Raw genomic sequence first — 72,089 nt, 5'->3', positions numbered from 1 at the left:
ATAAACTCAATGGAAGTAGAATCTGCTTTCACATGACACTCCTAATTATCCTGAGTCTTCATCATCTGTAAGTGAACCCAAAGCTGGTGATTCTAAAGTTCTAAAAGACTAAAAGACACTTAAAGACTAAATATGTTCATCAGTTGGTTCATCTGTCCCTTCTCTCTGGCAGAATCCAGGGTGAGGAGGGGGTGCAGTGATCACTTTTTTATCAGACGTAAAATAAGAATAATGGAAACTTCTTTCTAAAGTTCTAGAAATATTTCACTACTTCCTAAGCTCACCAAGGCAGAAAACTCCCTCCTTAAAAAAGCCAGGCTTCTGCAACTACCTCTGCCCATCTTTGACATCTTTGACATCTGCCCATCTTTGACATGCCACTGACCACTGCCCCTTTTGGCCTCTGCCAACCAAATCTGTAAAGTGGTAGAAGCCCTTTTCACTTCAGCTCCCACAGAGATGAAATTCAGCACGTTTTAAGAGGAAAGTGACTTCTCTGGGTGTCCTCGTGAATCTGAGATAATTTTAGCTGGCAAATCAGCCCACATGTCAGACAACAACTTGTGAGCCATTCCAGATTGCTCCCAGCATTGTCTCCTGGAGGTTCCCACAGGGCTGATTGCCAGGACAGGCACAACACACAAATTGTGAATAGGGCAGGATACCAGGGGCTCCCATGGCCACTTCTTGGCACAGAGGTGCTCTCTGACTGGGGAAGGATATGCACCCCTGAAATAAAATGCTTTATAAAGTAAACAATTTCACAGGCCAGAAAATGAAATGTTCTTCATGTTGTAATTTCTGCTAAGTAGGGAACTGAAGAAAAGTAAGGTGTATGACCTCCAGCTTGCTGAATCTTGCTTTAAACAGAGGAGCAAAAGATGAGGCTTAGATTTCTATTATTTGATTACTAACAGGCAGATGAGGTCTTTCCATTATCTCCTTTTTTGTTGGATTGTACACAAATCACAGAAGTGAGGCGGAATTCACAGAATTGTACACACTTATGAAATATAAATCACAAAAGTGATGGATACTCTAAAACTGCACATCCCAGTTCTGAACCATGGCCTGTGCTTCCAAGTTTGGAATGATCTCTGTTGCATTTAATTATTATCAACAGGAAAAAGAACATTCACATTTGATAAGAACCTGTTGAATGCCTACTTTTGGTGCTGCAGTAGGAAAAGTGAACATTCAAAGTTATATGTCAGTATGTTAAAAACTAAAGGAAAAAGCCTTCTGCTATGAAGGTAGACATTCTTTTTTCATCCTCTTCCCACCCAATTTCACCTTTGACTGCACCTGCAGAATTCTGTATCAAGCACAGATGAAAAGACTGAATGGAATTCCATCGAAATTTATTAATGAAGATTGTTCCCAGGTGAATGGTAATATTATCCATCTTTTACAGGCAGGCAGATACAACAGTTTAAATTACTCAGAAAGAGTAGTTTAAAGACTCTTCTGGATTAAAGGTTTATTAGATTATGATATAGACCTGGATATAAGTGCCAACCATTTCACACACCTGAAAAAGCACATGTTTAAGTACTTCCATAAATTTGGTAAGCAACTTTCTTTCCTTTGTGTCCAAACAAAACAAAAAGGATTCACCACTGAGTTCTGAGGACCCAAGACATTTGCACCAACACTTTCACACTTTAAAGAGCTCATAAACACACCCTCCATTACACTCTTTGAACATAAAGATTTCCTTGACAGGAACGGAAGCAGACTGAAACAGAGAATTCCTTCCAAATGTCCAGAAATTTATTTGAAACTTAAATAACCCAGAGACAAAAGTGTTTCTAGCAGAAGGTGAAACATCAATGACATTTCCTGAATCATCACACCTGTTCTCCTGCTGTAAGACTGAAACTCCAAATGTCTGAACCTCACAAATCCTCTGCTCATTTTAACCCAGAGACCTAATCCAGAATATTAATGGAAGGGAATAGCTTCTTTTCAGTTGAAAACAAAGTGAAAAATGGCTACATGATCAGCTTTGAAGATTCAACCCTTTAAAATCTACAATGTTGAGAAAGCACATGCTCCACAGCAGAGGAGTGTGGTGGTTAGTGGGCATCCCTTCAAGCATGTGAAAAGGGCTGAAGTCCTGCAAAGGCAGACTTTAAATTAAGAACAATCTGCCTCTTCAGTACCCAAGATAATGAAACATCTAAGGAATTCAAACAATTATTACAGAAGGAAAAAAACAGTCAGTCATTTGCTTTCTCATTACTGCTTCAGCATGGAGCAGAAAAGTGTGGAAAGCACAAAGTCACATCACCATTTTTCTCCTCACATGTTGTGAATAAATCTATGTCATTTGGCCCAAATGTTAACACTACCCAAACCCTATTATCAGCCAGATGGTAACTATTCATTTAATACCACTAACAAGTGAAAAAATACAGGTTGAAAACACTAAAAACTTCATTTGTTTTCAGTTAAACTTCTGACAAACGTTACCAATATTTGCTGCTTCAGACTATTTTCCCACACCAGGCACTATGAGGATAAATTGATACTCTTGTTATGAGCTTAACAGACCAGTTTGGGACAGTCTGCCACCCAGCTCCTTTGTGACAAGAAAGAGATGGAAACATGTCCTGGAAGTTTTACAGTGCCTGTCTTGTGTCACTGAGCAATGCACAGACCTTCCAGCACTCAGAAGCTGTGTGACTGCCTGTAATGTGTGCAAGCAACAGAAACTATATAAACCAATGCAAATTGTCTGCTGGCATAAATAAAAACTTCCTATTTTCCAGCAGCATTTTACCACAGGCTCTGTTATCAATATACTATCCTTAAAATAATCGATCATCAGATAAACTTTAGAATTAACAGAACTTGATAAATAATATATTCTCAGACCATCATACATTAATTGCTGTGGGCAAGCAGTCCCCAGTTAAACGGAACTGAGCTGCTGTGGGCAGTAAAGCACGAGACCTAATGAAGAAGAAAAATATTTACTATGTTATATTGCAAAGGACATACCTGCAAACTCAAATGTTAGGTAAAACACACATATATACACCGAGTGTTCTACAAGGAGTCACTTTTTGAGGTATTTTTGCAGATACATTGGTATCCCAAGTGCCAGAGTGATCCTGTTCAGCCCTAGGACTGTCCTGCTCAGCAACCCATCAGCTGAGGCTTTGTTCCTCAGTGGGGAGCACTGTCTAGCCAGGGACGAGAAATACATGGTGCTGATGGATCTCAACACCCTCCACACAGACACCTGCTATGGCAACATTTAAGGACCAAAGCCTCTGCAAGACCCAGTCATCTCTGCCTATTTCTGCACATGCAGCTCTGAGGGGGGCACTGCTACAGCCAGCTCTGTTTGGGTTCTCCCAGGCTTCCAACAGGCTCCTCAGATCATGTCAGAGCTAGCACAATCCAACCCCTGAGCCTCTCTGGCTCCTGAAGGAGTCCAAAGCCCACCCTCCCAAGGGCTGGACACAGCTGAACTGGGAGATCCCATTCAGGATTAGAGGTTTCTGCTTCTATTGTAACCTGCAGAGCAATTTCACACTTGGGTGAACATTTAAGGCTACACCAGATATTTCAGCAAGGATCCCAGATACAAGAACCAGAGGTTCCCAGGGCAGTTTGAAGATGCAGCAGCAGTGCACTGCACCTCTGGAACAGCTGGAAAAGGGAACTCTGCTGCGAGGGTGCTTCAGGGCAGCTGCTGCATGTGGAAGAGGCAATATTGGTACAACATGAGTGGAATTTGTAAAGGTGCTTCTGGCACTCACAACACCACAGAGCAGCAAGAGGCTGCAGAAAGAACCTTCCAGAATGCTCACAACTTCACTCACCTTCATCCAGTGCAGGAATTTTTCTGTAGCTGAAGAAACACAAATCCACCTGTCTGACATGCCAGACAATGCCACTGTCCAATACCTTTCCCAAGAGTTTTATTTATATCAGATGTACCTGTAAAAAGATTCCCCAAGAAGATGCCAGTCTGGGTTAACTTTATATTGCAGAGGAAATTCCAGATACTTCTAGGTGCCAGCTTTTTTCTTTTTTGACTTTTTTTTTTTTTTTTGCTTTTCCCCCCTTTTTCACATGTTTGAAGAAAACGAATTGTAATATCTCAGTTTATTAATCAAATGCAGTTTGCCAAGATCTTTTGCTATGTCTTTTGAGGCCCTTAGTTTAAATTGAACAACAGGAATGTCAGTACTTTCAAATTTCATGAACCATGCAGCAACTTTTGGGAAAACTACGTCAGTGAAAGTAATGCCAGTAATTTAAACCTGCAATGTCCAAGTGGTGGGCTGGAAGTCACTGTATTAGAACCTACCACATCTAACTCTGCTTGCCAAAACACGTCTGGTTCTGACAACCACAAAACTCTGGCTTCTTGGAAATCAGCTGACATTATCATCATCATTTCACTTACCTTCAGCAGGGAAATGTCTTTACTTGAACTGTTGTGATTTCTTCTGTATTCACTAGCAACAAGAAAGTAAATATTAAATTGTTGCTTAGACTGACATAATTTCCTGCTATGTATATTTTTATTCACTAAAATTTCTCACACAATCTACTGTACATCAAAAACTCACCAGGAATTTTTGTGTGAAAACACAAAGTAAATTAAATAAATCTAATTGGTTTCAAGAACACGCCATTCACATTCCAATAAAATACTTTGTTGACTCTAAGTGGGCTCAAAACATCAGCACAGGTTTTAGCAAAGATTCCAACGTTTTTGTGTGTTTGCATTCAACCAAACCAGGAATTTTCTGAGATCTTGAGAAATAAAATAATTCTAGGGATTGGTAGCTTGCTAGCTCTGAGCAAAAGCAAAACAAAATGTGTCCTATTAGCTTGAAAGGCTTTTTTTTATTAGAGACTGCCTCTCATTACAGAACTGTAAAGCTGATCAAAATGGGATTTTGTCCCAGTTTTCTGCACGAAAAACAATTTTGCATATGCGTTAAATAGAACTAAGGTGTGGCAGCAGAGGTTGACACTGCTGCATAATCCAACCCTAAACCACAGGCTAAGCAAAAAATAAACAAAAACCTTGACAGCTGGCAAGAAAACTTTAAAATCCAGCACAATACAGATCTACACATTCACAGCTAGATAAATTGGGCTATATTGTGCCAGATATTTTTGCAAGAAACAACATGTCTTTTGTGTGTATGTTATGTAAAACACGCACAGGTACTATAGAAGAATATAAACCAGTACATACATAAAAGTCACTCACCTAGCTCTAAACTAGGACATTTCAGTTGAGGCAAAAAATCATCAGATTGCAAAGGAGGGGAAAGCCAATGTGAGAAAGAATAAATCACATTTTACTTTCCTGAGTAGGTACAACGTTCATACAAAACACACACAGTTCCCTTTGACACTACGGATTGCCACAAGCAAACTGCCTGGCAAACAACAAGCTGTTAACTCCTGTGAAATAACAGCACAATCCTCTTGACTGCAAAATTTGCATCAAAAATAATTATAAAAAGGCAGCATACATGTAATCCACTTAAAAGTGTTAAGGTATAGCAGAGTGTTAGTTGTATTTCCAAACCCTGTTTTTAAATGTAACCAGAACATAACAGTAAAAATTAACCTAAAGCTTAACGGCTTATGTAAGAATGCTTTAATAAAAAAATGCTACTGAGGTTATTGAACTGTACAATTAAACCCCTCCCACTAAATACTTTTCAGTGCAATTTCCATCTAAAGCTTATTCAGCAAACCAAAATGCCAATGCATTTCTTCAATTTCCACTTCTTTGAACCTGTTAATGTATGAATAAAAAAAGATTTATTCGTGTTATTTGCCACATATAACCCTCTTGTCTAAAAAGTAGCTTTAAATACAAAATTTCTGAGATACACATGAAACTAAAAAAATATCTAAAGGATCATTTTGATTTTTTTCTGCAAGCTATGTTTGATTTACATCAATTAGATCTTTCACATAAGGTATCATATAACAGGAAGGCTAATAACCCAGAAATAACCTCATTAAAAAAGACAGCATATCGGTCTAAGCAGAATGAACTCTAAGCAGAAAAATTAGTGACCTGGAAAGTAGCAGGAAGAGGTAATAGCAATACAGAGAAAAAATACATTCCCATTAGCTAGTCAAAAGTAGAAATCACCAGCAATAAAGTAAAAATACAATAGGAGCATAAGGAGAACACTTAAAAATATTTTTATCTTTTGAAAATCTGCAACAGAAAACATATTTTCCCAAACTAAGATGCTGTCTAAAATTATTTTATTACTATGAATTAGTCTGTGCTTTCTTTTTTTTTTTTCCACATGCTTAAAACAGTCCTTGGCAGAATATTATTAGCAAGTCTAATACATTTATATTAAATTATCAGTGTATGATTCCAGTGTCTGTGGATTCATCTATTTTAAGATAAATGGTTAATAATGGAAACTCAAGTTGGATTTACATAGCCCTTGTCTAATGTTAGCTGCTTAGATTCAAAGTCTAACCAAACCTTTTACAATAATTCTTATTAGTGTATTGACAATATTTTCAGAAAGCAATTTTTTAGTTTTGATAAAATGACATTTTCTTTAATTTTTGTGAAATGTTTGATTAAATATGCAGGTCCTCCTACCGAATCCAGATCAAATTAGCCAGTATAAATGAGAACAAAAACTATTTAAATCACCATTAAATTGCAAAGTTTCTCTTGAATTCATTTGAAAAACTACCTATGGTTTACTTTCATTTCCAAAACAAATTAATTCAAATAAAACTATTGGGTACTGCACATATACAGATTTCCATAGATTTCTTTGTTTTTCAGTTTAATAGGTTTAAAGTCTGATGAGAGGAGGAAAAAAATCTCAACATACATGAAGAAATTTTAATTATAGACAAACCTCCATTGTTTATTTTCCTTTACTTTACTTCACAATTTTTAATCCAGGAAAATAAACCCTTTTTTAGACACTCATCTCTGGATCAACAATTCAGCTGCACAAAGACTTAATTAAACCATTTGGAATATTTTACTCCCTAAGTCTGTAGATTGTTTTAGGCCATGATTGCTCATTTTTAGCTCATTGCCTACAGAACTACAGCAATTTTATTTCTACCGTGGCCACGTTTCCAGCAGTGTAAAGGATTCAGCTGATGTTGGGGGAGTCATGAAAAACCTGAAACCTCTGAGATTGCAGAGCTGGGTTTGGTCAGACCTGGTCAAGAGCATGGGGGACTCTGGCCTGGTGATTTTCCATCCTTCCTCTGCAACAGAATGACACAAAATACACCAGGAGACAGTGATGTAAACAGACATGGGACTGTGGGGCAGAAAATTCAGCAGTGGAGGAGAGGAACAAAACATTCATGATTTTTATAGGTTTTTTTGCTTTATTTCCTAAAGTAGCCAGATAACTCCCCTGAGCATTTCTAGCTGGGATGGCCTTTCCAGTTTTAGACACCTGGGAGAAACCAGGTGATTAATTACTGACTTAGGTTGACATCACTCTTTGCCATTACACAGGGTCCCATCTTCTACTGTAGACTTGCCCAAAACTCTTCCCCCTCTCTTTTTGACAACACTGCTGGCTCCACTACAAACCAGGTAAGAAACTGGGAATTCATGGCATGCAAGAAACACTCCAAGCACCACCCTACCCAGACTCTTCCTTTTCCCAAGGCTGATTTCTCCACCTCACTCTGGCAGGAGAGGCTGGCCCATGGAATATGTAGCTAAATGTGAAAACACACTAGGAAGCAATAATAGCTGTATCATGATCTAAAGCAAGCATATTTACAGTCAAAGCAAATCAAATCACTAATTTGGGGGCAATGGATATTTCTTCAAAGGCACACCAGACAAGCAGAAAGGTTCCTCTCTCTGCAGCCACCTCCAGGGCAAAGCCAGCACTGGGAAAGGGAAAGTGCCCACAGGTTTTGAATGTCAGCATGAAAAAACACCACAGTGTCAGGCATGGGCACATGACCAAATAAAGATCCTCTCTGAGACAAAAAGCAGAGTGTAACAGAGAAAAATTCTTGCTCCTAAAATCAAAACACACTCTCAACTACCAGTTTTGTGAGAAATCTTCTGGCAGACTTTCTCAGGCATCATCAAAAGTTAATAGGAGCTGGGCACTTAATTCCCCTTTATGACTTTCAAAAAAGATGTGGCCAGCTACTTTTAATTTATTAGGGAGCAGATTTGTAAAGACTTTTATTACAGAGGCAGTAAGGGGAGCTATTTTTTCCATAAAATATATGTAAATATGATTTATGAAAGACACAAATATTACTGAAATGAGGGATAAATTGTTTCAAAACTTCATGTTCATAAAAACTAGGTAAAAGCATATATTTCTTCAACATTTTTTCCCTCATACACATTTGGTATCTCTCCCAGGTAACTCAGAGGTGTGTTCTCAGTATTCTGCTCACCTTACACTTGTAAGTACATCTTTATTGAAGGCACCTGCTATGAAATTACAAAAGGAAACGAGGCTGAAGCACATACTATTGCACAGTTACTGATCAGGCTGCTGCTTGAAGATTAAAAGAAAAAAAATTACCAGTGGAAATAAGACTTGCAAACCTTAAAGAAGAACTTACTCCAGAAACCACCAAATTGGCATACAACTATCATATGTAAGTGACTTCTGAAAGATTTATTAATTTGCTAAATAAAATGCTTCCTAGGAATAGCATTGCAGAAATAAATGTAATTTGGGATCTGTTAAGTGTAAAACAATTTACTTGAAATAGTCCTTTTCCAGTTCCTTCCTTTTTTTCCTCTAGACTGACATGACAGGAAACAGATGAAATTTTACTATTAAGATCAAAGAGTCTGCACAAAGAGAAGTTTGAAAAAGTGAAGAATGTCTTTCTGTCCCTGCACATTATGGTCAAAATGCCCTCTGGCAAAATGCTCTCTGGCAGCTCCTGGTATCACCAAAATCCAGCAAGAGACAAGACTGAGCATCTCAGCTCAGATATTCCAAGGGATTTCAGGCAAGTACTGAATCCCTTTGAACATCTCCATTTAATAGCTTGGTCAAAGATTATCATGAAATCCCCTTGAACGCCTCCCAGGTTCCTTCAGTTGAATCCAACATTTACACTTTTAATTACACTGATTAGGAGGAAGGCAGATACATCTCTGAGATGGTTCATGCCTACTGGGCTTTATTCTATGGTTCCTATAGCACAAGATCCAAGAAACAACCAAGCCAGTTCATATGAATTCAAACTCAACACCCATTTTATCTCAAAAAAGCTCTGCTAAACAGCACTGGTCGTGGGAGTCAGATTTTGACTTGAGAGTTTAATACATACTGTCCACCCTTGGGCCCTTACATTCACTCTGTACAAGCTCTGAAATAATTAAATTGTGATGAACCCTTTTGAAAAGCCACTTGAAAATTCACAGTAGAAAGTTTTCAATTGTCCAGTAAAGCAAACAAGAACATGGCCATTACTTTTGCAGCCAGCACTTTGCTTTCAGGAGGATTTATTTTGCAGAAGACCGTGTGAGACTGTTCTCTGCACTTGCCATGCAGACGAGCTGCTGGATGTTTACACAGAAGGAATGGGGTCTCTCTAATAAAAAGCACTATGTGCTGCAGTAGCTCCATTAATCTCCCATCACAGTCTCCATAAAGCTGTAAAATCTGAGCCCTAACAGTGCTCAGTGGAGGCAGAGCCTTTCGGAGGGACCAAGCTGAGCCTGCCTGGGCACTGGGATGGGGCAGAGGCTGCTGGACTGGGGGCACTGGGATGGGGCAGAGGCTGCTGGACCGGGGGCACAGGGATGCACAATTCCCCTGGCTGAGAGGCTGTGCACACAGAGCTGAGGGCAGCAGCTGAGCTGCTGTGCCCAGAGTTCTTTCCACATCTCTTCTCTTGTGTAAAACAAGGCTTGAGCACCAGCCTGAGGTGTTCACGTCTGCAGTTTTTGCAGCAAAGCAGTTGCCTCAAACACAAGCAGAGTTGTATCAATAAAAAGGCAAAAGAAAATAAAAGGCTTTGGTGACTGATGACAGCAGAAGATGGAGCACTTTCTAGCTATGACCTGGTACGTCTAAAGAAGATTTAAGAATATTTTTTCTCACAATTGCTCAATGAGATATTTGGAACAGAGAGGAGGGGAAGGAGAAGGGGTGAAATGGCAACTGTCTAGTATGTCAGACATGACAGTCAAATGTTACCAGAACTCAATCCTGGAGAAATATGGACTTCACAGTAAAGGTTGCTTAAAACAAAAGCCCATTTATCTGAATACTGAAGACATTTAATCAATTTACATGACGGATTTCAAAATTAGTCAGACTGTAATGAACTATGAAATACTGATTAATGAATTTTTGCAATGTTTGATTAGAAACTTAACATGTATGCTAGCACATTTTGCCATCACTGCATTTATAAGATAATATTTGTTTCTTGAAATTACCAGAGTATAAACAGTCCCTGATTTGTGGGCCTGAGCATGTTTACTATTTACCAGGCGTTTTATTTCCGAAGTTATTTCTGAGAATTTTTAACTTCCTAAAATCTCTTCCTAAATTCAATAAATAACAAAATTGTACTTTTATATTTGCCTCTCCTTTCTCTTTCTTGTGCTACACTGTTTACTACAACCTTTCAGATCTTCCTGATAGCACTTTAAGCAATCTCTCATCAGCCATTTAGGATCCCTGTTCTCATCTCCTACTCAGAGTGAGCAAAAGGTCAAATTATATCTAATAAATAACACTAAATATAATTTTTACAGAGTATATCTAATAGTTGTATGAAGCATATAGTGTCTAAAGTTTTGCAGAAGTTCAGGCCATTGGCCAGAAATCTTACTGCCTATAAAGCAACCAAGGAAAAATGGGCCAGTGGCTTGTGCCACAGTCAGTGGGAATTGTACTACTGATTTCATAGGGAATCAAGAACCAGCAAGAAGTAACAAAATTAATGCACCTCAGGACCATTCAATTCTATGGCCAAAACAGAGCTTCAAGAGGGTATTATTAAAACACCCTGCTTTCATATCTGCAGTGACAAGGCTCACAAAGGTAGGAATCATGTTTAGACGCTTATAAGTGCATATGAAGAAATTAGTTATATGCAAAACAGCCCCTTCTATGAAAATTAAAAAGTTGCTTCTGCATATTTGTCTTTACCATTGTCATTATCTCTTGTCTGATACCAATTAATGAGTTAGGCTGACATCACTTTTTGCCATCACACAGCAAGTCCCCATTAAGGAGGAGACCCAGAGTCCCTGCCTCACTGTCATTTTTTGGCTAATTAGCCAAAGTGGTCAGCTCTGGGACTCCTAAATGCTAACAAGTGAGACATTGAGTAAGTTCTACATATTGTCTCAGCCCCTATTTTTTTAAACCACAGATACTTCTGAAGACATCAATCACTCATTCCCCAGTCGTTATTTTTTGAAGGACATTTTTATATCACATTAAATTTTACTCTCAAAATACATTTCTTTTACTTGAATCACACGTACCAGCCACCAGGTAAATTATGTTCTGAGTCCTTCTTAATTTTATTTTTTCTTATACTTTCTTAGAATAGCCATAATCTCATTAATTAGAGTCTCATAATCTGAGCAAGATAACAAAAAAGAAAAAAGCCTTCCTTTCCTGACAATATTATTCTAACTAAAAATTATAATTGGTAACAAAGTTAACAAACCTAGAATTAGATCACATACATCAGGAGGTCATCAAGTGTAACAGAATGCCAGTGAATGATTTTTAAAAAGTATTAGTATAACAATCTGGTTTCATAATTGGTGAGCTGTAGCTTCTTTTTATTACATGTAAAATGAAGAGATTCCTTCATCCACAGTGAAAAATGGAAAATCATTCAGTTTGGGGTTTTTGGTTGCTAGTAGCAACAAATACTGGAATATTGCCATCTGGCCTCTTGTTTTAAATGAGATTTGAATAATCAATTTAATAATGGATAGAGTACATACTTAAAGAAATAATCACTTGTCATATCTTAAGAAAACTTTGGTATAAAAAAATCCATTGTATGAATTAATGCAGAGCACATAACAATCAAAAGAGATGAGGTAATTTTTATTTTCCTTACTGTTGCCTCAAAACCTCAAGCTTACAAGGTTCTAAGTCATCCCATCAAACATCTAATAATGAGGGGAAACAACCAACAGCCATTGGTTTGTTACAGGCACTCAAACCAGTAACCACCAGAGGGATTAAACCATATAGAATGGCATTTTGAACTCACTTGGAAGTCCTCTGGTGTCCACAATAAAAGGAACAAAATTAAACACAGCAGAGAAAAAAAGACTAAATAAGTAGAATATTCATCTTACTATTGCTGCTTCAGACATGATGAAATAAGAGTTCAGAACATGAGAGCACTGAAGTTACAAGTGTTTTCTTCATTTATAGGATGTTTATATAGCCTGCAAAGTGTTCCCACACACTCTGCTGAGACCAGGAACAGGCTCTGGGTGTTGATCCTGTGCTGGAAATCCTGGACCCACAAAGATACTTCTTTCTGAATTTGCATATCAAACTGCCATCACAAGAGAAATAAATAGGATTCAGATGCTTGACCATGGCAAATTAGGAAAAGATACCACTCTGGAATAAATAAGATAAACCTTAATCACAGATTTAACCAATGTTGATTTTGACTGGAAATCAAAGTACCTGTTTTCAACTCACTTTGTATGAGTTAAGCTCATCCCCTTAATGAGAAATTATTCTCTTGGAAAGCCTCACCCTTGAACTGTGCCTTTATTATAATAAATGCAATTTGTGCCTAGAATCACTTCTTAAACAGAGACTGGCTCCATTTACACCTCTTTAGGAGAGAAAGTGCCTCAAGCCAGACTGGCATCACTTTCCCTTCCCAAGTACCACAGACTTCCAGGTACAAACACAAAAAACGCCTGGTATGATGTTCATTCAGTCTGGGATTTGGTCAATTTTATAGAGTTTGGGAACTTATAATAAAACAGGCTTTGCATGACACAATGGTGGCACCAAGATGACCACTGCAGCTCTGCCCTCCCTGGTGCCCTGCCAGCACTGCCACTCCAGGGACAGGGACAGCCAGCAGGGCTCCACTGACCAGAGGGGGCATTTACCACTTCCATGACCTGGGCACTGATTCTGACTTTCTCCCACAAATGGAGAGCACATGTTGATAATGAGTGATGCCAACATTATAATGTATAAATGCATTGGTATCATCTGAGCCACTGTACACTGATAGATATTTTTAATTAGTGAAAATATGGAAGTGTCAGCTGGTCAGAAAATAATACAAACTCTACAGATCAGCTCTTTAGCCTGGTCAGGTAGGTCCACAAGTTGCAGTTTCACAGGGAGTGAATCTGGGAAAGGGGAAAACTGGGAGAAATTTTTAAGCCTTTATTTCAACACTTATTACTGTTTACAGCAGTTCCTTATGACCATTTATCTCTGACATTTATGAAACACTAATCACCATGGAAATGCCTAGTATATATCCCCATCAAGAAAGACAGAAAGTCACTGTCTCCTTTATTGTATCTTTTACCAGAGAACTAATATCTGTAGGTGGCTTTTCCATGCAATATTCTATTTTAATATAAACTTCTTCCAGGAGCTAAACATATTTTAAAACCCTTTAAATATGGAAAAGGACAGACTGTTAATTAACTTCCCCTAACTCGCTTTTAAATCATGGGAGGAAAAAAAGAGCTGATAATGGTCCTTCAACAATCAAAAGGAGAAGGAATTTTCAACCAGGAAACATAGGAGAAACCACTCTGCCAAGGAACTTGACAACAAAGTCTTACTCACCCAGAGAAGTTTACAACATATAAATCCATAAGCTCCTAAGGAAAAGAGACACTAAATTTCAAACTTAACACATCTCATACTACTGAACTGAATAAAATTTTCCAACAGAGGGAAATACGGCGTCTTGACAATTCTCAAAAATCTTGACAATAACAGTTTATTAAAGAAAGAAAAATTAGAAGGTATCCAAGAAAAGAGCATATGATTTCTGTGTTCTATCTGGGCTAGGAATTAAATGAAAGCTCACAAAGTGGGCTGCTGCAGAGCCAGAGATGCAGGACTACCTCACTCCAAGGTTTATCACCCCTTGGCCAGCTGGGTCTCACTCTCCAGGCCTGTAACCCTGCCCTACAGATTGCCTTGTGCTCCAAGAGAGGGCACATCACAGGAAGGAATTCTCTACAAGACCAGGTAGCATTTTCCCCTCATCAGGTGGGACAGATATCAATCAGGATAACACCAAACACTACAGATAAACCCTCAAAGAATAAAAAGAGCTCTGTCTGTGTGACTGCAGTGCTGTAAGCCAGGCTGGGTGCAGCAGAGCACGGGGCTCTGGGCTGAGCTTTGCCAGGCACAGCAGCTGCTCCTGCTCCAGCTGCTGATCATTGACAAGCCTTCTTTTGAAAAATGCCACCCTCAATCTCCATAAAAGAAAAGCATTCAAATAAAATTAAATGCTATCCATTTCTTAAGAAAATAGGCTTTATTCCTATTGCTGAAGTTTGTATCTTTGGGTTACTAGCATATTAGAAGGTACTCAAAAATAATTTCTATAAGGGCATATCCTCATACAGCCCTTTCATAGACAAAGTACATCAAAGAAAATACTTTTTTTTTCTTTTTCTTCATTTTAGCAAGACAAGAGGCATAACATTACAATCAGAGAGAAAAGCTGTCCTTATTCTCTGACAGTCACAACATTAGCAAGCCAGATGTGCTTTCACCTGCACCTAGAGCAATATCTTTCTTCCTCATTTAATAAAACCACAATTGGAATTGTGGCTCAAAAAGTGCTGGGAAAATGCAAAAATACAAAACAGATGTGCAAGGACAGTTACAGGTATATGGACACTGTAAAACTCTTGATTTCATAAGTCTTCTTGTGATCTGTAAGCTTATCATGCTATTTAAAGCCATGCACCATTCTCAATAATATTTTGTTCCCAAAATTCATACACACAGAGTCCACCAGAAACATATTCTTACTAAGTGTTCTGACATTCTTTCTCTAAAGTTAACAAAATGAATTTTTTTTCACTAGAGATAACTTCACTGAAATCTTCAGAGAATTAATGGAACATGAGATTATCAACACTGAAATCTTCATGGGAAAGTTTTTGCATGGTAAACTGTGGTAAGGAGAGAAGAGTCAAAAAAAGAAAACCTCAGGATATTTCTTGCAATATAACTCCTCAAAGATGAGGGCCTGAGGGCTGACCCTGCATGCCTGAACAACACCAGTGATGCCTCTGCATAGTAATTCAAAAGAAAAGGAAAGTGCATAGAAAGAAAGGGATCCTCAAAACTCATCCTGCATAATGGAGAGATGCTCAACACAGCAAATACAAAGCATTGCAGAAAATTTCCAGTGATACCGAAATTCTGACCAGTTAGGAATGCTCTGAAACTCTCCACTAGCTCCATTTCATTTGTCACTCTTTCAAAGGAGCAGGTTTATGAAACACTCAAATCACCAGAGCTGGTCCACACGATGCCATCACACAGGGCAGGGCTGGGCATGTTCCATGAAGCAAAAATGCAAGGCTGCTTTCCAAAGTGGGTACAAACACAGACCTTACTTTTACAACTTCCTTTTCTTTTGGCACCCTTATCACTTTGTTAACTTGAATGACAAACCTTACTAAAAATTTGCTATTCAATCCAGTAATTTGCTCAGCATGTTTCCTGGTGCACATTCAAATGGTCCAGAGACATTCTTACAGAGCAAAGGACTCTGCATGGTGAACGCTGAGTGACTCAGATTTTTAAAAAGGAACCTGGAAAACATCCCATGCAATGCATCTGCTCATCTACCATAAAATTCTGAGGCTAAGGTTTCCTAAGTAGGAGGGAAATATGATTATGTACTTGGCATCGATATGAACTATACCACATTCAATTTCTTCTGTGGAAAAACAGAGGGAGATGTGACCCTTCTGATTCTCCCACATAACTCTATAAACCACAAAATATATGGCTTGTTCTAACAGGACAAGATCTGTAAAACTCCATGTGAGCTGTTGCTGATCCAGAGGCCATGCTGCTTGTGTCTGAAACATGGGACAGAAGTACATGGAATAAAAATTCATGGGAAACAGGCCTGAACAAATGGTATGCAAGAAGGAATGCAGAGTGTGAGTGCAAGCAGAGAACACAGGCTGCAAGCTGAAGGGAAGGTGGAGTGGGAGTTTCAAAAAAAATCAAACAGGCAAGGAAGGCTCACCTTTTTTTTCTGAAGTTCCATCTTTGGATTAATCATTGACAAGTCTGTGGAAGTCTGAGGTGTTTCCAGATGTTTTCATTATGGCTTTTTGTAACAGCCCCGTGGGCTTATCTTGGCACACCTTGATAGCACATGTTCTAAGTCTGCAGGAAAACAGAGATGTACCCTCATGGACTTCCCCCAGCAAGCATGCTCCATAACTTCTTTCTGGAATATAAGGAGGAAACCTCCAGGAAGCATTTTTACTCTCTTCAGTGAAGATTTGGGACAAAATTTTGGGGCATGAAGGCCATTTTCTCAGGTTCTCATTTGTTCAACATTCTCCCGCATTACATTACTTAAAATATTAAAGTTTAATGTTATTAACCTCCTATGCCCTCTTTTTGAGACACAAGGCAGACCAAGATGCTGTACCCTTCCTGCAAGTTGACAGTTTGTGACAAAGAGAAGGATCTGATGTGTTTCCTCTCAGTTTACCATCCAAGGCCAGCAAACAGCTGTTTTGGGATGTTCTGTGGGTGGGTAGCAGAGGAAAGCTGTGTGATTACCCTGTCCCAAAGCTTTATGTGCTCAGACTGTGCAGAAGCAGGACAGGAAGCTTGTCCTGCCCTTGGAGAGCTGAGCTCCAGCCCTGCCAGCCCACGGGAGCGACAGCCAGAGCAGGACACTGGGGACAGATTGCAGCAGAAGCCAGACTGGAAATTTCCAGAAAAAAAGGAACTGTCTGGCAACATCATGGATCCTACCTGAGGAGCTGAGTAAAAAAGAAATTTTCTAGAAATCAGAGAGACTCTGAAGTTTGGTTTACTCCGGAAGCCACTAAGCCAATGGACTGAAAAGCAATATAGGAGGACCATCTCTTCACCAGCCTCTGGCAGGCAGGAGTAATTAATTTTAATCCTATTTTGTGGAGGATTTCTCTCATTCAGCAGTTCTGTTTGTGCCTTGTTACAGAGTTACTTTGCTTTACATTATTATTAGTGTATTTTGATTAATATATCTTTACAAATGGGAAGCATTTTGGCTTGCAGATTTTAAAGGAAAGAGCAGGGGCAGATCCACCTCTGGTAGTCCCATATTCCAGCTCACACTGGTTCTGCTGATAAAACCCAGTGGTAAATACAGCAGCTGGGTCAAACAGAACTGCTGAATGAGGGAAATATATACTATATATACTATACTACAGTAACAGTGGAAGTATAGATTCAACACCTGACATGAAGGAGCAGTGTTTAAAGTCTGTCACGAACCAAAGTGCACAAAACAGGTCTTGAATTTTCCATAACCAAAATAACTGTTTGGGACCTCAGAACAGAAGCATAAATTCAGAAGCACTGAGACAGAACTGTACATGCCCAGGTAATCCCTGGTCCATGCCAGCAGTCTTCTCTTGAAGACTTCTCTTGAGTTATGTTTTCATAGAAATAGCAATGTATGTTTGGGAAGCACTAATAAGCTAACAAAATAGCCTTTCTTCCAATTATTTACTCATTAAATGTGTCAGTCAGCAAACAGGACACAAGATGATGAAAGAAAATCCACTACACTGCAGGTGCAAGTCTTTTTTAGGATAATAGAATAACTAGAAGTCTCTGGCAAACTAATACTGTCTCTCTACAATAGTCACTATCCAAAATGATGGATTATGATTTCCAAGAAACAGCAAACATTAGGGCTTAATTCCTTTAGAAGCAGCAGAAGTTGAGGGCACATGAGAGATGGCTGAATCTGAGTAGTGAGGGTCAGGAGTCTATTAATGAAGAGTAGAAGTAGGGGAAGCTTTAATGTTTCATGTGTGCACATATGTGCTTCTAGAGACAGGACAGGTCGATACACTCACAGGAGCCACAATGGGGAAATGAGGAATAGACTGCAGATAGAATTAGTACCTATTTGTATCCTAAATGCAATATACAGAATACTTTTATAAGAAAAGTATAATGACACAGTAATTTGGCCAATAGAAGGTAATTGACTTAAGGTATTCTGATAAAGATCGATTGCTGGGGTTTGGAGTTATGACACCAACAAAGTTACAATGACATTAGCACAAAGAGAGAGACACAAATCCATTATAAAGATACAATCAAATATTCAAAAAAGCCTGGCATGCTCATTACTTATTCATGCTAATACAAGTATATTAAGAAATCTAAACAGTGTTAGCATTCAATCACTCACAAACCAAATGAGGTTTTGCATTTATCAGCCACCAGTCATCAAGAATGTAACATTAGCTGTACAAAGGTGGTAATATGACATAACTGGAGATATTTATATCAGCCTACACAGACTGAGAGATACAGTAGGATTTATTAAAGTGAGTAATGCCTTCACATTCAGCACAGCAATAAAAGAAATAGCTGTGCAGAAGTAATTTCCCCAGACAATAAGATTTACCTTTGCAATCACTTAAAGAAGTTGTATATGCTTTCAAGGGTCTGAAACAATCTTCTCACCATTAATAAACAATTTGGAGCTTAAGTTTGCAAATACAGAACTGAGTGCTGAAATTTTTAGAACATACCCCAAAAACCAAGTGAGCAGTCAGGGTGTCTGTCCAGCTGGGGTTTAGCACTTTTTCTCCTTAGGCTGGTTGAAAGAACACCAAGGTTAATTTAGGCTCAAATGTATGTATAGTTTTAATAAAACTCCCTCCACTTTGCACTTGAATGTCAAATGGTTTCATCACCTGCTGGCCCCAACACCTACAACTTTCCAGTTGTCTATTTCAACACATTCCACTGCATATTTCTACACATTGCATCAAATGCCTTTGCTTTCCTCATCAAGAGTTCAACCATTAACATTTTTAGGTTGGCTGAGGAGGAGAAATCAAACTCTGATCACCAACACAACAACATCCAAGCAATTCCAGAGCTAAGCAAAAAGCTAAAGGTTGCAATGTGGTGCATGACACAGCTCCTAGTGTGAGGACACAGTGCATCTGCAGGGGATGTTTACACTTGCTTTACAGCAGCACTCGAGCAAGGCATTGCTCTGGTTTGATGCTGATGACATGCCATTTATAAACTGTGACTGATAAACCTAATGCCTCTGAAATCAGATAAAACTTTGATAAATGGCTTCTTAGTGAGCAGGCTGCAATAGCCACTTCTGTCCACGTCCAGCCACCCTGCTGCAATCAGCACCATTTTGTTTAATCAAGGGTTCAGACAACAACACATTTGAAAGCTATCACACTATTAAGGGATGTGGAGATACTCTTTTCCTGAAGGATACATTAAGACAGAAAACTACAAAAACTAAACTCTTTCTGTAACAGTTTTATAGCCCAAGTACTTGCTAGGAAAACCCACCAAATTTTATTATGAGGGCTTTTCCCACATTCTGTGGTGACAACACTTGAGAGGGACCCTGCAACAGAATCCAAAATGGTAACATTTTCTTCTTCACAGGTAAATAAAAAGACCACTGATGCTTTAACAAAAAGAACATATTATGTGAGAGTGGCTTAAATACCAAAATGATAAAAGGAGCCCCAGAACTACAGCAGTGTAGGAAAAAAATATAATATTATAGTCAATGCAAAATAAAATTGTGCCAAGGCTGCCAAAGCTGTGCCACTTCTTTACTACAGCTTCCATAAAAATACAATATGAATTTATGGTGATGTCAAATAGCACGAGGTGAAGAGGATCAAGTGGAGACTGATCTGTTTATACCCTGAGCACATCAGCCTGCTCAGCAGAATAAGCTAACAATTCATAGATCCTAAACACTGTCTATTTACACCTTCCCTCTGGATTGTGTACACAGGGCACGTGTGGCTGAGTGCAGAAGGATAATATTGTTCATTTGATCTTCACCCAGTGGGACCAAATTTCCAGATTAGCATGTGATTTTTGAAACAGACCGGTAGCATTGTGTTTGTTACTTTCTGCAGCTGGTTAGCAGCCATGTGAAGTAAAGTATTTCATTTTAAGCAGAAAGATTATTCATATGTCAGGTTTTTTAATTCAACTCTGATCCTGAACGAGAAAGCAGAACAGAGTTACAAGGCTTCCAGAGCTGACAAAGGCAGAAGACAAATCAACAATTAGGAAGGGGGTGGGTCAGCAATTAGTTATCAAACATATAGCTCTCAATTATTTGAGGAAACCAGTTTATATCTCCAAGCACAGAGCAGCTGTATGTTCACCACATTTTGGAAGGAAATAGCTTGACCATCCCCAGTGAAGGAGGAGGCTGCTAAGCTAAGAAGTAGCAGTGTCCAGTAGCACTAATGAAATAACCTAGGGCAGGCACTGCTTTAGTAGGGATTTTCTTACAACCAGGAGACTTAAGGGAAAGAATGTTTTTAAAGAAGCTGAAGGATAGAAGAAGGATTTTAATGAATGGTGACAAAATCCCATTTTTCAGCCCTTAACATCCTCTGTGAGAAGAGGGCAGAAGGACTAACAGTGAACTGTGAAGCAACTGGACTGTGCAGCAAATAGTCACAATTAAAATCAAAATCATGATAATCAGAGTTCCCAGGTAAGGCAAGTTAATGAAGCCAAGATCTACACACCCTACCCTGGCTTTCTCTTCACCTATGGTAAAAACCAGAATAATGCAAAATCACCAGGTACATCTAATATCATCCTCAAAGACAACCTCTGCTTTGTCTTTGGAAATTAAATAGGAAGCAGAATTATACAGATAAAGAAGATTTGGGTTCTAAGATCTAAATGAGCAACTTTCACCTTGTCACACCAAATGATAAATTGAAAACTTCTCCAAAATGCAGGTATATAACTAAACCCTGCTATTGAGTGAAATAATTGGGACCAAGGTAACACATGCACCATCACTCCAATCACTGCCTCCCTGCCTGGTGACCATTAATCTTTCTTTGCCCAGTTTCCACTTCCTCTTGGAAAGAGAACAAAATGATAAAGAGATAAATCTACCCAGTACAGAACATAAAATAATACACTGTTTCCTAATTTAACCCTTCACTTATTGTTTTATGCTTTTCAGTATTTCCAGAGTACTGCCAATATAAATGGTTAAGATATTAAGTGATTCAACAGCTGGTTCAGAGTGGTAACTCTAAGCAGACATTTCACCTTATTCTGATATTTACTCTCAGAGAACCATTAAGATCTACCCTGAAAACACTGGGACAGCCCCATCACTATCTCCACAGATGCAGTGATAATGATTTGACATTAGGGCTCCATGAGTTTCTGAGGAAAGAGTTCAGGCTACTGCCTCCCAGCAAGAGCTTTGCTTACTGAGTGGCTATGTACATGAGAATTTGGCAACTGAGCCAGACATGCTTGACTTGCTCCTAAAACTCAGTCTGACTTTTGTTTCACACTTGTCAAAGAAAGAATAGGAAAGAGTAGAAGGCAATGGAAGCAATAAAATCAGCTAGAGAGCAATATTTAATGCCAATTTTTTTCCCCCTAAGAAACTGTAGAGTGAAATATGAGATTTCTTCTCTCCTAAAGACTTCTTGACCTAAGATTTCAGCTTCAGCTAAACAGATCTGCTTTAGTACAGCACACATTGTCCTGGATGTACATCCAAGGGAAGCATTTTGCACAGCAAAGTGTGAGCCAGCAGTGCTGGGAGCAAAGAGAGAGGAGCCATGAGCTACTGTTCTGTCTGCTTCAAGAAATCCAGGCCTGAATCACCCTGGTGAAGGAAGTCAGGGACAGGATAAACTCTCCTCCAGCTTTGACTTCATTATGTGATCTCTTATAAAAAAAAATTGTTTAACTTGAAACTTTTTGAATTCTCCAGACATATTCAGGATGGAAGGGAGGGTAGGTGGGGATGGGGGATGCTAAAGTTCTGCTTTGTATCAGAGCTCCATAAACCTTTCTGGTTTGGATTCATGAGGCATCTCAATATTGACAGCCACAAGTCATCACAGCTTTGCTTTGAATTCTGAAAAACTCTATAAATCATGGGAAAGCCATGATCTGCACCCAAAGAAATTCATCTTTCTTATCTTTCTATCTGCTTTTTCTCTGTAATCTGCAAACTTCCCTTTTAAAATTCTCCTCCTCTATTCATCTCTCTCATGAATCCTACCTGACACCTCTCTTTCTCAAGTCTGCTTATAAAAGGACAGTTCTCCTTCATGCAGTTGCTCTGATGACCCTATACTAGTACTTAAAACTTAGTAGTTCTTATTTCAACACAAGATAAACTTCTGGTTGGACTCTTTCATCCCAAATGAGTATTTCTCACCAGAATCTGTAGGCTTAATGCAACATGATCAGGAGAATAAAGTCACTAAAACTCATGTGTCAAGGACTATGCAAAGAAAATACAATTAAAAGGAAATAAAGGTATTAAAAGGCAACTGGATATTTCTGAGTATTTTCTTTGCTTTTATCCTATCTCCTGACATTACAGAAAATTTGGGCAAACCATCCAGATTTACTATAAATCAACTCATCAAGAAGCCAGAGTGCAAAAGATCTATTCTGTGCAGAACTGGCTTTTCCTGGAGAGGAAAGCCAAGATGAAACTGCAAAAGTTTAACATGATATATTCTGTCAACTGTTTATTTGATTTCATCATTCAAAAGGGGATTAAGCCCTTTTTAAAGACACAGGACCAACTTAGCTAAATGTCAGATATGCTCCATCTAGAGTTACTGAAAAGATGCCCATCAGTGCTAGTGATACTCCAAGGTGCATTCTGGCTGTCCATGGCAGCTGAGGAAACTGGGAGCAATACAATATTGCTTGGTAATACAGAGGAGCACACAAATTCAGAAACATGCTAATATTCCAACTAATGTTAATGAAATCCTGAGACAGACCAGGGAAGCTTAAGATGTAGAACATGCATTATCCAAGTTCAAAAGAATAAACACTAAAATGTCTGGAATTTGGGGAAGCAAATTTTCTGCCTAAAGGAATCAGCTTTTGATTAAGCAATTGACTTTCATAGTAAATAACATTAAAATAAAGCACTTGAATTTCACCAATATTATAAAATTAAAGTACAAAAACCACTAACTGCCATGGACAAATGTTTGCCATTATATTTAAAGAGACTAAGGGGTGGGTTCTGTGGGAATTTGACATTTATCATTCAAGTGAGGAGAGATCCTGTGAATCTCAAATAACACAGCTAAGAGCAAGTTAAGTGACTTTTTTTCTCTCACAGATGGAATAATGCTACATCTTCCTACAGCCCATCCTGTATTCTGTTTCAGCTGTGTAATGACATGCAGAGGTTTCAGGAGAAATGTGGAAAGCAGAAAACCTGCTGTCCTGAAATCCTCATAGCAGACACCCAGTAAACCTGCAGAGTGGAGTGTCACTTACTCCCAGCTGACTCACACATCTCATGGCCAAAATAAAGGAGTTTTTCCATCTTCTGCACACAGACACACGGGCTCCCAATGTTTTATCATGCAATGCTGCCTGTCTCGAGTTCAGATTTCAATATTTTCATAAAATATGACTTAAGTGCTCTCATATTTCCTGAATAACTTCCAACTGAAACTAACCTATGGTTGTCAAAATAAGTAAATGAAGTATCCTTTTTTAGTAATACAAGAAACATTTCACTAGAGGTCTTCTGGTTCTTAATTTACAAAGTTATTCAACCTCTAGATAATCCAGCTGACTGCACCTACCTTCTACCCTTTAACCATAGTACCCCCATTATTTCAACCTCTGAAAACACTTTTACACCAACCCACAGCAAGTGCTGTGCTTATGCTATACAAGGTTGCAACAGAATAAAAGTGTCTCCTACTCCAAGCAATGAAAGAAGACAAATATAATTTAAATTTCCCTTCATACTTCTTAACTGCAAAGACATAGGATTGATCCAAATTGTTCTGAGCCTTGTTACTTCAAGGTTTCTAGCTCAGTAGTCATTTTTTCCTTGACATTTTTCATTCATACCATCATACAACCTGACCTCAGCCTTGTATCAATATTCATACAGGGGATTATTAAAGATACTTTAATAAAGAACTGCCATTTTCAGGATTCTGTACTTTGACAGAAACTTATCCCCTTGATTCCTGAAGACACAAAAATTCCTTCATATCACATGTATGCAAAGAAAATCAATTAAAAGTTAGTAAACAGAAATTAGATGGTTGCTCAGGGATTACTTATGTTTGCTCCTTGGGAATTTTTGTTCTCAGGTCTGACCATACCCAAGAGAGTCAGTGTTGTGAAAACTGAAAATCATAACACAAGACTGGCAGAAAATTCAAGTTCTGGAGTCAATAGAGCTGTTCTAAAGATTCCTATCAAGACTGAGTAGAAATAAGTGGATTTTGTGTGTTGGAGCTATGACTGAAAACAGACACCAAAGGCAACTGAAAAAGATAAGGGGGTTTTAATAGCTAAGGAAAATAATATCCTCTTCCACTTTGCTTTGAATTATTTCCTCATTTGGGTGTTAATTTTCATAAGTTTAGAAAGAAACACCTTTTTCATAATGCAAAAGTGCATCCATCCCCTGGCAGCCCCAGGCCCTTCTCCCTGTGTGGAGCACTCGGGAGAGAACCACTCTTGGCTAGAGCCAACCACTGCATCCACACACACAGATCCATCTGCCACTCAAAACATTTAAAACAACTAGATAGGATCATTAAAAGGAAGAGATAAGATGAAACTGTACAAAGACCACTTCCAAGTTCTTGCCCCAGCTAAGGAAAAAATAAACAAAAAGCATTCAAAAGTCAAAGCGTTCTAAAGTGACCTTTTCTAGTCAGCTGAGTGTATTCAAAATATTCATGCCTTGTAAAATACTGGCTTTAAATTTTCCTTTTTTTTTTTAATAATCCAAGCAATTGGGAAAGATTTTCAATAAAAATCTATGCTTGTATTTACCAAAAAATTGAAGTAATATCAAATACATAGAGAACACTGCATACCTCAGTAATACCTCAACTAGTACAGCTTCCTGCGAATCATTAATCAACTAAGTTGGCACAATTAGTTGGTCTGCTATTCAACATAATCTGTAAAAATTTCTTATTTAATGGTGAAAAACAGATTAGAATTGAAACCCAGCCTTTTTATTTATGGAAAATCCAAGGTACAAACTTTTAACAGGTTTATTTAAAAAACAATTTAATAGCTAAATGATCTATGTTTTACCTGAACATGCATTCTCATTAAAAGCAAAGTAAATATCTCTGAATACAGACACATTCTATGCCATTCTCTTTATTATTTAATTTCCCAGGTATCTCTGCATGATCTGAATAAATTATGCTGACAATACAACAATATAAATGATAAATCAACAGCACAATTTTAGTGATATATAGCATGAAAAGTAAATAATAACCAGCACTGCTAATTGGCTGGCTACCTGGCAACAAATCAGTGAGCAAGCAACTCCACTGGTAATGCTTCAGCTGTTTGCACCACCCTAATCACTAAACATTTCTAGCTATTCTAAGTTCTTTCTGCTGGTTTTTATACAGAACTGTACTGTAGAATAAAAAATGCCAGAAAATCTCATTGAAAAATTAAAAAAAAAAACAAACAAGCTTCCACATTGACAACATCTGGATGTTATGAACTCATTCCTACTACATTGTGTGGCACAAACATTCATCAAATCAGAATTTGTTTTACTTGAAAAGCTGAAATAGGACATTTAGAGACTGAAGTTATCTACCAGAAGAGTCTGTAGTCTTTCCTTTGGGGCATTATTTATTGTCCCAAGACAAAAGACAAATATGTTAGTGTGAATGCTACTTTCCATCAAAGGCTAAAGATTCCCTGAGCTCTGCTGGGGAGAAGAGGATCCCCCTTCAGCACAGGACTTCCCCAGAGCTCCTCAGCTCTGCAGAGCAGGGGGGCAGAGCCATCCTGTGACACTGGGGGACTCTGAGCTGCCTGGATCCCTCCTCCCTAAACTGCACCCCATGACAGCCCCAGGGGCTGGAGGGAGAAGTTACACAAATCACAGGAGCGTGTGGCCTAACTCAGCATCCCACCCCACTGCCTGTAGCAAACAGGTTCCAGGATTTGTGGGAAAAAAACCCCGAAAAAACAACAAAATCATCACTATCCCAAAGGGAGACAAAGTGCTGTCAAATGATAAGTATTAGCTTGTGCTTTCCTACTTTATTTCACTGCATCTCTGAGACCTGCCTTATAAACATGGATGTCCACTTTTGTTTTCTAATCCTGCCACACTTTTCACTCCAAAGACTCCCTTCAGCTCAAACTCCTATCCTGCACACCATCAAAACCTCCTCCTTATCAATTTCCAATTTGTTGGCACACTTCTGTGTTTGCAGTGTGGGACAAAGCCAAGAGAGAAATCAGATTTACCTTGTGTAAATCATTCCTTTCCTGCAAAACCTTATCTTCTCAAAACTTTGCTTATCTTCTCATTCACTTAACATAATCCCCCCCTATTTATACTCTATGCACATAAAATTCTCTATGCTTACGGACACTTTTTCATTACTATTGCTTTACTCTTTCTGCTTCTGATGTAAATTTTCAAGCAGAAAGGTATGAATTCAGCAGTGTATTCAAGGCAAGAGGATATCACTGATAGGTATCATAATATTTGCAGTATTATTTTCCAAGCCATTCTTTATTCACCCAACCATTTTGCTGGCTGCTCAGACCACCGCTGTGAACTGAGCAGCCTTTTCTATTGAGCTGTCTGCAGTAATGATGATCATGGGGAAACTCAATCCCCTCTGAAAGAAAAGGCAAAACTCCCAGAGACTTCTGTAAGATCTGAATCTCACTGAAGTTCTTCCTGTCAAGTGGTTGTAGCTAATTTAGAATTCAATCAATGGTTATGAATACTGCAAATAATTCTATAAAATTTGCGTTGCAGGAAATTTGTCAAAACTGAGTATATTTGGATTTCTATTCCCTAATTGCCTAAATCAGTTACATCTCCAGAATTCCTCAGAGGCTGCTATGGACTTGACTAAGCAAAAATTGTTGTCATGTATATTTTTTGACTTTTATTTTGCGTTCCATACACACCTTCACTTGAGTCTTTACAATGCAAATAAATCAAATAAATATACTGACTATATCACTGTTAATCCTGGGTCTCTGGGAGTCCTGTTAACTTGTACCTGTGCTGAACACTGGCCAGTTCTCCATTCTTTGTTAGCTTTCCAAGAGTCCACATGCATTTCATTAAGCTGTTTTTTTTTTCTCTAACTGCCCTTTCCTCAGCAAATACAAATATTTCTAGTAGCCTGAAATCATCATATTATTTATGATGATTTCTTAATTCTTACTATATGTGCCCTCTCATAAGTATTTTTTAAACTGTTATTATTGTTGCTCGTGTTTTAAATCCAGGTATCTTTCCCCCCCATTTCTGGTGAACCTAAATTCACAAACTGATGAAGATTTTCTGTTCCAGAATGGAACAGAGAACAAAAGCTAAACTGACAGCTGGAGAAGTGGAAGTTGCAGTCCTCACTACTTGCATATCTACAAGTGCATAGCTACAGTTTACAGTGCTGCTCAGTCCCATACAGTGGATTTAAGCTAACTTGAAAACACCATGCATTTGCAGAAGTCTCTGCTATCTGCTGCATCCAACCATCAGTTTCAGAATTAAGCAATGTAGGAGCAGAACACAATCTCTGTTCCAAACCCTTAATAACAATTGCAAGCTTTGGCTGCAGCACCATTTCTTGGTGCCCGATGGTGAAGGTTTACACTGAGGCAGCCCCATTGGTGTGGGCCTCATTCAGGGCAGTAATTGGTTTTGGATGGTTCTGCACAGTATCACATCAAAGGTACCAACTTGGTAGCAAATAATCTGGGATTTTCCCCATGCACTAGGCAGGAAATCTGCATGTTGGTGTGTGCCTAAGTAAACAGGGAGCTGAGAGCCCTTAGGGGAGCTAGCTCAGATATTCAGTGTGGATCTTCCTCAGTCCTATCATCCTATGGGGGCTCTTCATTTCTTGAGTCTTCAATTTAATAAATCCACTAAAATTAACAAATCAGCAATTAATAAGGAATTAATGTGGTTCAGGCATGTTTAAAGTTAAATAAGCACTTAAGTGTTTCACTAGACAGGAGTTTGACAAAATGTACAACTTTATTTCCTCTAGGTCATGCTCTTAGTTTCAAATTGCTGAGGTGGCACTGGTACCCAAACTCAAACTCTGACCAGCCACAAATTCAGGATGAAACAGGTCTTTGGTGTTTAAAATATCTTTTGCTGTGACAGTAACTCAGCAAGACAGCTGGGTCCCTGGCAGTGATAAGATCCTATCTAGTGAGGCAGCAATAATACAGATATACTAAAACATGATGCAGTTTTTTTCTAAAAGACTAAAAACAAATCAAATTAATAATAATAATAAATCCCTAAGCAAGGAAAAAAATCACACACAAAGTAAAAACTTTTTTCATCATGCACCTAATATACTGTGGCTATGATATCATATTTTTCCCTATAAAACACAAAATAGAGATGCAGCGCTATTTCTTTCACTTCCTTTTCCAGAGGAGAATGCAATGTGTATCTGAGACCAGAGAGAAGTTGTGTCACTCTAAGTGGGGGAATGCAGAAGCAGCTGCTGCCTTCTCCTCTGCAGAGTGGTGAAGTTCTCACACACCTCTGCTGTCCCAGGGACATCTCCTTGCCTGAGGACATGCAAATATTCAGGAATGCACACAATACTTAGAAGCATATATGTTCTATGGTTTCAACGACAACAGCTTTAATCTTGTTTAAAATTTTTAATTGAAGCAAAAATGTTTTCATTTGGCATATGCTGGCAGCAAATAAAATGATCCTGATGAATGGCATAAAACTATTAATTATGCTTTGTTCACTCTATTCTTACTACATTGCTTGTGTGGTTAAAAATTAACTCTATGATCTTATTTAAAACAATACATGTGTCATTTCAGACATTCCTAAAAAGGATGCTTAGTAATAATAAATAGGTGTGCTTGTCAAGAGAAATTTGCTAACAAAGTGAATTCAAGCATCTTAAACAGATAAAAGAAAGCAACTACAAATTATGGCAGGCTAATATTTTGGTTTATTTTTTGAAAGATTCTCCTGTTTTTATTCATTGATGAATTTTAGATATACAGATAAAGAAAATAAATGTTTCATGATTATTATGAGCATTCCAGAATCCCCAGGCAACCCTAAATATTTCAATGTCTGGCAGAAATGTCAGATTCTATCATACCATCTCCATTATAAATACTAATAATATTGATAAGAAGAACTTAAATGATTTTAAAGTAAAACTGTCAAAGTTGTTCTTGACACAGTTAAGCACACATCAGCATTTACTTTGAGGCTGACAGAGCACTGGAACAGCTGCTCAGGGAGTTTGGGGAGTCCCCTTCTCTGGAGACATCCAAAGTCCACCTGGACATGGTCACCTGCTCCAGGTGACCCTGCCTGGGGCTCAGAGATCCCTTCCAGCCACAACCATCCTCTGATTCTCATCCCCAGGTGCAAAAGAAACAAACAGGACTTGGAAAGTCAAATTTGTAGCACCTCTGCATTTTTCACGCATATTTATCTTTACCCAAATAAACGTGCACATAACTTAGCTAAATGTACAGTCACTGTAAGTGATACAAATGCAAATTTCTACGGTTTCAAGTAAAAAATTTGTCTTCACGGCCTCAAAAAGCTGTTTTTAATATCTGGCCTTTTGAACTCACCTCTCTGCAGCAATGTCAATGAGGTTCTCCATGAGTGCACATATTTTCCTGGGGACAATGTATCTTATTAATCCCATGATCTAAAGAGATAATACATTTGTCAAAAAAATATGTGTGCTTTATCAGGATGAATTTGCTCTAACTGAACATCTACTACCTTTTCCCAAGCCAAATGAAATAACCTGCACAAACCCACAAAACTACTCCTTTCTTTATTATGGGGGCTTTTTGTGTGATTGTGTTGGTTTCTAGGAGTTTAAAAAATTTACCTAAGTTTCATTTTCATCAAGTATTATTTTCCTGCCCCGTGATTTTTATATTTTTCTTCTTATTTAGAAACAAATCTACACTGAAAAAATTCAGAACCACTTTGTATTCCCCAAAAGCCACGTGGGAGAAACCAGAACAGAAACATCCAAGCCCAATCCCACAGAAACCAAAGCAACGCCCTGCTCACAGCTGGTGACAAGGCCTGGAACTGGGAGGTGGCTGTGGCCAGTGGCTGCCCAGAGGAGATTGCCAACATCCAACCTGCTCCAAAATCTGTGGGTGCTGCACATCCCAGATCCCCTGCACAACATCTGTGCACCTGCACAGCAGCCGCAAGCAGCAAAGCTCTCGCAGGCAGGGTCTGGGCTGACACTGCATCTACAGGAAAATGTAAAATCTGCTCAGGCACTGCCAGGAAAGCTGTCATTGAACTGAGCAGTGGGGGTGCTTGGGAGAAACATTATGGGCAGAAAATTGGTGATGCTTTTGTCAGGGAAGATTCCACGTGGAAAGGCTTGACTAGAAATGAATTGCCCTTTGGAAGTTACAACCATTTATACTTTGCGTGTGATCCTAAAATTCTTAACAACATCCCTTTTAACTATTACAATTTTCAGCCTACATTTGCCTGCTGATTGCTTGCTACACTCTTTTAATACAAGCAAATAACTGCCTACCAAGAATTCACCACGAGCCTGTGCAGGGACAGCAAAAAGGAAACAAAGCTTTGTGCCCGGGGGGCAATCAATTATCTTTTCTAAGACTTTGCACCAGCATAAAGACTGCTGCCCAAATTTCTGATGTGATGTGGCAAGTGGGCAAAAACATTGGCAAAAAGGAGTAGGCAAACACTCAGTGAGACAGCCTGGCAATACCAGAATCACCTTTTCCAGGCCTCAGTGCACACAGGAGCTTTTACAGAACAGTGCCTTTCATGTGAAGAATATATAGATGCCTTCAGAAATTGCAGGGAAAGCCTGGAGTTTTCACTTTTTTCTTTTTAAACAGCACAACTACTTTCATCACCTTTTTGTAAATCCTTAATAGTGTGTTATCATACTGTTTATGTGGTAAGACAGTACTGTGGCAAAACTTGTTACTGATCTGGTTTAAATTGTCTGAGGAATTCTCTCTAAGACTTAAGAACAATCTTTTGTGCATAATATCCTTTTATTTTCCCAGTTCATTTATTTTAGTAACTGAAATGTGTGTTTACATCTAACTGCATAATGTTCTAGCACCTTTGAACTATTTCTAACAATCTTTTTCATCCATATATAGACATAGGAATGCTGGGAATGTAATATATGTGTGTATATATATATATATAATTTTAGACAACAACCATCAGCCTAGTAAGTTAAATGTCTTGTATGCCCTAGAAAGTCAGATTTGAATGAGAAACTCTATTGAAGAACCTCTGATCTACCCAATAATTCCTTGAAGTATAAACATGTCATTTTACATATCCAAACTGAAGTACACACCAGTAAATATGAGTAGAAAGCTTGGGGAATGTGATGGCTTACCTCAGAAACTCCTAACTTAAAAAAAACTAAACAAAAAAGCACCACATAAAGAAAGAACAAGCTGGTTAAATTTAAAAAACAGATATTTCTGCTGCATTTTTTCTTTAGCATTCTTGATCCTAGCAAAATTATGTCACCCTTCAAAGATTCAAGAGCAGATTTTGCTTTAGTTTTGAAGTCATACTTACAGCTGTGTTGGCATTCAGGCATAGGTCTGAAGAACTGGCTGAAAAATCACCTCCTGCTTCTCTCTGGTTTGAAAACACAACTGCATTATCTCTTCTGGATATGGTGATGAGTTCGATCTACACTAACTACCACAATGGCATTGTGCACATCAACAAAGAAATGTGATAATCCTCTAGCAAAAATTAATTTATTAATGAAATGAATAATTAAATCTGCTGAAAAACACGTTTGCAGGAAGTTAAGCAAAGGTGTTTTGAATAAGAATGGGGCTTTTTCTTAAATCTATAAGTACAATAGACTTGCTAGAGTAAATAACCCTGTGAGTTACTTACCTCATAATGTATTTAGTTATAATATTAAATGGATAAAGTACTTGATCATCTCCCAGGATAATAAAGCTGGTGGTATGGAGAAAAGCCTCCATGGGATTAAGAGAGAGTTAAAACATTTCAAATATGCAATTAAAGGCATTCTAGCATGCCTGTGATCTCTGCTCTGGTTTCTTATTTACAGAGAAGGAAAACTGGCTCAGACCTCCTAGACTAAGACAAGGAAGTATGCAAAATCGAGCAGTCTCTGTGCCAGCTCTTGCTAATCCTTTTCAGTATGGTTTGCTGCTAATTTGTCATGGCACATATTTGCCTTATGTCTAATTAGCATCAAATTGCAAACTGCTATTTGCTAACAATTTGTTGCATCAATCTGCTTGAAAATCTATAGTTTAGAACTGGATTGCAGCTTATTCTGTCTATCAAAATTCTATTTCATACACATCACAGTAAACTATTTGTCTCTAAAAAAATTGCAGTGCTCTTCCCTACTAAGAAAAGTACATTTTAAAAGAATGCCTCTGCAAAGTGGTAGTTTTTGTTCCTTTGTTTCGCCCTCCATTTATATTTTGCTATAACATGTTTATAACTGGAGTTAAATAAAGAACATCTTGCTCTTTGTTTAGAGTTAGATCTAGTACAACTGCCTCACCCCTAAAATAGAATAGATACATACAAAATTATTATCTGTACTTTAGAGAATATAGGCGAGACCTTTACAACAAGAATTTGTGCTGGAATTGGCTCTCAAAATACAGGAAAAATTCCAGCCAAGGAATTTGCCAGGTTTAGGAACTGGCTAATCTCTTCTGTTTGACACCCACAGGTATTAAAATAAACAAATAGCTAAAAATCTTTGTCACAAACAAATAGTGCTGCAGAGATGTTCTTCAATGGAATCATAAGTGATGTGGGAGATGTTTATGCACAAGATTTCCTCCCCCGCTATGCCTCATTAGAAACAGATGGAATACTGCTGCCACATGCATTGCAGGGGATGGATGGAAATGTGTCAGAGCAGGGCCTGGCTCCAGTGCAATTCGCTCCAGAGTGGCACTAAATGTTCTAAGCAGTCTCCTGCACTGTATTCCAGGGATGGCACGAGGGCATCAAACCAGCACAGCCACAGGCTGCTTCTCTGGAAGCAGGACTTCAGCCCACGAAAGATGAGCTTTCATAGCTTGATGTGGTACAGATGGAAATGATGAGGGGTTTTTTTTTTTCTTCCAAGCCACAGAGAATTTGACATTTCAAAAGTATCACACCTGGAGAAAGCATGATTCATAGGGTTGAGAGAGAGATGGTGGGAGTAAACAATAAAACAAGATGAGAAATCCAAATAGGCAGCATCCATATAAATACTCTGGGTCTCAAACTGCAGTTGCTTCTGCATTTTCCTTTGTCATTTTGATCCAAAATTCCATACTGGGCACCAGACATGTTTTCTTCAAGTTTGAACAAAATCAGTATAATGTTTGCCTTTCTGTGAGTTGGTGTTTGCTATAGCAAACAAGTGTAGCCAAATTTTCTGCCCACTTCTATGTAAAGTTTGCATACTTTATCCTTGTGAGAGGATGAGCCAAGCTCAGTACAAATGTTGTCAAACAAAACGAAAGCTTTCAGAGCTGAGTGAGAAGACAAGTCTGTCTTTGCTGTATCTACAACCAAAAAAACTCTTCTAAAGGTTACAGGGAATTGAATGCAACCCTCACAGGCAGATTGGACAGACATTTAAGAAGTGCTAACTATGAAGATGAACCCAAGCTCCCCACAGCTTTAGTGAATGTAGAGTCAGAAGCAGATTCAGAACTTTAGAGTGCTGAAATAAGAACAGCCATAAACACTGGCAGAGCAGCTTGAGCTGGAGACTGACTGAAGGGACCTCCTGAGGTCCCTCTCCACCTGAACTATCCTAAGAACTGGCACCTTATTTGATCAATTTTTTACTAATTCAGGTGTTTTTTGCTGTAATCTTCATTTCTCTCCAATCAAAGTCCAACACAGATGGGTACTGGTGGTCACTGCTGCCTGCAAATGCACACTGGAGGGCTGGAGGAGAAAACTGCTACAGGTGGTTGAAACAGAGTTAAGAGAACTCCCTGTTTCCATTAAAATCACAGGACATCTCCCTTATTTGCACCACAAGCAATAATAACAATTACAGCTAAGGGGAAGCTTTGCCTTTCCTTTAAAAGCTGGCAATGTGTAAAGGGGCTCACATTTCCCTGAAACCAGAAAAAAAAACCACCACAGAAACATAACAAGCCTTTGTGAGAAGACACCACTTTAAGAAATGAACATAATCCATGTCACAAATATGGACTTTCTCACTATGCAGAAGTGTTCCTGCTTTTTATGGATTGTACCAAAATAGTGCCCATACAAGCTGGACATGAATGGCAAAGTGAGAATACTCACTGAAGGAACACAGCTTTTCCTGAATTTGTTTTATTATTATTAACATGTCATACTCGTTTCCAAATGTGTTAATTTCACAAATTTTATAGAATTTCTCTTCAATTGTATCCCTAACGGACAATATTTTAGAGACTGCTCTAATTTCTCTCCATTTCAAAATTATATAAATATAGCAAGGGCCAATTTTGTGCATAGAAGTGGGGATGCAATCTGGGCAGCTCAGCACCTCTTAATCTTCCAATCTGGAGAAATGAATTCAGGCTTTTTCATCTTGGCTGAAGGGAAACCAGTCTGTGTGCCCTGAATTCTCTCCAGATTTTCTGGAATCAGCAGTATGCCCCATCAGTAGCCAAAAGAGCTCGGTATCATTCTGCAAGTTGCTACAGCTTCAGTGGGAAGTTTGGGAATAGTTTTTCACAGCTTCCTAAACTGAGAGTGATTTGAGGTCAGCAGAGCTCACATTCTACAAACATGCAGGAAAAAAGGATTCATTCATTGTTTTCTGTATAACAGTGCTGGTTTTCTTGAACAACTGAAGACCTGTTTTTCCATTTATACATAAATTGTTCATAGTTTCTGTAAAATAAAAACCAATATTTTCCTGTATTAGAAGAGATCAGACACTTAACAACCCTATAAAAACAAAGGAAAACATGGCTAAATCCCTTTTTCTGCCCTGGTTAATTAAAAAGAAATAGAATAAATGTATTGGCAAAAAAAAATCATTTAAAAGTGTGTAGCTCTGACATAATTAGATCCACCACATCTAGGTCAGCTGAGGATGCAGGATTCACACACCAATTATTTATTCAAAACTTTAGAACAGTGCATTTCAAGTGACAGCTCCTAGCTGTGATTCCTCCAAGAACTAGTAGAGCCACCATGCTACATATACACCTTAGAGAGCTCTGGAAAACACATCCCCACCTCATCTGAAAAACTCCAAAGGCGCTGGATATAAAGCAGGGAATGGCATAACCCCACTTATTAGTGGCAGGTCTCTAGATGAAATCAGTCCTGGGATGTCATGGCCTGTGGCAGCAGAGAAAAGGACTATCCATGAACAGATGGAAAAAGTTAGGTCTAAACTCACAAAGGGAAGGAAGGAGTGGAATTGTGTGTGTAAAACCAAAAGGTTTTTTTTTTTAATGACAACCTCCAGGGACTGCACAAATGAAAGGTGCCTTCACCAGCCTCCCAAAACACCCCCCCTGCCAAAAACTGCTTGAGGGGTGGTGTTTTGGGAGGCACCTAACCAACCCATAAGGGGTTTTAAACCCCCTAGAATTTAGAACAACATGGAAATGGAGCCCAAAGGTGAGGGACTGACATATTGTTAAGTGTATTCATATCAGTACTCTTGGAAATGTCTGGCACGTACCATATGCATATTTCATCTTATGCTTTTTGTATAATGCTTGTAAAATATGTTGTGCAGCACATGAAAGGGCTAATCCAAGAGTGGGGTAAAAGTCAGTGCTGCCAGATAGCAGACTTCCTCCCTTGGCACTGAAGAGTTGTGTTTAGGCTCCCAAATTCAAACCATACTGATGCCTCAATGATAGACATGTTCTACCCTTCCTATTTCCTTCTTGGAGTAAACACAATTGCACATCTAGCTGAGTAGCTTGAAAAAACTATTGGAAATGCTAGGAAAATGTTCAAAGTCAGAACTAGGATTTGGGAGCTAATAATGGAAATAAATTTGCTTAGAAAAAGAAATCAAACCCTACAGTTGTTGACACTGTACAACACTCAAAATGTCACTGTAAATACATTTTAATCCTGATCCAATGACAGACTATATTCAGCATACAAAGGGACCTATGTGGCTCTTTCCTAGTCTTCTAGAATGCTTAACAACAATATACTTAAACATAAAACATGTTGCTCTTGGTTACATACCATAAATTGCCATACATCCCCTTCTCTCTTCTCGTTCAGATTCTAATGAATGCTGCTCCACTGGTCAACTATAACAGAAGACAAAAAGTACTTTTCTCCTTGTCAAATAGCACTCTGTAAAAAAATACCATTGTCCTTCAGATTTAGGTTACGTGGCTGGTAAGGAAAAAACAGCAGAGTTTGGCAAATAAAGTCTCGAGTGGGAATTTTCTCCCACGACTACCAGAGAAGAGAAATGAAATTTTCAGGCACAGCCCTTTCAAACTCCACAATAGAGCATGTGTGGGGTTTGGATACAATAAAAGGAGGAACCTGAGAGGAAAGTTGTTTTTGCAACCTCAATAATGAGAGCGAGCCTTGAAATGCTGGCAGTGGAGGAAGCATTTTCATTAGGTGTGTTTCACTTTCTTCCTCGGTGCAGCAATCCACTTACAGAAGCTGTGTGTTGTTACATGACACATTTCCACTTTCTTACAGAAGTGCCTGTGATTTTTTGAATGCTGTTTGTTGTTACTGCCTTTCTTCTCCGACACAATGCACCAATTTTTAACCTTTTCAGTAACCTAGTGACACCTCTGGGATATTACAGTATTCCTGTCAAAATGTCTGGTCTACAACAATAAACTTTACATTGATGTCTTGCTTTTTGGGAATAATTACACTGTTCCTTAAATGTTACCCTATTTACTATTTGTGCAAAAAGATGACAATAAAATCAATGCAACACAATTCCCAAATGTGCATCAAAGTCTTTTGCAATGTTAATGGATTAGTGTGTCCATAGAGGTGTAAGATCATTTTGTCCTGATTCCTGGACTTGCACGTAATATGCACTCACTCAAAGATAAACTTATTAATCCTTATCTGCTGAGCTCATCCCTTCACAAAGTTAGTTTAATCTCACTGCATTTGTCAGGATTCCTTTTTTCTTTCTCTTCCTCCTTTTTTTTTTCCTCCATTTTTTTTTCCCCCTCTCCCTTCCTTTAGAGCCAAGCCTGGGAATGCTGCCCATCGATCAATAGGTGTATGATGAAGGAACTCCGTGCTGCTCCCCCTGACCAGCGGCGATGTTTTCCCAATGATTCCGCAGGAGTCAGAAACTCAACAAAGCGAATCGCGGCCGCTGTAAGGGGAGCATGCTGCTCATGTCTGTGACCACTGTATGCAAAGCTTGGCATTAGTCACCGCCAGGCCGCCTCTGACAGCCCTGAAGTGAGGGAGATTAATGTGAGGCAGGGGCACTTTATTATTGTCATTCTGTTCTTTCACACTCTGCCTCTGACTTTCAATTTTGCTCCAGAATTAATTGTCTGCTCCCTACAGTATGACTGATGTAGAAGGATACAAGTAACATAGGCACCTGGTTCTGGCCTTGACAATCTGACTCGTTGGTGCAGGATGTATTGTGTACAGTCAAATTCAGGGACAGACGGGCATCTTTCAAAGAAATCAGCCAATGTTTCTTTTGACTTCAATCAGATTTGACTGTAGATTATCCTTCTCTAAGAACAATTTTTTTCTTGTAGAGATGCTAACAAAATGCCAGCGCTGTTATTAAGTACCACTACATGATACTATTGCTCTGCTTTATGCAGCCTCATATGAGGCCTTTCTCTCCAAGCTTTGCTTTTTATGTCGTAAGGCAGTAAATTAGTCATGTAGCAGTGTTTAATCCCTACCCTCTCAGAGTTAAGCATTGTTGTGAGAACATTATATATGGTATCTTAGACAATAAAAATACAAGACTGTGCAAGTCAGTATCATTTACTATTTATTGGGCTAAGAGTTCCAAAGCAAATTACACACAAAGTAAGACAAATAGTTAAAGATCTTGGATCTAATAGAATATCTGACTGTATATCAGACTTAAAATGAACTGCTGTACTAAGAGATCAAAGAACATCTTTACTAGAGCATAGATGATGAGAAAAAAAAAATCACTTTTCGGATGGAAAAAAATCATACGGAATCAGTCTCTGCACATGCACCCTATCTATCAGTCTGCTTTTTCTCAGTTTAACATCTGATGGTGACAAATGTAAAGGCACTCTACACTGCAGTGAAACAAGTTTTACCTTTAGACAATAAGCATTTGCTGGTAGTCACAGACATTGCCACAGACATACAGGCAATAATATCAACATTCCCTGCTCCTGTAAGTATGGGGAACTGTGGTATACTTGCTCAAGGCTTAGATTTTGGGCCAAATATTCTGAAGTGCCTGTTAATACCTTCAGCTGGATTTCATCACTTTTGATCAGACTTTGGTCAAATAAACTTTTCAGAGCTATACAGCTGAGAAATTCAAATATATATATCAAATGAATATAACATGTATAGAAATAAGCAACACTAATGTTTCACTGTTTAATGTTTTCCCCTTGCTACATAGGTGAGATTCATCAAGAGGATCTCAGGAATTTTTTCCCAAATACCATCTCTGAATAGAACATGCAATAAATTATACTGAATTTAATTTATATTCTCCTCCAATGTGACCATGATATTATTTAAAGGGTACTGAAATATGCTGAATTGTCTTTATCCTGGATACAAGAAGGAAAATTACCACAATTCAGGGAGGACGATCCCACCTCATTACATTAATAATTTACCACAATGGTTAAAACACAAAAGTTATCTACCTGCATTTATGAAGGAAGAAGCTTTTCCCACTTGCTCCAGTTTTCCCAGACCTCTGGGCAAGGTAAATTTCAGGATGCATTTCAACTTCCTTGAAAGACACAAAAAGCAATGAGAAACTCTGTCTCTTTAAAAAGGTGTGCAAGTAAATGTTGTAATATCCTTCAAACCTGACATTAGGTATTCAAATGTTACTTAAGCAAAGTGTGAGCAATTAAATTAATCAATCTTCCCAGCCATGTACTGAACAGATGTTCAATAAATCCTCTCTGCTTACAGTGTGGGAGGAAGAAAGTCCACTTTTAGCTGTCCTTCAGTGATGACATCCCTCAGCCCGTCCTTTCTCTGGGCCTCATGGGCCACTGCCAGGCAGTTCTGCTGTGTTGTTTCTTTATTATAAATAACAACAGACCACCTGGACTACCTGCAGTACCTGGAAGCTGAGGTTTAATGATCCTTCAGGCTACATCCTCAGCTCTCTCCTGATCCCAGATAATGGGACTGATGGGAATGGCAGAGGAGTGACGGATGGCAGTGACGAATGGCTCCAGACAAACATGTGCTGACAACTAGTGAATATGGGGCAGCCTTGCAGAAAGGTCAAGATAAAAGTATTTGCTTGACTTTCAAAGTTTCTCTGTGAAAAAACACTGGGAATCCTCAGATTTCTCACCACCAGATAACTTTGCCTGGCAGATGTGTACAGCAAGATACCAGAGTGCCACAAATCTGGCAAACAGCACTGCAGGTGGGAACAGCTACAACCTTTTAGTGAAGGGAAAAAAAAAAAAACCAAAAAAAAAAAGAACAAAGCTAGAACAGCTAAATTCCATAGACATGCAAGAACCTGGGTATTTGCAATTTTCAGTGTTAAGGTTGCTATCAGCTGCAGACATTACCCCTTGTGTTTTAACGTGTCTGTTCTGAGCAGGTTCCCACTCCAGCCACAATCCAGCTCTCCCACTGCCCCTCTGGCACCAGGAAAGGCCACTCCATCTTTCTGCCCAATTAAACAGTGAAGTCTTTTCTTAGCAGGACTTATAAAGGCTTTGCCTGGCAGTCCTGTGATGAGAAATTTGATTGCTACAAGATGCTCACATTGTCATCTCTATTTTAGAACCTCGGATTTCAAAAATGAAGGGACAAGTTTTTACTTATCCTGCTCCCCAAACCTTAAATGACAAATCCCATAAGATGCATATGATGCATCCCATAATCTCAACTTGTTACACATTAATATCAACTCTGATCAAATGAGTCGACTGACATTCAAATCTAATGGTTAAAACCTCTGCACCACAGATATACAACTTCAACCTTTTGAATGCTGCCATTCCATATATGGACTTTACCCACATTTTAATGAGGCTCTAAAATCCCTGAGATTAAGATAGTATTTTATATAGAACTGCCTGCTTTTTATGATATCCTGACATGTTGTACAACATTTGTGACTATATTGATCCTTATAAATTCAGCATCTATATATATTCCTGAAAAGCATCCCCTGCTCAGTCTGCAGCACAAACAGCAGGGCAGGACACACACAGGGGGCAGTTCTTGAGCCTTTTGCTCAGCAGGAAATATACAGGTAAGGAATATTATAATAACAGAAAACATTTTAGTTGCATAACACAGCCATACTTTAAAAAAAATTTGAAATACCATCCTCAAATTGCACAATAAAGAAAAGCCAGGGTTTTTTCTCAATTTTACCCTATTTCATTCTCCTTCAGACAAACCTGATTCAAATCCTGAGGGGGTGAACTGTACTCTTCTCCCACCTGGGACAGTTATACATCTTCATGCCCTCACCTTTGCCTGTCTGCAGAGACAAGCCTTCTTGTGTTTCCCCATGCAGTTTCACACTTTTAATCTGAAACAAATGATTGCAGAAAAAAAAAAAAGAAGAGCATTATCACCTTGGCGAGGCATCAGGAGTATACAGAAAAAAAAAAAGAGACAGGGTCTATGGGCAAATTCATCTTCCATTGCTACAATCAATCTCTCACCTAAAGAAATACACAATAACTAGGCAGGAAAGGGCCAAGATTTATGGCCCAGAAACATCTCCACTGACCAGCATACACCAAGCCTTCCTGGCTCCCTCCTTGCCAGAATGGCTCTTTCTAACAGTTACAATGATATACTGTCTCTCCCTACTGTTTTACAAGTACATTAGCTTTATTTAATGAGATCTCTGAGTAATTTAACAGATGTATATAGGACATAAGACTAGAAAAACTCTTGCTACTTGAACACTTTTGCCAAGGTATTCTAGGGCTAGCTAATCTCCACTACCATGTTATATTCCATGAAATACTGTTATTGGAATTTTGGGAAGGTTTTTAAAAATCATTTTAATAGTAATGTTATATTATAATCTAATAGAATAGTGCCATATTCAACACTTGCTTGTATCAGACCTATTAAAATAAGGTTAAAAGTGGATACTTTAGTTCTTCAAAATTATTTATATATTAGAAGGCAGAGATGAAAATACTGGTTAAATCTCGCAACCTGTTCTTTCCTGTGACTTCAACTTCATGTCCCAAGAGAAAAAAGACAGATTCTTCCCTTTTAAAAACATATATTCACATTTAAAGTTCACAATGATTGGATCACTCAGTAAGAAAGCATTTCAAAGTACTATATCCCGAGGTTTTGTTTAATATATGAAGTATAACCAGTCATTAAACACAATAGCTCTGCTTTCCATTATTTTATTATTTCTGTTTCTGAGCAACAGACAATGTCTTGGATGGCTGCTGTTATCCAGCTAAGTAATTTTAAATAATAGTGATATACAATAAAATATTAAGTGAAAGAAGCTGCAATAATAACTTTTTAAATAACTCTAATAAGCGACCAATCAACAATACTGGGGGTGGCAATAAGGAATTGCCTGTTTAAAGTAACATTCAAACAATTTTTCTCAGTAAAAAAAAAGATGGGCATAAACTCTATGCATTTGTCTGTGTATCTTTTGCAGGAGTGAATCTACAAAAATCCATACAGTGTGTTGTTGTTTTCTCATACATTATATTTTTAAAATTGATTAAAAATAGAATATTGCCCCAGATTCAGTAATGACTTCAATGAACTACATTTAAAAAAATTCAACAACTTCAATTCTACCCAGTGGTGAGACCAGTACTAATTGAGTTTAGTGGCATTTTTCTGTAAATAATATATAGTCTCATTAAAGAAGGTTTATTTTAGTTTGAAAACATATTTCTTTTTAAAATTCTTTTAAGCTGATGGGGCAAAAATGGGGGGAAAAAGGATGAGAGTAATATTTACTATTCTGGCAAAGTGTTCAACATCCCTCTGGCTTCCAGTCTATTGTGTTAACTTTGAATTAGAGCATAAAACACAGGTTGAACACATTTATATATAATTATTCATAGAAGTCTATGGAGTTTACAGCAAACATGCTGCAACATGTCTAATATTTAGAGAAAATCCCCACAGGTATCTGACCAAAGTAAATATTCTGACCCACTCCTGAATGTACCACACCTAGGCCAGGGGCAAGGATTCCATATTTAGAAAGCAGGAAACACCAAGCTGGGAGCAGAAAACATGGATATTTCTTTAAATATCAGAAAACACTGACAAACCTCAGGGTGCAAAATTATGGAGGGTCACTGTGTAAAATTATGCTTGAAATCAAGAACAAATAAAATGACTCCTGGAGTAGAAAAGGATGGGGGAGCGAGAGGGAGAACATGAGCTGATATAGAGCAAATTCATGGCATGAAATTTCATTTCTTGAGAGCTATACATCAAGGTGCATTTGTTTAATGAGGTTGGCACCAGAAAGATGTATAGAACATGTCAGACACCCAGTACCAGAGCGTTCTGGGAAAAAGATAACATCTGAGGATCTGACCACTCACTTTGTCTTCGAGCCAGACTTCTCTATCTACTGGTTCTTCAGGGGATTATAAATGAGAGGGCAGGAGGAACAAGGAGCAAAATAATGAAAAACAACATGAAAAAAGAAAAATTATAACATTGTAGAGCCAAGTAAAGCCAAATTTATTGACCTCACAACTACATAATCAAGAGAAAGTTATCACTGTGGAAACTTTTACCAAAGCAGAATGATCTTAAATAACAAGGGAGTGCTATGAAATTTACAGCACTTTTAAGATATGCAAATTGAATGCAAGGTATAGACATAAGGGTAATTAATTGTAAATCTAAGAATAATGTTTCTTTGTCAGGGCTGTCTCCATGTTGTGGAATACATTCTAATGTGCCTTAACTCTGAATATTTCTTAAAGGCTAGTCTAATTATGAGATGTTCAGAATTTCAAAATAGTAGTTATTCTTATCGTTTAATATAGCTGCTGTAAAGTTTCATAACAAAATTTACTGATTACATGAAAATATTTTATTTTAATTTTCAAGGATAAAGCACTTGTTTAAAAGTCTAGGCACTGAGTCTTTACCTTGGAAAAAAATAATATGATGGAAACAGCTTTTGCCTAAAGCAGTGTTTTGTGGTGTTTTTTGTTTAGGTTTTTTTTAAGGAGGAGAAAAGAAAGCAGCAAAGAACCAAAATAAGTCTAAATGTAAATATCTTTATCTGCTGCATTTGTGAAGTTATGGTGCTAGTTTTCTAAGGACTTCATAGAATAATATAGATTCTTCTAATTCCATTATTTACTTATTTTTTCGTTTAATTGAAGTCATTCACGTGACAAACTCAGGTCAACCTTTCCATTGCAACAGGACCATAAAAATTCACTTTCTCATTTTAAAACCTGGCAAGGTTGGAAAGGAAATTTTCCAAGTTTGAAAGGAAATTTATATAAACATACAGAACATGTAAAACCTTCTACAGCAGTAATTCAAGTCCCTGTCAGCTTCAGTAGCACGCCTATATATGTGGCTGTGCTTCCTGACAGAAAACACAATATTTGAGCTGCTTTTAGCATTTAATTCAGACAAATTAAAATGAAGCTTCTTTAGGGGGCAGCATAGTAAACAGTCTTCAACAATAATGCCATAATTGCCAGGGTGCATTGGGTTTTTAGGGAAAAGACAATTATTAATCCTTGTGTTTTAGCAGGACTTGCTATAGACCCAAGGAAGAGTCTTAAAACAGTGAGTGTTAAACATGAAAGAGTCCTAAAACTTAAACAGTGTTGGAGGGAAGGGCATGAGCAGCCAAAGCTCTCTGTGAGCCAGAGGAGTGACCACCAAACACCAAGAGAAGCAGGCAAACCACCTTGGTTAAACCAATCCACAGGGTTTGGGGAAATTATTCCTAAGTTCCAACAAAAATTCTAATCACAGATATTACCTCAGAAAAGAAACCACAGTTGGAAGTATGTGATTTAGATACACATGTAGTAGCACTACAAGAAAAATGTCAAATGTCCCTATTTTCACCAGTCATCTGTTACACTCCTACCTGTGCAGGCATCATCCATAAGCTCCACATCAAGGATTTGCTTTTCATACTGCAAAAGGAAAAGAGCAAAACATTTCAAAGCCACCTATTTTAGAAGAGATGCAAGTGGGGGTAGCTGGTCATGGGGGAGTGGCCATCTGGGAGGATTACAGCCCTTTGGGAAAAACATCATCTGTTTTTTTGGGAGCAGAGGGGGAGAAAAAGGAGAAATAGAGCCCCAGTTCCTCATGCAGTTGGAAATAACAGCAAAAAAATTCAAATCAAATCTTGAAATTTTAGTCAGCAGAACCAGTGTTTGTTATCTGCATGAGATGAAATGCATTTCAGAATCACATCAGACAAAGTGTTTGGGAGATAGGGAACAAAGAGAGAGGTTCATCATCAGCCTAGAATCCAAAAGTAAATGCTAACACGACTTTGGAAAATGTGCGCATCACCACTTTGTGTCTGCTTTACCTAAACAATTAAAATATTCTGTTAATATTTTCTACCTAAGTATAACATACCATAACTTTAGCTCCCCTTCAGTGACAGTTTGTGCTTGGAAGTTCTGTTATAGTTTAAACAGAGAACTCAGGAAATTTTGAAATCATTGCCAGATATAGAGGCAGATTTCATAACATGAGTTAAATGCATCATATGCTTACATGAGAGGGTCTCTCCTATATAACACTTGCAGAAATTATAAATTCTCCATATGCCAGCAGAGTTAATAACTTCCTTAAAGGAACTTTCAAAAATTATGCTTGCACAGGGGTAAGTTTCCAAAACTTTCTATAGGGAAACATTAAACCAAGGCACTTCTTAATGCTGGATTGTGACTGGAGCAAACTGAAATTTTCATCTTTGATTTCATGACAGCTTTCCTACACAAGGCTTAAGCTTTTAGGTACCTGAAGAAAGTGTCAGTGGGAATTCTTACTGACAGCTGTTTCTCTAACTTCTTGAGTAGGCAGAAAACTTAGTCTGAAATAAAGAAGGTAATGAGAGAACAGTTTGGATAGAAGATGTGCCAAGGTTATGCAAAAATTTCAAAAGGCCACTCAAGGAGGAATCCTAGGAGACAAACTCCATGGTTTTGATGGAGATAAATGATATGAAGACTGATTTTTCCTTTTCTGCACAGTGCAATGGAAATGTATTACAGCACTGATAAAAGATCTGATCTGGAAGCTCTTGCTTTCCCCAGCTCCTTTTCTATGATGTAACAAATAAAGGCTAGTCTCCTTTTGGAAACATTTTTGTACATTATAGTTTAAATTGGATTTCAAGTGCAGATTACAATTTCCTTCAATCAATTAGTAAAAGACTGTATATCTTAGGTGTGTTGCAGAGGTTAACCACAGCTATGTTTGACCCACATTAATTTTTCTCATTAGTCTATGATATCTACCAGCAATTTTACAGGCTGTTTTTGCAGGTTCAGTGAACTTTTCAAATTGTTTTAATTTTGCCAAAATGTCTGATAATCAAACTTGTGACTGAGTGCCCAGAAAATGTAAAATGGCAGAAAAGACAAACTCAGCTTACACAGTAACCCTGACTGAAGTGTTAGATCCAGCAAGTTATGCTAAGCCAGTTATTTCTGAAGCCATTAATCACAAAAAAATTCATTTATTTTCTGTTTCTTGTCACTCCAAACCTGCTCCTCCAAGTCAATTACTGCCAAATTAAAGTGTTGTGGAAACAAACAGTGGCTAGCACTGAACTGTGGCACAACTACTCTTGAATTTCTTCTACTCTCCAGTCATCCACCAGCTTTCTCCTAGCTTAGCAATTGTACAGGGTGAGCATCCTCCTAACCTGGAAACAACAACAGGAGGATCAGTGAATTAGACACCAATTACACGTTGCATTGGGTTTTTTCCTTTTCCATTGAAATTATCCTTGTTTTCATTTAATTAATCAGGAGTGAGGTGAACTTCCAGCATTTGGAGGGACAGACAGCAGAACTAATAAAAGAGCAGCTCAGGAGGAGCCATTCACAAAGTCCACTCCCACATGATGAAGCACCAGGAGCTAAACCAGTCCCTCCCATTTCAGTGGCATTCACTGAGCAGTGAACATGCACAAGGCATGGGGAGGGACAGCCAAACAGGCAAATGCAGCACCAGGCCTCACACCCTCCTTGTTAAACAGACTCAGTTCTAATTACTGGAAGATGGATGGCCTTACAAAAGACTCTTTATTCCCAAGGTCGTTAATAAAAGTGGAATTCTTCACCTTGTCCTTAAACTCAGTGGAAACTGCTCAGTTCACCTCTTTCACTTGGTGTGTTTAATTATTTGCACAGCTTGAATTAATACTAGGTCTATGTCTGAATGGCTCTGCTTGTCTTACGTCCTGCCAATCACTCCACAATACCCAGAATTTGAGGCTTTCTTGCTGCAGGAGTCATCGGGGAGCAAAATCAGATTAAAAACTCTTAAGTGAGATGGGGGATATTTCCAAAGAACCCTTACCTCAGTTTCCCTTTTTCCTGGCATAAGAAGTCATTCCTAGACCATTAGAAGATAGGGAGAAGTATCAAGCAAAATGATGACTCCTCATTTTACAATAGCATGTTGGATCTTTGGTGATTCAAATCAAATATAGAGAAACCACATTAACACTGCCTGTCTCCCCAGTGCCTAGGACTTTACATGCAGACTAGCTCCTAAATCAGAGCAACATGGACTGCAAAAAGGTCACTGAGAAGAGACAATCCAGATGCACCAGAAAAAAATAAAAACAAAACCAAAATAACTGGGATGCACCAATTAAAGACTTACCAATTTAAGACTTACCAATTTAAAGAAACAATACATTATTGTGCAATATTTTCAAGTGTGAAGTTCGAGATTTCAAATGTGATCCAATATAAACCAGAGTTTTGGTAAACAAGCTCTTTTTTTTTTTTAATAAGATTTTCATGTAACATTTGAGATGCCAAGCAAGAGAGGGTGAAATGCTGCTAGCTACAAACCAGCCATACACAGTCACAAGGTTCCTCTGCAGGAGGATCGAACCACACATGAAAAAAAATAGAACCAAGTTAAATAAAAATAATAAAACAAAAGCTACAGATTACATCCTTTCCTTCCTCATATCCTTTAGAGGCAGCACGAAGTGAGTGCTTTTGCACAGGATGTAAGTCAGGGCACAAATTGGCCCTTCAGCTCTGAGATTCCTCCAAGCTTTCCCAACAGCTTGCTGAGTGTAATTTGGGCTGGGTTATTTAAAGCTACACAGGATAATACAGTACAAAGACTGGTGTGAACAATAACTCTTGCACAATTTATCACGCAGAGAAGAGCTACTAATCTTTTTAGAAAACAAGGTATTCAAAATTATTTAATGCTAATATTTATGCATCAGAAAGCATTCTAAGCACAAAACAGCCCTCCTCCCCCTCCCCATCATGCATTTGTGAACATCTTCAGCTACAATGCACCATATTTTCAGAGAGTCTTGAAATTATCGTACTGGATGTTGGCATTTATGAAACTCTGTTATTAATGCCACTCTCATACAAAGATAAGCTGTGTTTACAATACTAATACCTTCCACAAATAATTAGGTATGTATAGCTACACGTATAGCCTTCTATACCAGTGATGGCTCAAAACTGTAAATTTAAAGTATATTATTGTAATAAACAGTAATAATAGCGATGATTATAAAAATCAGTTTGGCATGCTTCTGCCTAGCAGAATTCTGTACCACACTGTCAGTTAAAAACAGAAAACCAAGACAAGAAATAACATCCTCTGAGCAGCTATTATTTTCTCAGCTCTTCTTTACTTTTTTTCTTCCTATTGCATACTATTATTTTGAAAAATAAAAAAACCTGGAATTATACCAAACTAAAGGTAATGATGCAATTAGTCTAAAGTAGCAACTCTTCCTAACCAAGCAGATGGGTATCAATCCATCACTGTGTTTACATGATTACTGCTACATTCTTTCAAAATTATAAGTTTATAAAAGTATTATAAGAAAACTTATAATTTTGAATAATTTCCCAAGTATCTCATAAAAACAAGGTTTTCTTTACATGTCAACTCAACAGTCTAAAGGCAAAAATCATAAATTTTCATATATCAGGGGTTTTTTAGGTATTAAACATATTTTTTTTCAAATCTTAGCATAATTCTGTTTCTTCCTAGGAGAGCTAGATGCTTTCTTTGCCTCAGTTAGCATAGGTACAATAAATTATAAAATCCCTTTCCTTTTTCTCTTGCATGCAATACAAGGTCCATATCCAACTCAATATAGTATTTACTAGGCCAGTGAACGCCCTATCTGAACTTTTTTGCAGCATTTCTGCTGCAAGACACTAAAGGCTGTGTTTGTTTTTGCAATACTATGGCACAACAGAGAATTAAGCACCTTCTATGTGATCTTCAGCTACAATATTGCAGAAGGATAAGAATGTTACTTATAACCAAGCAAAATGACTTTCACAAATGTTTCCAAATTTCATTTAAAGCAAACATCAAACCCCCACAGTCTCCCAGGTCACAGATAGCAGGGGGAAAGTGAGCACTTGATTATCATTTACCTGGATCAAGAGGTGCAGGAAATTGCCCAATTATTTGTTAGATTTAGCAAGAGGGAAAAGGACTTGATAACCCTATCACTGAGAACATTCAAACACTTAAAACTGCATTCAAAATTGATATAAAGTAGATGCATAACCTTAGCCATCAGAGCACTCTCCACTGTCAGCCTCTCCAGATTGCTCAAGACTGAGATCCATTAGGCTGAAGCTCAAGGCAGAGCTTTCCAGGGTGCTACTGCCCACACATTCCCTTTTTAACAAGTTTATGTTGAAGATAGCTTTCCTGAAGCAAGAGACTCGGTTTGGTAACAAGAAACAGCACTATTATCAAACAAGAGGCAAAAGCAAAAGAACAGTTATCTGAAATTCCTCAAACTCTCGTTTCACAGTCCCTTTTAAGTTGTCTCAGACTTCATTCCTTATCTCTGCATGCTGAACCTCAGTCTGAGTTTCTGCTTATTGGTCTGAGTTTCTCCAAGGAACCTCTGATGGTTCTTTAATGAAGCCATAAGATGAATATCCTCTGAGAAGCTGCGTTTTCACTGTTTTCTCATAAAATATGATTCTTTCTCCCCTTTCTCTTCATCTTTTAATTCAAAACCAATGCTAAACAGAACAACAGCAGCAGCATCCTCATCCCACTCCTGTCATTATGGAAATTCCTTCTGTTGGCTTCTTCTGTAACTGTACCTGTTTACTATTACTTTAATCAAGGCTTTTGGTGGCCCTAAGTTTCCAAAATGTGCCATTTCTGTGAAATGACTTGCTAAACCTATTTTCAAGGCACATATTAGTAGATTCAGCTATATTGTAGCTGCACCAATTTCCCTCTTATTAAAAATACCTCATAAATTATCTTTTGTGCCTTGCTCATACATTCTGCAAGTATTTAGTATTTATTTCATCTTATTTTCCAAAAGAGATCTACATTCTTTTTACTTTCTCCTACTTGTTCAGTCCTGGATGTTTTCTGTAAGTCTTGTTCTGAACAAGTTGTGTTCTACTCAATATTCACTGTGATTTGACAGATCCTGTGCTTTCACCTTTTGCCATTTTTTACTGAGGTTTTTACTATGTCTCAGAATTCCAACATGTATTTTCTCCTTGAGTTTTAGTAGAAATTTCCTAATGATCTCGTGTTGTACCCCAAAAAGCAGAGCACTTCCCCATGTTGTCTCCATCCTTTGCTCTCTGCTGGGTGTCCCAGGCCATTTGAGGGGTTTCTCTGTCACCACTGGTACAGCCAGCTCAGTGTCCCCCCAGCTCTCTTGTTTGGGCACAACCCTTGTACCACGTTTCTCTTGACACATCCCTGTGCTGCTTTTACACTGATTGATTCTTCAGTTGATTTCTTTGCCTCTGGTTACTTCCATTTTGCATCTTTGGTTATCCTGTTTTATTGAGCTCTTTGGCTGATGACTCTATTCTCCTCCAGTATCCTATTTAGCAGTCACATTTCAATTATTATTCAGCTCAGTGTAAGGTGACTACCAAGACTCACAAAAGTAGGCTCAGGTGCAATCAATTGTCCAGAAGTTGTTGACTTCAGGCTTACACACAGAGCTGGTTAATGAGGAAAAAATCCAGATCCTTCACCCAGAGATCTGGGGAAAAACAAGGATCTCAGGGTCCACCAGATCAAGTCTCATCATTCTTTCCTAATCTGGCCATTAAAATAAAATCTCAAAGCTATGAATTAACCATAAATTAGACACAGTTTATTTTCCACTTGGGATAATTCCTTACATGTGTTCTGAAAAACCTGGTCTGTCTTTTAAATCTACATCACCCTTGCTGCCTGTGCAAGGGAGCCAGTGATCTGCATGACAACACACTTGATCTTCTTCCAATAGTCAAAGTCATCCTGAGCCTTCTCAGCAGCAATATCAAATTCTCTTTTGTGTGTGTGTGTGATGGTTTTTGTTGGAATAGCTTCTTCATTATTAGAAGACAGTTGCTAAAGAATATGTTTAGCAAATTTCTTCTCATTTTCTTCATCAAATTAGTCAGTTGTTCCAGTCGAGGAATTCCAACTCAGTCTTGCTTTTCACATTTTAAAAATCTCTCTTCATCCATAAAACATTTCTTCTTTAAAGATATTGACATTTTCTTACCTAACATCTCAAAAGAGTTTAGAAAATCCAGGTTGAGAGCAGCATATTGGAGTCTAGGCACTAGATTACAAATTGCTATTTGATCAAAATATAAGCCAGATAATTTACATGTTTCTTATTTAAATATAAAAGCTTTCATATATTTAGAATAAAAAATGTCTTCTAAGTGAATGAACAAACCAGAAAAGCATAACTAACACTGTGAGTGCAGTTACTTCAATGGGTACAAGGGGGGGCTGATTCCAAGAGGGGGGAGGAAAAAAAAAAGGACCATAGTGTGAAAATGCAATCTAAAAAGGTGCTACTTTATGTACTACACAAATCTGCACTGCAAGAGATATGAATGCAAAGGCTGTCAAAAAAGCGTAAAACTTATAAACACCTCAAGATCATAAAGCTTTCAGCTTTAAGATTTTAACAGGAAAAGCCAATAGCTGAACTCTCTACTTAGACCAAAGTTTCAAAGAGAATCAAAAGATGTTGAACTTCATTACATTTGGTTAAAAGTGACAAAAGTGGCTGTAAAGGCTCAAAGCCCTGATTACAGGAGTCCCTTTCGTCTCTGCTGAGAGACAAGACAGATGTTCCTGCCAAGAGCCTGGTGTCAGCCAGACAGGAGAGCATTCCAGGGCTCTCTGCCTCTCCCTCCCCCTGCAATGGCCAGGAAGCTGTGGCAGGATGACCAAGAACTGAGTGTGGATCAGCACCAGCCTTTACAGAGACACCAGGTACCAACAAAAAATGCTTCCATTTTTCTGTGCAGGACCAAGTCAACTGGCTCCTTTTGGGCCAGCTTCAGCAAAATAAGGAGCCTTTGTTTGAACATCCAAAGTATCAAGGTCAGGACAGCAGCAAAGTACAACATCAAGGAACACATTTGAGGGGATGGCTCTGGAGCAGCTGGTTAGCTTCCATGATGAATGGGAATTACAGCAGTTTTCAAGAGACCAACAGAAGGCTGGCAGGGTCCTAATCAGCTATAACATCAGTAGTAAAGATCTAAGGAGACTAGAGCATTTCCAAAACTAGAAACTTCTCTGGGCTTTAGTTTCAATAATTATGGCTGTGACAGCTGGACGGTGTGGGTACATGACTGGAATGGGTTGGAGTTTTTGACATATGGTGCTATTGGAATCCTGTCTGTCAGGAAAAGGAGCATAAAATTACCCCCCAACAACGGGGGCTGCAGTGCATGTCATCCTGTCTCAAAGTAAAGGAGCAAAGATGGCATTTTTGCAGGTTAACATTCAGCAAATGACAAAATGTCATTCAAGTAATGTTACAGCAGAACATCAGCGCACAGCGCTGCAGGGTCACAGGGGCAATTTAAGTTAACTGGAGGAAGCACATTGGCATGCCTGGTTTTCCTTCTGCTAACTAAATTCCTAGCTGCTCTTTTCCTCCTGGAATAACCATTTGGTGCTGACGCTGCGGGAAGTGGCCTCACGTGGCTTGAAAGAGACTCCAGGTGTGCTGAACAATAATTTCAGATAGTTACTGCTTCCTAAGAGTGCCTCTGATAAGGCCTTTTTCCATCCTTTTTTCCATCCTGTGTGTTTGAGCCTGTTTAAAACTCACACACACCCCGAGAGAGGGCAAGCTCTATCCTCCCCACAAATTAATAGTTCCATCAAAGAGCACCATGTAGTGGCCAGTAATTAATTTTTCTTTACATTCTACTTATTAAAAATGAATGTAAAAACTCTGAAGCAAAAAATGTTCAGTATAATGAAGTGACACAGACCTGTTTGTCAGCCAGACCATCACTCTGCACAAGGCCTGTTTCTGCTAGGAAGGATAGTTGAACTATAGGTTGTCAAGACAGAATTTTATCTCACTTTTCCTCAAGCTCTGAACTGTGCATGCTGAAATTAAACCCTTTCATTACCACTCCCCATTCCCTGTCATTCCTCTTTCTGTTGCCAAATTTGCCATTAAGGGCAGGTTTTTTTCCTAGCATACACACAGACATATATTTGCTTACCTTGCAATTCCCAGGTCAGAACAAGAAACTATTTATTTTTTCCCCTTCTTGGGATTCTTTTGTGGCACAAAACCTCCTCAAAGCTGGAAGCAGCCCATTCCAAAATGCAGGAATTTGAGTGGGTGTGTCCAAAGGCATGAACAAGGAGCTTCTGCTGATACGGAAAGGACACACACACACACAAGGTGACAACAGGAATGTGCCACCAAGCAGAGATGTTGCTCAAAAGGCAGAGATGGATCACAGAAATCAAATTAAAACTGGTGAGGGATATTAGGAAGGAAAGGAAGGATTCCCTTAAGTACAAGGCACTGAGTGTTTTTCATTCTACCTTTACATGCAAAGCTGGGACACAGGGTGTAACAAAGGGTGTAACATGGGAAAATTTCATTAGATTGCTTGCTTACTCAACTAGAGGGTGGTCAAATGCTCACCCAAGGACCCAGTGAGGCTCCTCCTTTGAAACAAAGCAAAACTGAGCAGGACATGGTCCTGCTTTGGGCTGACCCCCACACCGACATTCTGACAGGATTCTGTGCTGAAAAACAGCAAATTTTAGAAAACACTATGGTAACACTTTTAATTGGTGCTAAAAGTTCTGCTTTAAATCAGTAAAAATTCAGAATTAAGCCTGACATGTAGGGTTTTTCTGTATGCATGGATATTTGAAGGGCTTCCACATGAGAAATTGTAAGTAATATACAATATTGACTCTGGTAACTCATGCTTATTGTCTACCTTGCATGCCACAATGGGAAATTTTGGCAATTAATGATGACTCAGAGGAAATAGATGCCATTTAAAGGATAAAAAGAAAAACAAATCTATTTTCATTCCAAAGTATATTCTTAGATATTTTTCATAAAAATGTGAACTCCTTTCAAGCAGCATTTCTACAGGCAAGCTCTATCTTAAATTCTAACATTTTTCTAGTTTGAAGTACTGTGGACCTCTTTTCTCACCATCCCCTGGTATTCTGGGATGTCCCCTCCTGGTCTTTTTTCATGTCTCAGGGAGCTTTCCTCATGTTCATTATGTTTAAGGGGGAGAGAGAGGATGAACCTCGCTATATGGTAACATGAAGGTCATTTCACAGACAAAAAAAAAGCAGAGAAAGAGGAATAGGAAAGAGAATGAGACCCAGAACTGTAAAACTAATAAGCAGGATAAGACAGAAATATAAGGGTCTACTTTTTGCACATTCTCTTGAGTGCTGAAAAACAATGAAGTTTGGTTTCCTGTACATTTAGAGCTCTGTCTCAAGCAGGGTTCTCAAATGTGTTAAAAAATACCATATGGGGCTTAGTGTTTTTGATTAGAAATGCATTAATGTGGGACAACTGGCTTTTCCAGAAGAAAGAAATTTCCAACAGGAGAGGGCTGCTATTATTTATATGAGCTGAGATCATCCCATTTTACTGATTCATTTTGACTTATGCCAACTAGAGCTGAAAACAAGCATTTCTTCTTAAAGAAATTATGAAATTACTGTAGAGTTTGACCCAAGTTTTCTTTTACAGGGACTCACAGCACAAACAGTCACTGGAAATACATACTGCATTGGATAGCCTACAAGGCAGAAAAGGGGAGAGAAGCCTATTTGATCAAAATATTTGGAACCATAACCTGAAGTCAGGTTTGACAGAACTAACTTGTGTTTTTCCTACTTTAGATACTTACATTAATTATTTTGTAATAGAAAGTGGATCACTCAGAAAGTAGCAAGGCTCTAAACACTCATGTCCCTTTGGCTTCTTTCCCACCATTGTAAAACGTGTCTGTCCAAGGAGCTATTTTTCAAAAATGCACACACATAACTGCATGCTCAAATAGAGCGTACACTTATTTGTTTTTATTTGTAAATATTTTGAACTGTGCTTTTTACTACCAGATTTGGCATACAGTGTTTACAGCTTAAAAATCTCCCCTTAGGCCTGTAAGACTATCCTGGTTGAGGGGAAAAAAAAAAAGAAGGAAATCAAAGAACAACTGCCCTCAAGCCACATCATGCAATGATTAAATATGAAATACATATAACACCAATAAAAGAAAAGCACAAAAAGTGGATTAACAAGATACTCAACTCCATGCAGTTTAACTGAAAGATGGTGAATCAGGATAGTGGCTGAGAGTCCCTGTTAACAGTCACCAAAGAGTTATAATAATGGCCAAGACAAAAAGGTTATATTCTCAGAGCAGCTTGCTCTAAAAGAGAGCATGCTATCATAGTTTGATGAAGAAATGTGAAATATAAAGTGTCAAACAGAAGAAAATGCAATCAGTTCACTGATCCTACACTGAAGAATTAAAGAAGGCAATAGCCTTGAGGAATGAAGGCACCTCTGATCTTTCGCACAGCATGGGCTGCCTGTGTTCCCCTTGTCAAACAGTAAATAATCAAAATCAATGGGAGGTATAAGAAGTCTGAAAAACTCAAAGGAAAAATAATTTCCCAGATATACCAACAATAAAAGTCATTCCCATGTTATATAATTCTAATTATTAGCAAAATAGAAAAGGCAGAGACCCGGACTAAATTTTTTATTCTGTATTTCACTGATATCTGTGAGGGTTTGTGGTATTATGGGGTTGTATTTTCAGCTCAGTGTTCTCTCCTGACCAATCATTTGGGCAGAACTCATCCGCAGCCCCGTGGGGAAACAAGTCCAAGAGCCCCCAGGAGAGCTCAGCTTGGGCAAAGGGGCACCAGCATCAATCCTGATACTTTGTGACCAAACACAGCCAGGTCAACTTGAAGGCCAAAACTCTGTCACCCATCAAAAGGATGGGTAAATTCTCATGTATAAACCCAATGCAACAAGAGAATTTGCTACTGTGAAAAGGGAAGCCCCTTTCAGTTCCCTGGATCCCCTTCCTCTCCTACCTTCTTCCACCCAAATTTACAAGGTTCGGAAGAGGAGGCACAAGCTGTGACTACCACAGTGATGCCAGAGTCACAAACATGCCAAAGTCCCAGGCTTCTGGGTAAGACAGACACACAGGGCGTAGCAGAGAGCACCAAGAACACAGGCAGACATCTCAGTCCAAGCTAAAGGGACTATTTCTCCACCTCACCTCCCTCCAAATGGGGTAGGAAAAACTTAAGCAAATTAATTCCTTGAAAGAAGTATGTCCTTAATATTCATTGTGAGTGAGTAGCTGCTAATCATCAGCCTTCTTCTGCAATGGTACAGTGCCTCTGTGTGCCATTTTGGTGGGCTGGCTCAGACCACCACACTCTGACAGGAAAGTCAGGAGTAATTCTGGGCTTTCTGTTCCCTGAACTCAGCAAAATCTTAGAGTATTGCTGAGAGGGTAACAGCTGCCAGTCTCTCAGGGGAAAGGCTTTGCTCATGTTGCTCTTGAAATGAATGATGAATAACATTAGAAACAGCCTCGCTGATACAGGCTGACAGTTGCCTTTATTTTCTGGAGCAAGGACTGCACCAGGCACAGGACATGGCCCTGGAAAACACCATGGCTTGAGGCTGCAGCGTGAGCCCCTCACTGTGTCAGGCAGCTTTACACAGGAATGGAACGAAGGGAGAAAGTGGCTAATCCAAGAGGTGGAAAAGGGTCTCTTTCAGGACAGTTGTGTGGATCCTCAACAGCTTACCTTCTTCTCTTCAGGACTTACTGGAAGATGAGCCACTTGATTTGGGCACACCTTTGCTGTGAGTACAGCATTCACTAATGATCCTGGGGTTGCTGCACTTGTCTCTAACTGCATCTGGGCACCCTGGTAAGTAAATAACTTAGAAGGCAGAGCTCCTTAGTAAACCTGTTAAGATAACTGGGCCAAATCCAGATCACCTAAATTAGGAAACCACTTCTGCAATGTCTGCCCAGAGCATGTGGCTTCTGAAATGGCATCTAGGAGGAGTCTGAATACTCCTGGATATTCTCAAAGTGGGCAAATACAGCATTGGTGCTGGGGTCACACTGCCAGCTGGGACAATACAGCTGTGTCCTCGTGTTTAATACCATCTACATCAGCTGAGCCCCTGGGTGATTTCAAAGAGGCTAATTATAACTACCTCTTCCTTTTACTAATGGTGCCACTAAAGCAGATCTGGTCTCTGGGGAACAGGACAGGCAGTGACTCAGCAGCTTCCTGCAGCCCTGTGTGTGCCCAGAGCCTCCAACAGGCAAGGACTGAGATCCCTGCCCCGTGCTCTGTGAGCCACTTCATGGGCCTCCAGTGCTTCCAGGGACAGACAGACACAATAATCTGCCTTCCCAGACCATGGCACCCCAGTCTAGATTATACCCACCTGCCCCCTGGGATTTACAGCATTTGTTGCAAAAAGGTATTTGGGGTTCATGCAGGAATAATAACAAACAAGCAAACCCCCGATGTTTCAAACCACTAATAAAAGCCTCTAGACAATCTTTTCAAAAGACCAGCATCAATATGCAGTTTGTAATTGTCTTGTCACATACTGTATACTGACTTTCATGACTTTTCCCACAGTATTTCAGAGGTTGTTATAAATGCCAGCACAGAAGGGAAGTGGGTGTTTCACCTCTGACTAATGGCAGCATTTACTGGCCTGAAGATCTCTTCTTATATCCATCTAATAAACTGGTTTGTCAGTAGATAATACGAAATTCCATCTGACACACTTGAAAACTAAGTGCCAGACTCAGAGTATATTTCCATTTCAGTACACAAGATTTTATCCATGGAGCTCCTATTAGCTTCAGCAACAGCATCCACGCTGCTCCCCTCACAATATCAAAGGGGAGCAAGCCCCCAGGTGAACACAGCCAAGGCTTGGACAAGCCCCTGGGTAGAATAACTTTTAAGATAATCTTAGGATTTTTCTGCCTGATTTTTCTTGCAGACACAATAGGCCTGAAAACTACCGAAGGCCTGTTGGACATATCAGAGGAGGGTGGAATTTGATTTTGCTCATCCTTTAAAAATGTCTCTGAGGTTTGTAAATATTCAGTGTGGTGCTAAGGTTTTGAGAAAGCAGTTATACAGCAAATTTGAATGATTAATGATCCAAGACATTTTAACACATTATTTCTCTATTTTCAACATAAATAGTGTGTAAAGGGTGTTTAAAACCTTAATGAATCGAACTATATGAGTAAATAATGTTAATCATTTTAATTGCCCAGTAGTCTGAAATTAGATTTAACAGTCTGATAATGTATTACTTTAAAGGAATACAACCCTGCTCTATAAAAAATCCCTTCCAAGCCAATTCTAATAATTTCTATTTATCTTTTATGACATTAACTGTTCTACCAGTCTGCCGACAGACAGCCTTACGCTCACATTTAGTTTAAATGCAGTGCAGTATAGTTTTTCATTATCATTAACGTGCTCCTGGTGGGCAGAGTGCAATGCAGTGGCACTGGTCACACTTCATTGCTTTATCTCATATGACAAAGAGAGATGATGTGCTTCAGCCCAGGCCAGAAGATGAAAGGGAAAGGTGGCCATGGCAAACTCCCCCTGCTGCCGAGGAGCCGCGGCCGGGCTGCGTCGTGCGACTCGCTAACAGCACGAAGGGGCAGACAAATAGATTTTCCTCTATATTTATAACCAGCATCATTCTTCCTTTCAGGCCTTTCAGTGCAGGTAGCTGTTTTATATGAAATGAACAATCTTTATAGACGTACCAGAGCCATAACAAGGCTGATTTTCAGCGAGGCTGAGGTATATAACTCTTACAGAATTGTCAGGCTTCTTGCTCAACAAATCAAGCCTAACTTATGATGTTTGCAGTGTAATTTTTATTCCTGTTTGACTAGCCAACTACCCAGTGGTAATAGGATGTTAGAAAAGGGCAGTAGCAATGTTTGTACATGCCATGATTGATAGGCAAACTCTGCATTTTTCATTTATATCTCCTGATTCCAAATCAGTTAAGTTTAGGAAAAATGAAACAAAATGGCAAGAAAAATGCTTGCAGATTGCAGCCCAGCACTCTCGTAGATCTGAGTTCAGCCCACATCTGCTAGGATTGTCTGGAAACATTAAGATATCTAAATGAAAATCAATACTATATGTGCCAGCATTTACTACCAAGAACAAGTATCAAGAGACCTCAGCTAATCGGGCTTTCAAGCTTGTACTTGAGCCATAGTCTGAACCCCAGGGGTGTCCTAATTGGCCCAGACTAATCATAGAAGAGTTAAATTTATAACCAGCAAAGACATCTTGTTTTTCTTTCAAGTCATCATTTTGAAAGGGAAAGCCTCACCTGTGTGGTAGCGACGGGTGGTGAGAGCCACCGGTCATGCAAGAACTGCTGCTCACCTGTCAGAGGTAAGGGAAAGACTAATTTACTGTCCTCCATAAAACCAGTCAGGCACATTTAAGCTTTTGGTGGGTATATAGTGCTATCAAACCTTTCACATGAACTGCATATTTTCTCAACTTAAAAGCTCTGCACTTAACACTCCTGCACTGGGAGATAGAAGGTTTATATTTTAGAGGTAAAAGACCCTCCATGCACTGTGATCTCCTAACCTAATTTTTTGAGCCAGCTAAATAAATATATTTCCAAATCAAACACTATTGGTGGAACTTTTTCTTCTGCAGTGAATGCAGATGTGTACAAAAGCCAACACACAGCAGTTCAGTTCACAAGGTAAAAAGACAAACGCATTAATTCTTTTTTTATACTATAAAAAAAATTGTAAAAGTGTGCACAATATCTTTTGGAAGACTGTTAAATTGTACTGTTAAAAATTATACTGCATCAGGGGATTGGGTTCCTAATATTTGTATTCGGGATGCCAAATGAGAGCAGATTTTATCCTATTTTCAACAAATTAAACACAAATATGTAAAATGTTTATAAAACTCAGTCCTCTATTTTGGGCTTATTTTGAGCAACTTAATAATTCTGCATAGATTTCTTTAAGCAGAACAAAATAAAATGATGAATTTAGCCTGGAAATGCAAAATCTAACGTTTTTCAGTTTTCTTCAAAAGCCTATGTAAACATCCCTGGAGATTCAGATCCACCAGAAGTTTAATAACATTATTTAGATTCTTTGTGTCCCATACTTCAGATGTATTTTTAATGTCTACCTCTTAAAACAAAACAAAAAGTTGTCAGATATCGCATTCCTGCTCACCGCGGTTAACGGTTTCCGCGACAGCGCGTTCATGGAGACACCCTGGCACAATGTGATCAATGAAACCTTGTTTCTCTCCTGGCATGATGTTTCCCTTGGATTCTCATCTCCCACTAGTGCCTGCTGTGAAATTTTGTCAGTTCTTTTACCTCTAAGGAGCTCTCCTGTCCCCCATGTTGTAAGCTACTGCGTTATCTTCCCGAATCAGTCTTCCTGTCTCTGCTGCTTCACCTCCCACTTCTTGTGGGACAAGAAGGCTATCTTCATCTTCCCCTTCAGTCCTGTGCCTGATAACTCCCTGCTCTCACTCTGTGCAGCACTGAGCAAGGTAATGAACAAAATAAAGCAGATAGGGAATCTCAGCCCAACCCACACACAGAAAAAGCGAGCACAAGTCTCTCCTAAACAATTCTATTATCTCACTCTCTATTTCTAGCCTGGGTGCTACATATGCCAGTCTTCAGGAAAGTACCAAAACGCATTTCTAACACAAAATTAGGTTCAAATATACCATCTGCCTTTGATGTACTTGTCTCCTCAAAAATAATTTAAATATTAAACAAAAATACTTAGTACTTCTTTGTATCTTCAGAATACTTTTGGTACAAGCTGTTGATTTCTCTTTACCCAAAACAAGACTTCAGTCTCCTCATGTTTCAAACACTTAAAAAAAAGCAACAACTCTTATACCAACAGAATTTTCCTCTTATACAAAACCACAGCTCTTACAACTCCACTTGCTGGCTCTGACTGATGTTGTTTAATAAATCCTTTTGGAGTGGTTTAGGAGACTATCATTTCCAATTCTCCCCTCTGCTTTTCCACCACCAGTTGTCACACATGTGACAAAACAAAAATTTGTTCTGCAGCTGCTCCACTTCATTACCAAAGGAGGATTTTTATTTTTAAATTTAATGTGTTTGATTGGGAACTAAGAATAATTCAAGTGCAGCACCATTTAAGAGCACCATCCAACTCTGGCAGTGGCCAATGCTCCCAGTGAGATGTTGAAGGGAGAGGATGCAGGAAGAGCCGGGACCTTTGTCTGCAGAAGGTGGGCCTGGGAAGGGCCCTGCAGCAGGTGATGAGAAGGATGCACATCAGACAGGCTGAAGAGGAATTAGAGGAATTAGATAGCTCATTCCAAGCTCAGCCTGCAGTGGATGCCCAGCCCACAGCCAAAACCTCCTCCACCAGCCCATGCAGAAGGCAGAGGGGACAATAATGCAGGAGAATGGAAGCTTCCAACAGCAAGGACCTGCAGGAGGAAGAGACTTCCCCCAAAACCAGAGGTGCCTTTGCAGAACTGCTTCACTGCTCTGCAGATTGAGGACCACCTGTCACATCAGGAACGATACTGGAGAAGAGTAAGGCAGTCTTTTTATTTTTTTATTTTATTTTGGATGGCTTTTATTTCTGCCATCCAGTGAATGCTGCTGCTGCAAACTCCTGTACTGTCAGTAGTCTCATTCCAGATATGGAATAAGAGTGGTGGATTCCTGGTGAAGAAAGATATTTCAGCACCAGGAATCCATTACAAAAAAAGATTCTACTTACAGCTAACTTCAGCTAAAATCCTAGCTAAAGTTAAAAAATCCTAGCTTCAGCTAAAATCCCAGCTGAAACAAAACCAACACTGAATAATCCAACTGGTTTCAATGGAATCAGGATTTTAGTCCATTTTTTTTTTCTGGTATTACTCTGGATTGACTCCTCACATAAAAGGTAGGTGTAAAGAACAAGCCTTGTACACATTCAAGCTGAACTGAGCAAAAACTCTACACTATTGCCAGTGGGGTTCTGTTTCATCCATAGACAGACACAAAGAAAGGAAAATTTAGATATTTGAAAAAAAAAGAAATAAGACAAATACCTCTAGATACTTACAATAGGACAAAAATTCAATTAATAACTCTGCTGTTGAAGGGTGTTCCCCCTCCTTTCTCCAGTTCTGCAGCTTTGTTGAGCTGACTGTTAAAGCCGACAAGAACAGTTTGATGCGTGAGGAACAGACATGATTGCCCCAAGGCAAGGAGGACCACTCCCTTTGCAGCAGCCTCTGTAACTCCAGAGAGGGCAAATCAGCCCCAGCAGATGGAGGGCTCAGTTGTGAAAGAGGAACCCTGTTCCAATCCTGCAGGGAGCAAAGTCTTCTGCACACAGTAGAGAAAGGCAGCAAGTGCTCTGCAGAGCTGAGAGCAGGGCCCAAGTCACCTCAAACTCTCATTGAAAAGATGATTGATTCTGCTCTATTTTGCTTCTTCCAGCAAAACATTGCAGGATGTTTTCTCTGCTGCTTGCCTCCAAGTTTGCTGCATTTGTTTGCCAAGTCCTGGGGTTGTCAAACAAACATGAACTCCCCCTGACGGTGCACACCTATTTTCCTTGTGTTGCAAATCCTCCTTTTCACTAGCAGTGCACAGTACAAACACACGTATAATTCCACTCATTTTCATGTGATACTGAATGAAACGACTTAAAGCTTATGCCAAATTAACAATCTTTTCTTGGCAATTTCACACCAGGATTCTATGCCAACTTCTGTTTAACAAGCAATGTTATTAACAGAGAAAATAAGGGTTTTTTTTTGTTTCTGCTTTGATTTGCCTACTTGAATCTTCTGGTGTAGTGAATTTTCCCGTGCATGTGCATATTTAAAAACATAAAGAGGGCAAACAGCTCTATTATTTCCATAAAAACTGCTATTGCACAGCAGTTCTAGAAAGTCTAGAGTTTAGGGGCTATTCTAAATAAATTAAAATCAATATTCAAAGCAGAGTTTCAAGACACAAGCTTCAGAATCTCCTCTAGACTGCACTATCACACACTCCAAGAGCTGGGCTTTCTGCGAGGATCTCGCCTCTTAGCGCTGCTCAGGAAGTAGAGATGAATCAGAAATGAGATTTAAGCAGCCAACAGATTACTCCCCTGGCACGGGGAACACAGTGCTGCTAACGTGCCAGCTCTCCTACTGCCACCCACCATCTCAGCATATGGGGTGTGTCAGGAGCAAAAAGGCAGCAGAGCAGCTCCGTGCTGGATTTCTCCCCCCTGCCCCCTCCAGCTCAGCCAAGCCGCCGGCACTCCTGGCAGCTTTAGAGCTGCCTAACCAGCAGTGCAGAGAACACAAGGTCAGGCAGGAACACAGCAAGGGAATGACTCTGCTTCTTCTCCCTGGGCTCAGCATCAGTGCCTGATTCCAACGAGCCTCACGAGCTCAAGAGCTTTATCCCGTATGCAACCGAAAACAAAATTTTAAAAGATGTTTACGCCGCTCATGGAGGAATGTACACTTAAATCACGAGTGATCTGACACCTTCTGCTTGCCCATTTCTTTTTTCAGCTTCCAGTGCTGTTAAACTGAGTTAAACTTTTTTTACACATTCATCTCTTTTGTTACTATTTTTACTAAAGCAGAATACTTAAATATTCTGTGTGTATTTAGGGTTTCCCGAGTTGTACAGATGGGCTGTTCCTCTGAAATTAAATTATTTGGGCATTAACACTTGTCATTTCTCTGTGTATGTATCTATGCCTTCTAGAGTCCCTCTCTATGCTTTGTACAATGCACCAAGTCTGAACATGGAGCACATTTTGTGGAGGCTCCACAGCTGAGCTCAGTCACCTAAAGCTGCTTCACATCACTGACCAGACTCTTTCAACAGCCCCGATTTCAACTTGAATTCAGAGCAGGTAAAGTTCATGTCACCTCTCACTAAAGGCACTTCTACTGCTCCTTTGCTAGTATTCAATGTCTTTTGGGCATAGAAAAGATTCTTTAAGACCTACTAATATATTCAGTAATGAAGGCATAGTAAATCTGCAAGATTGCCAAACTTCGTTAAAAACATCCTAAAAGATGAAATAAGCATAAATTAGGAGGTATATTCTGCTATTGTTTGCTGAAATCAGCATTATTTTCAGCTTATATTGCCCTGAAAAGAAGGGTTATCTACAGGCAAAGTAAAAAGGGGGCTCCCAAAAAGTTCTCAATAAGAGGTTTGGTCTCACTGAATTTCTGAAGACAAGGAAGACATTTGTCTTTCACAACTCCTGGAGGCTGAGATGCATTATTAAAGAACAGATACTAAAGTACCTGGCTGATTCTGCAAAAATGACATGATATGACATAAAAAGGATTTTATCAATTTAATATCATCATTAGGTCCCAGAGTTAGCAATTCATTAATTAATTTTAAACGAGATAAGTCTGTATCTTTTACCTTGATGACCTAAGAGTAATCTGGATCTGAAACATTTCCATACAGGCAAAAAAAACCCTAGATACCTTTAAAGCAAACTATGATTTTACAGATGTTGGTGGTATATAAAAAAGTTAGTTCCTTAACTGCAGCCATGAGAGCTGATTTCTGGGGGAAAGTAAGTACTTGTACTTTTTCTTTCCTTTAAGGTTTTTAGTGCAGAGTGGAAATAGTGTTCTTTGTAATACTCTAGAAAATTAATAGTGGCTATCAGAATCATTTCATATGTGACAGTAAACTAAAAATAACTGAATGTCAAGCAGTGACTTCAGAGTGACCAGTTTACTAAGATAATACAAATTTCCTGCATGCTCATGTAACAGTTGCACAAAAATACTACAACTACTTTAATAAAGTTAATTTTACTCTAGATGTTAGCTGCTATGTGTTCTTATTCTATTTCATAGAATTTGCCTGAGTCTAAGTATTATTTTGAGATTTTGTCTCTACTTCTCATAATTTCTTATAAATTCTTTTCTTCCTTGTTCTTTACCTTAAAAATCAGTTCTTTGTCATTGGCTAAGCAAAGGCTCCACACCAAAGATTCATTTTTTTTCAAAGCAATCCTTAGGCAGCTGAACTTTGCAAGTATCCAGATTTTCTGAAAATCAAATTCTTTCTTCTCCAGGCAATACTTATATGATGTTACATCAATTTAATTTGCACAGTCTAATCACACTGATTTAGCTACCTATATATCAAAGTGAAGTGCAGCCACACCAGAAGCAGGAACTTCTGCTGTTAACCATTGCACACAGCCCTGGGTTGGAAATACCCACTCAGGAACAGCCCATGGTGCAGCATTCACCTCCCCAGCCCTGCCCTCTGCTCACAGATTGCCTGCTCTTCTGTTCCTGTTCTCATCTCACTGGTGCCCTCCATGATTTTCAGGTTCTGCAGTGCCATCACTTGCAGAAATGTTTCTTTGCAGACAACAGAACAAATCACATTGAGTAGTTCTTTATTTTGCCTTGCTACCAACTCCAAGACTACCTCCCCTGCTTCATTTGTTCATTCCAGACCTTGAAGAATCAACCATGAAGTGTTGCAAAGAAGGAAAGGTCTTTCTATGGCTCATGCAAATCCATGAAGCCTACACAAACTTCTACTCATATATCAAAAAAAAAATCTTCCTACCCCTGAGCATCTTCAGAAGATGTACAAAGAGAAAGGCAAAGGTGAAGTAAGGGTGCTAAACAGAAGTTTGAAAAGTGGGGAAAAGAAACCATAAGGAATGAGCCCCTGTGAACCAGAATAATGGAGTTACTTCAGTTCCAGGGAAGGTTATTCACAGCCACCCAAGCTGTCTTTTAAGAGAAACTCTAGTGTTTTATCTCTTTGCAGAGAAGGTAGAACGTTCTGGGCTTAAATGCCTGCAGACAGTTAAATTCTATGTTACAGGAGAAAAAAAAAAGAAAAACAATAAAGACGAATAGCTTTGACCCCTTCAAAATCTTTTCTGCACTTCTCATATTACAATTGGCATCAAACACAAAATTACTAAGGCTTTTCATCACTTTTTTTTCTTTTCATTAAAAATGTCCTTGGCTGCATTGAGTTTAAAATATCACAATGCTAAAACAAACCAAAAATTTCTTAGTAATAGCAGCTTGAATGACAGAGTATTAGCACCTTTATCAAACGGGAAATTAACACAACACTGGATTGCACAGAGTTTTTTAAACAAATTTGACTAAGGAATCACTGTTCATTAAGCCAGTACCACAGGACAAGTGTCTCCACAATTTTAAACGTAATTAAAAAGTTGACAGGACATACATTTGAAGTCCCTACCACTGAAACTCACTTTGATTTCTGTATTTTTCTCATGATGTTTGGATGTTTTGTATGCTCTGGTAAAAAAAAAAAACTCTAATGCCATTAGTCACTGGATGTTTTTGTATCACATTCACTAGTTTCACAATCTTCTTGTTCTGCCTTTACACATCATCACAAGCATTTTATACTAGTTTGATGACAGTCATACAGTCAACCCTCTCAACCAGCACACTTTCTAAAAGGATGGCAGCCCTGATGTATTTATAACCTGCAGCTGTGCCACAAAGATCCCGTGCAGCACACGGGCATTTCCTTTCATTGAAAAGGTCCCCTCAGAAATACTTTAGGAGGCCTTTAAAGTAACCTTCTACATTTCCTTTTGCAAAAGGGGGGGGAGAGAAAATTTCCACATTGTGGCTTCAGTCAGGCAGAGGACATGACTTGTGCAATCCCAATAAATCAGAGCATTCCCGTGTGGCAGAAGCAACAGGGGAATAGTGGAAGAGCAGTGCTGCATGTTGACCTAAGCAAGAGCTTATGGAGAAATGATGTCCTCTTAAACAGACTCCTGTAGAGATGCTCTGCATTTCCTCTGACAAATTGTGAGTGCTCTGACTGTAACATTCCTAACAAAACAGGGCTGATTTAGCAATGCACAAACTGCCCATTATCCTACTGCATAAAAAGGCCATTTAAAGCAAAGCCTTAGGACACTGCCCCACTGGAAACAGTACATCTGAAAAATTATCCCCATCTTGTGCCACCAAAGCTGTTAACTACCCTAGGGAACGTACCTCATTTACAATACAGACAAATGTTAACTTTAATGAGTTTTAAAACTGCCATTTTTCTTGTTTGACTTTGATAACGCTCAAAATCTTAAGCAAATACTTGGCTATTTTTTCACCTGGAATACCATCTAACTGATATTGCCACAGCATTTGTTTTCAGCTGCCCTTGTCTTTCCCCCACTCAAGTCATAATGCTGTGCAAAAGTGCAATTAAAAAGTACATCCACTCCAAAACAATTCTGGAAAGATTAAACAATCTATTTCAACAAACTGTTCCTGTCTGAAAACTTTGCATGCCAAGATTACTACTTGTCATTATCTTCCCAAGAGATGGAGTACCTTTTTTTAAAAGTATCTCTAATGAGATCTACAAATCTATGTGCAGGACAGCTTACTTTATTGTGTTTATAATGATAAAAAATATTTTAAAAAGGTTATGGCTCTTGGGACTGATAAAAACACAATGGGGGTAAGGTCATTCGGAAATGCTAATAAAAGTTTTCATAAAATATGATGACTCTCAAGAAGTAATGTTGGCCATGAAAAATAACTGTGAAAGTCTATTTCCTGTGATGGTAAACACTCCATTTTTCTAGAGCTGGGTGACTCTCCAAATCCTTTATTTGTTCTGTTGGTGCACAGCTGTAGCTGTTGGATTTCCCCACAATCTCTCAGCTGATGCAGTGGCTGTGCTGGAGCTGCCCCCTCTCACACAAGTTTCAAGGAAAGTGAAGAACACACCCCTGCTGTGGCCATTAAGATCATCTTAAACTCCCAATCCCTCTGCCAGTGACATCCAACAAAGCCTTGTCCTAACCACACCAGAGGAAAATCCTTACAAGCCCTTTCTTTTCACATGGCATAATTTTCACAAGAAATTTTGAGAAATAGAGCAAGAGCAGGTGATGTCCTCATCTTCCATTCCTTTAACCTGCTGTTCCCTGCTCCAGACCAACAGCCAGGAGCTGAAAGGAATTGCCTCTTTCCAAGGAGAATTTCTTAGACAACAAGTCAGATTACCTTAACAAAATAAACATCAAATAATGGATTTTCATGTTCAGGGAAAGTACCTGGGAGAAAGCCAGTGCTCTCTCTATCAAATTTTCCCCACCTGTGTCCAGCCTTTAAAAATGACAATTAAACAGCAACTTTGCATACAGTTAGTGCAGACTATCAACACCTATGAAACTATTCAATACAGACCCCTGTATTCTTGATTGTAGACAAAATTTTGCCTCAAAACTTTATGATTTTAAAGTAATTTGATGTCAGCTAACATTTTATCCCAGTAAAAAAATTAAATAAATTGAGAAATTAAATTTAGAGCATTAGCAATTGACAAGAGAGTCTAAAAGTTGACCCTGAAAATACTCTATGCTCAAATACATGAATTTAAAATAAATACATGAATTTAAAACTCACAAAACTGATATGTCAAATCAAACTAAAGTTACATAATTATAATCTTTCAGTAATGCAAATAATTATAATCTTTCAGTTATGTAATAGTATATATATTGTGTATATTTACCTTTATTCCATGAAAAATAACATAACCCTATTTTGAAGAGAACAGACCTAATATTAGCTAGGCAAACACCACTTATTTATTTCTCTCTAAAGAATCAACAGAAATTAATAAAAAAAAAAAAATAACATAGATATATATGAAGGTTAATCAACCACAGACACAGAAGTGAAGTAATGCAGTTTATGGTGTATATGCAGCTTTCAGTTTTTGACACATCTGCTCAGAAATAAAGGAAAAAAGTAAGCAATATAAAATATTAACACTTTGCATTAATCTCCAATTTATTTCTAGTCATCAGATAGTAATTGTTTGACTTATTCCAGTTACAAAGCCATTTACTTGGCCTGCATGCTTTTCCACAAATCCAGGTTTGATTCCCAAACTCAGGTGCTCTGCCTGTGTCCCTGCACAGAGACCAGGTGACTACTGAAAGATATATTTCATGGAAAAAGTTTGTAGAAATTGCACTGGAGGGAGGATTGTGTTTCCTGGATTATATTACTTTATTTTTCAGAAGGCAGAAGAGTCAAGGTGAGGATCCTTATTTACTGCATGTCATCTTTACCTCAAGCTACTTTGGGGTTTGCTAAAGAAATGGTGATTGTGAACAGCACCAAAGGAAAAGGGGAAGGGCAGTAGAAGCAAGGGATTGGGAGAGCAAAAGCAGACAGGGCTTTTGGACAAAATGGATCATTTCAACAAAGATCTCTGTAAGCAATCTAGATGCCAGATTTTGCAGGCAGAAATCCTACAAACAATACAAAGATATCTAGAGTTGATTTAAACCTGTTCCAGTTTCCTCCTGGTTTACCAGTGAGGAAGAAATCCTCAAATACAAGATTTTGTTGCCCTTCCCAAGCCATCACACTATGCAGCACCTCAGACACCTCAATTGTTTGACAATAAAAGCTGGAGCACTGTACTGGCAAACTTTTAGAGCACCAAACCATTTCCAAACTCCAATACAAAGGGAGCTTTTGTGTTTTATGCCATGATCAATAGTTCCAGTCACATTCTGACAGTCAGGGCATGCACATGAGGGAGCAGCCTGGGACTGCCATGTCCTGTTTTGCTGCCTCCTCACCTGCAGGGAGAGGCAGCCCTGAGCAACCCCTGCACATCCTTGCATCCCTGTCAATCCCATTTCTGCAGGCCTGTCCCTCTCAGCCAGCATGAAGAAAGAGCTGTTGTGAACCATATTTCTGGCTGCCACACCTTTGTAAACCATTCACACACACCCCAGAGCCACTTTCAAATAGCCTTTGCCCTTGGAGTTTGTAAAAACAAAAACGATGATCCAAAAGCAATTCAAAGCAAACACTGGAAAGGCTACTCCCACTTGTTCCTACAGGCTCTGCAGTAGCTGGCTAAACCTTTATTTTTTCTAAGTTCAAGGCTTTGCAAAGCATTTCTTCATCTTTTCAAAATGACAAGACAGTAGCTAAAGCCCAGCAAATGCACAGCCACTGCTCCACCCAAGTGTTTTGGAGGCACATCTGCATTAGTCTGTGATCAGGTGCAATTGGAGTCACATCAGCCCAGAGCTGCACCAGCTGCCAACAATCAGAGGCTGATGGTGCCACTCCCAGGCATGTGTCACCTCCCCCAGTCACCGGGCAGGAATCACAGAGAGAACCAGAGCAGAGACAAAACAGACAAAGCTTCTGCAACAGACCCAGAGTGGAGCCCCTGAAACCCTCACAGGGCACATCTACAGTGCCCAACTCATGAGATGCTCAGTGCTCCTCCAACCTTTGCTCAGCTCCAAATTCTCATCAGGATAATGTGCAAACACACAGTGTCACCTGGCTCCCTCAGCCTCTGACAAAACCCCCCAGGAGATAAATGAGAGAGATCCTTGGGATAGGGGTTCATGCCATGGCAGGCATGGGATGAGTGGACAGCCGTAGCAGGCAGTGCAAGGGTAGCTTTTGTCCTGGAACCCACGTTGGAGCTTTGAAACTGCCCTCAGAGCACAATGTTGTTGTGCATATTTTGCTTTTCAAATAGAAACATGGCAATATTTTGGTATTACAAAGAAGTTTTAAGCCCTGTAACATAACACTGAAAACACAGAAAGGAACTGGACACTACTGACTCTTAGCCTGAAGATTTATAAAATTCAGAAATAAAAACTTCAGGAAATAGAGTTACTTTTATATGCTTTGAGTCATTAATAAATTGCCAGGATTTACTGGTTGAAATAGATCTCTGTAAGTGTCTGCTATCCTGTTTCATCCAATACTCACTAGTAAAAGCTGACTAAAAATGTTGCATACTAGTTTTGCTGGGATGAGAGAACAGCTGTTTGATGTTCTGGTTTATAAAAGAGGCCAAGAGAGAGTGTATTTGTTGTGGAATTAATTGGTCCAAATTAAGCACATACTGTTTTTCCAACTTATGGTAGGAATCTATGTGATTTAATAAATATGATAAATGGCTTGTGAGAATAACAAAGGATGATTCTGGGCCACCCCTGTAGTGCACAGACTGTCAGCAGAGTTTGGGTAACTATCATTTCAGCCAAGAAAGAAAGAGGAGAATCTGGCAGAGAGAAAATTTGAAATTTTATCTCAGCTGAAAAGAAAATCAGCCAAAACCATTCTGCAAAATTCTTTCCTCTAAAACAGCAACCTGAACCAAAGGCAGCATCTTTACCACTTGAATAAAAAAACAAAACAATCAGCTGTCCAATAACAACACATTTTAACTTGTAATATTTAAATTGGTAATGAGGAAGGTGTTTTGTCTGAATTTCCATTTCTTTCAGGGCCTAATTATGAAAGACAGAAAAAAAAATGTGCTATGCACTCTCTTTCACATCTCATTACATTTATTCAGCTTTATTACTAATTCTTTGTTAATATAATTTTCACCCTGGGAACTACATTTTTTGTCTAGTTACCCTGATACATGAAACCCTTAAAGCAGGAAGTCCTTGATCACCACATCATATTTCTCATGGTATTTTAAAATGACACTCACCATATTGTTAGAAGTAGGTTCTATCAGCAGGCTGCTCTCTGGAGGTGCTCTTTCTTTCTCTCTCTCTCTCTCTCTCAGGTGCCTTAAAGAAGTTTTATCTAGCGTGGTGGCCTAGAGAGACAGGGACCAGGAGGAGAATTGAAAAGCTCACAATGGTGTGCCATGCACCCTCCCCACCCCAGGAGGACACTGTACACCGTGTGGCAAATCAGAGCACGTGGCAGCAAACCTGAACCTGTTTAAATCCTGTTAATGCTGCCCCTTGTTAGGGGTGAGAGCAGCGCTCACAGCCTCGTTCACAGGGAGTTTATACAAGTGCAGAAAGCAGCTCCCTTAAGGAGCTGAGGAGGAAAACTGCAGCAAACGTGTGTGT

This window comes from Agelaius phoeniceus, chromosome 12 (genome assembly GCF_051311805.1).
Source record: "Agelaius phoeniceus isolate bAgePho1 chromosome 12, bAgePho1.hap1, whole genome shotgun sequence".
Lineage (NCBI taxonomy): Eukaryota > Metazoa > Chordata > Aves > Passeriformes > Icteridae > Agelaius > Agelaius phoeniceus.
The sequence above is the reverse complement of the archived record's forward strand: the minus strand, read 5'-3'. Positions refer to the sequence as shown.